Source organism: Patella vulgata, chromosome 4, assembly GCF_932274485.2.
Source record: "Patella vulgata chromosome 4, xgPatVulg1.2, whole genome shotgun sequence".
NCBI lineage: Eukaryota > Metazoa > Mollusca > Gastropoda > Patellidae > Patella > Patella vulgata.
This window is the reverse complement of record NC_065882.2, coordinates 77,965,781-78,037,869: the sequence shown is the minus strand read 5'-3', so window position 1 is coordinate 78,037,869 and position 72,089 is coordinate 77,965,781. Positions and strand designations below refer to the sequence as shown.

General features: G+C 36.5%; 5 protein-coding genes across 6 annotated transcripts; 3 read left to right on the top strand and 2 right to left on the bottom strand.

Moving 5' to 3' along the window:
• Positions 1-10,613: 10,613 nt before the first annotated feature.
• On the top strand, positions 10,614-12,518 carry LOC126818072 (acid-sensing ion channel 1A-like). Its single transcript, XM_050545250.2, has one exon. It carries the CDS (start codon positions 10,731-10,733, stop codon positions 12,045-12,047), a length of 1,317 nt encoding a protein of 438 aa, XP_050401207.1. The 5' UTR covers positions 10,614-10,730; the 3' UTR covers positions 12,048-12,518.
• A 9,794-nt stretch (positions 12,519-22,312) lies between these two features.
• Positions 22,313-29,074, bottom strand: LOC126819358 (neurogenic locus Notch protein). Its single transcript, XM_050547358.2, has 7 exons — positions 28,989-29,074; positions 27,629-27,742; positions 26,609-26,821; positions 26,092-26,334; positions 24,284-24,622; positions 23,689-23,824; positions 22,313-22,784 (listed from the first exon to the last, which is right to left on the bottom strand). The coding sequence occupies exons 1-7, from the start codon at positions 29,050-29,052 to the stop codon at positions 22,340-22,342; spliced, it is 1,554 nt and encodes a 517-aa protein (XP_050403315.1). The 5' UTR covers positions 29,053-29,074; the 3' UTR covers positions 22,313-22,339.
• Positions 29,075-31,135: 2,061 nt separating this feature from the next.
• On the bottom strand, positions 31,136-43,025 carry LOC126818071 (cell cycle checkpoint protein RAD17; the record flags this gene model as incomplete). Its single annotated transcript, XM_050545249.1, has 9 exons — positions 31,136-33,126; positions 35,132-35,189; positions 35,936-36,016; positions 37,073-37,112; positions 39,568-39,717; positions 40,738-40,884; positions 41,289-41,377; positions 42,274-42,477; positions 43,010-43,025. Coding segments are annotated over 9 exons (978 nt in total), but the record flags the coding sequence as incomplete, so codon positions are not given.
• A 13,133-nt stretch (positions 43,026-56,158) lies between these two features.
• On the top strand, positions 56,159-62,327 carry LOC126819364 (uncharacterized). Its single transcript, XM_050547369.2, has 4 exons — positions 56,159-56,907; positions 59,436-59,539; positions 60,243-60,296; positions 60,968-62,327. The coding sequence occupies exons 1-4, from the start codon at positions 56,238-56,240 to the stop codon at positions 61,487-61,489; spliced, it is 1,350 nt and encodes a 449-aa protein (XP_050403326.1). The 5' UTR covers positions 56,159-56,237; the 3' UTR covers positions 61,490-62,327.
• A 1,416-nt stretch (positions 62,328-63,743) lies between these two features.
• LOC126819365 (uncharacterized) lies at positions 63,744-70,187 on the top strand. 2 transcript variants are annotated; one of them, XM_050547370.2, is made up of 4 exons: positions 63,744-64,670; positions 65,427-65,530; positions 66,361-66,414; positions 67,573-70,187. In XM_050547370.2, the coding sequence occupies exons 1-4, from the start codon at positions 64,031-64,033 to the stop codon at positions 68,098-68,100; spliced, it is 1,326 nt and encodes a 441-aa protein (XP_050403327.1). In that variant the 5' UTR covers positions 63,744-64,030; the 3' UTR covers positions 68,101-70,187. The 2 variants fall into 2 exon arrangements, 1 of the variants encoding a protein (XP_050403327.1); XR_007679585.2 differs by lacking the exon at positions 63,744-64,670 and adding an exon at positions 65,013-65,277.
• The last annotated feature ends 1,902 nt before the right edge of the window (positions 70,188-72,089 follow it).

The window sequence follows — 72,089 nt, the reverse complement described above, 5'->3', positions numbered from 1 at the left end:
AGAAGCGATCAGTTGCCTGGGCGATGGGGTCTATGAATGTTATTGTGGGGGTTCGGGTGAATTTACGGCCTTTGTTAAGAATGTTCATTTCTAGGGGAATGATCAGCCTGTCGCTCAAATTGACAACTTTCTGTCCTAAAGACGGCTTCTCGTTCCTTTCCCCTAATCCTAGTATAAATTACTCATCCATCAGTTGATGATCTCTCTGGCCGTGTCTGGGCTCTAGTGGATGGCGTCGTTACCTTTCAGTTCTATTTTGCCCTTGAAATTTGGTAGTGATTTTCTTGTCGGAGTCGGAAAGAAGTGGGGATCTGTGTGGTTAAGAGCTTGGTTGTTGGTGGAGCTGCTCTGGTCACCTATAGTAGATCTAGCATCTGCTCGTGTATCTGCGGTCCACTTTCCTCCCTAGCACTAGCCCTGTTTACATCTTGAGACTTTGACGAAATCTGCAGGACCTAACCCACATATGACGTCATGTGTGCTAAAATGTGCAGGACCGTCTCCGATCTAGCGATTTGCGGAAGTCTCACGCCTGCTCACTAACGATGGATTTTTTTCTGGAACAAAAAATCCATATCCTCCCCTGTGCTCTTTACAAGGCTACTTGTCAGTTGAAATAAAATGAATAGAGGTCGAAATCGCAGGTGTCTGGGTATAATTCCCTTCATTGCACACAGCATGGCCCAAATTCATTGACCTGTTTGGTACACAAAAGTGACAGGTTAAGCCCAATTTCGTTTGATGTTTATGAGTCTAAGTTGTAAAATTCTAATGACCTTGAGGATATATTTACATTATTGAGATGGCTGATCGATCGGTTTTTGGAATCTGTTAATAAGTTTTGTCCAAACTGTGAAAAAACAGTTGCATCATCATCATTATAGCTTTTTAAAATGTCAGAAGTGACGTGGCTACAACATATGGCCCTGAGAGTTCATCCAGATTTTCCGGCGTAGTTCCCCCTTGTCAGTGATGCAGGACGGAGGGCCTGACAAGGACAGCTGTCTAGTCCTTCGGATGAGACGAATGCACGTAAAAGATCCCTTGGCAGTTGGAAATCGATATAAGAGTAGGCGATAGTGCCGCTGCCCGGGCAAAATTTCCCTCATAGCCCACTGTATGGCATATGCCCGTCTTCATTAGCCCAGTTTAGGAGCAGAACAGTAGGACGTTAAACCCAGTTTCATTTCATTTCTTTAACCATAGGAAGGGATGGATGGTCAAGTGGTCTAACGTATGCACTTTAGATCATAAGGTCTGTCATTGATAGCTAGTGGCCTGGTTTCGATACCAGACGTTAACGTGGAATTTCTCTGGGTCCTCCACCTACTTAAGGCTCCTGGCGCAAGCAAATTATTCAACTTGCATTGAATCGCAGATTAGTCCCAAAATAACAGGTTATGTCTATATTGGACGTTAAACCCCATTTCTCTCTATTTACCCAGGCGTGAACGTGGATTTTTTGTGTATCCTCTCTAGCACAGACAAATCATTGTACTTAAATTGAATAGTAAAAATTGTTCATTATCGAACTTCGTCAAGGCATTGATATAATAAAGCTATACACCAAGTGCCCTTACTCTCACTTAATTAGAACTAAAGTTACTGTGTCCCAAAGCATCAAACAATCAAACTGTTTATCTCTGCTTACCCTAAGCAGAAAATGCTCATCTTCAAACTCCATCAAGGAATTCACTTAATTGACACCTACGCCAAGTGTGAACATTCTAACTCAATTAGAATGAGAGTTATTGTGTTCCAAAGTCTCGACAAATCAAATTGCTTGTCACTCTGCTTACCCTGAGCAGAAAATGCTCATTATCGAACTTAGTCAAGGTATTGATGTAATAAAACTATACACCAAGTTTCATCACTCTCACTTAAATAGAACTAAGTTATCGTGTCCCAAAGTATCAACCAATCAAATTGCTTATCTCTGCTTACCCTAAGCAGAAAATGCACATCTTGGAACTCTATCAAGGCATTGACCTAATAAACACCTACACCAAGTTGAACATTCTAGCTCAATTCGAAAGGGGGTTATTGTGTCCCAAAAAGTGTGACGGACAGACAGACGAACGAACCCATTTTAATTATAGTCCCCTGCTTTCTTCGAAAGGTGGGGGACAATTATTGAAATATAGACGTTAAACCTCCCTCTCTCGCATGTCAACTATTAAACTTAACGAATGTGTTTTAACTCACTAAATAGCATATGTGCTTTAACAAAACAAATTGCATAATGAATGTTTGTATTTATTTTCCAATGAACGTATGTGCTTTAACAAAACAAATTGCATATGTTTATATTTATTCTTTTTTATGTCATTTAGTTTGTTATTGCATATTTACTTACAGATACATTATGGGAGATTAGATAGGGAGCTGACAGTTCCCACTACAATAATTAAAAACAAGATAATGTAAAGGGAATTTGCTGGAAATTTCAGTCAAATTGATCAACTCTGAACCAGGCACTTAGCGATTGAATTTTTGGTCTAGCCTCGATCATCATTACTAAATGAAATGAAATGAAATGGAGTTTAACGTCCTACTGTTCTGCTCCTAACCTGGGCTAATGAAGACGGATCATTACTAAAGTCGGTACGATAAAAAACATAGTCACGATTATCCATTTCATGATTAAATCATGAATGAAATAATGTATAATATGTCCCCCCATGCTAATTGGAAGAGCAAGTATAGCGGGACATCTGTAATGACGTTTTGTTATTGCCACCGCCTGACGATACCCATATAGTGCTACAAAATAGTTATTTATCATCTGATGGCCATCTTATATAATAATACAGTAGTTAGCGAGTTTTGATTTAATGATATATAATGATTAAAATATAGACAAAATACTTATTTTTTCTTATTTTAACTTCATCGCTTCGGAAATCAACTGCAAAGCCCAACAAGTTGATTAATTTGAGTAGCAATCTGAAATCGATTTGTCGGTTGTAAAAGGAGATAACAGCGTACTAATTTCAATTTTTTGCAAATTATCTAATATTCGTTTCAGTAATTATACAAATGTGGTGTTATTTGAAGGTTGTTAAGTGATACTATTGTGTAGTATTTGATACGTGTTTGGTAGTATTGGGTTATTATGTGCTGGTTTTGGGGGACATAGGGAGGCAAATAGAACAGCCAAACAATCGGTAATCGCATTTGAAGTAATTTTCCCGCGATGTAACTCACTATTTTTGAAACATTTCAAGTAATATGCACATTTCGCATCATTATGTTGTAGTATGTGGAGATATTATTCGGGTGGTATTGGGTAAATTGTCCCACCCATCAAAGGGGGGCCTGTTCTCGATTATAGAGTGTTGAACCCACTCAGTTTATATTGTTGATATCAACTTGTAACGTCCTCGGATGTGAGTGTGTATGTACTCGGTTGTTGGCGTTCACCACACGCAAAGTCCTCATTTGTCGGTTGATCACATTAATAAAGTCCCCATTGTCCGTATTAAAACATAATATGCGTCCTCAGTTGATCACATTAATAAATGACTGTTCTATCGGGGTATTGGTCAATACATCAATTATAAACAGTTATATTGTATTTTTCCCATGTGTGGTCAAAGGGGGCGACAACAACGTATTTATTTACAGGTTAAAGACCACAATAAGTGTTAAGCCCTAAATATGATAGTATAGAGCAGATGACCTCGTTTGGCGGTGTCCTCGATTATGCGTAACTAGCATTGGGACTCGTTCGGTTGTATTTCCACATTTCTTCCATAAAAAGCCATATGGATAAATTGAGGTATTACTTTATATTTTTTCATAATCGTTTAATGTAATAGAGTTCAGAAATAACGGTGCATTTCAGTTACATACAATATTTATCAAGAAATGCGTGTATATGTCTGTGGGTCGCCTACAGGGCACAATTCTTAATAAATTGTCTTGAAACTTGGTATACTTATTCCTTATACCCTAAGGGTGGTCCCTATTATTTTTGGCACATGCCCGACCCCCAGGGACAGAGCCACGCCCATATTTTGTAAATGTATGTTTGTCATCTTCAGGACGCATTTCTTAATGGCTCATCTTGAAACTTTGCTTACTTAATCCTTTTACCCTAAGAATTGCCCCATTTTTTTTTCTTTTGGTGTATGCCCAACCCCTAGTGGCAGAGCCTCGCCCATTTTCTGTTTGTGTTTCTGTTTGTCGCCTACAGGCCTCAATTCTTAATGAATTGAACTTAGAATCGGAAGGGGGACGAATAGGTCTCTGTGCCCCCCCCCCCCCGCCGCCGCCATGATTTCGATTGCTAGGACAGAGTTTCAGGTTTATATCCACATGAATGTCCCGTTCTGAAGGCTGCCTTTTGTCTCGCCACAGTTACTGATCTTGACGATATCTTCCTCTTTGATTGACCGATCGCAGCTGAAAATCAAAATAAAAAATCAACCAATCAAAAAACACCTTCCCTTCTGCGCCAGTCGGCTATATTTCGTGCTCTACGAATAATATAAGCAGGTAAATTTGTTAACTTCTACACAAAAGTTCCTGTGACATCCTTTATTGCGCCGTATCAAAACTTGGCTGCGCAACTCCATGACGCAAAATCGACCGAACCACCTGATGGTGTGTGCAGTGCATGAGCTCATTCATGCTCAGGACCCAAAGCATGTCGCCAAGATATTCATAGAGAACAGCCGTGATCGTAGAATGAACGTCTTTGGACGATTCACTTAACTTCATGAACAATTAATATTTGTGCAGCTTTGATGTATGTAGTCAATTGTACAGTACCTAATTATTATTTGGGTTTGGTAATGAAATGTTCCAGGTTCCAGAGTTCGTCCCCACCCCACTCCCACCCCCCAAAAAGGGTTATGATAAATCCACGCCCTTGCTTATACCATAAGGATAACGTCTGTTTGTTTTGAACGTGTACATTTGGTAAATATCAGTGGTTGTAACTTCCTAAACCTGTCAAATTCTAGCGATCCTCGTATATTATTATCCATCTCCCATTATATAGAAATGGTTACCAAGTATCATATATAAATTGGTGTCCGTGCCAGTTATTGTTTGTAAATATAGCCTACTCAATAGTTTATAGTAGTTTATATCTTAGATTAATAATGTGGGGTTCAGTGGGTTCCGTGCATCTAAATAAATATTAGTATTAAAGAATATAGTCTAAATTTGATAAACGTTATGGAGCACTTTGTCACAGTAAGAAAAACTCCTTGATACATCCGGTCTTTCAATTAGTTCTGTTTATTCTCAATTTAAATAAAGTGAACGCCATTTTACAGGGTTTAAACCGGGTTAAAATTAAACTCTCATTGATTAATTGTAACATTTAATGAAGAAAAATCATAATCAAAACATGAATGATGCAAAATCTACCTACTTGGATCACCATATAATACAGGTGTATTCATGACAATAATAATATCAAATATAAATATTTTAGAACATCAAATTATATAAAATTATGCAGCACATAGTTCCGGGCGATACTTCTGAATAAATTGACGTTATTTATTTTCTGGCATATTATTGAACTCTTTTGGACCCAGTTCTGTGGTTTTGTGGTTAGCGTCTTGTGTTAGTTTTAAAGGGACAATAACACTTTTGCTGGCTTGACAGCTCCAGAAAATAAATAATAGCCTTATTCTAAGTACTAGATGTGTTAGTGTCCTACCTGTTGTGTAAATTATCCATTAAATCCTATTTTACTTGTCCAGAGGGTTCAAAAATATTTTTAAATCCAAGTCACATTTGAAAAGGTTTACGTTAGGTTTTTCAAATCATTTAGTTGAATTTTTCCAATTTTTTTTTAAATTAGGTGTGTTAAGATGAAATTTGTATCATCAATCAATTGGAATATTGTAAAATAGTACAATTTGTTGACCAGAATAAAGATTGGGACATATTATTCAGTTACAACAAGAGTGGTATTAAGCCTTTAAGTATTGGTGTGTATCGGTTGACTTATAGTATAGGTCAGTGTTTAATTCGACATTATTTGACACCATTGTAACATCTAAAACCTTTATGGACATGTTCTAATAGTAAAGTACGTATCTTTACCCAGCACGTTAAGCTATCTATGCAGTTTATCAATAACCTCGTGGGAATCTTTTAAGATTAAAATACAGTCGTCTACGAGTCTCTTCTATGCTCGTATTATGTATATATGCATCCCATGTTCAAAATCGGTTAATATTTGGTTATACCAATTGTTTTCGAAAAAAGAAACAACCTCAAAGCTAATGTAGCATAGGTGATATATCTTGCTACCCATTCTATCGCCTTTCCCTCTCTCGTAGATGAAAATGCCTATCAAAGTAAAACACATTATAAGATATTATCATATCAATTAATTTTACAATAAAGTATTAGTGATTAATTACCAAACGACAGATATGTGGAATGATGAATGTTTACAATTAATGGAAAATAAAACCAACTATGGTCGGAAAACAAATCTGTTCTATGCGCATTCCTGTGGTAAATGGTTTTCGATTTGAAGGGAGACAACTCTTCAATAGCTAAATGGTAGCAGACAACCATTAATTGTCCGTTGACTTCAATATTAATTCTGACCTCTTTGCCTACCTCTGCAACTTTTCCCCAAATTTTCGTTGGACTAAATGCTTTTCACTAGAGGCAGAGGAACAAATGGTCATGTCTTTGTACTAGAATTTGTATGAGGTTGACAACCAAATTTTTGAGATACACAAACTTGAAGAAGCATACTAAAAACATGTAACTATTCGCCGTACATATCACCGTACCCAACCTGATAACCCTGTTATCCTTCCGCCTCAAAATCATGAATATTTACCAAAGCCTGGCAGAAAGTGTTAATTCAAACCCTCTTCGTCCATTCTAGACCAAAAAATCAACAAAAATAGGCATGCAAAAGGGGGGAAAAGAGACAAAGAGAGAATTGCTACAATTTGTGGGTATCGAGATGGTGAAATTTAATGGTGGTCTGCCTCCTATATAGTTTTATAAGTTCATATATCATCAAAATAGTTTTCTTCGTAGCTTCACATTTATTTTTGCAATATTGTTATAATATAGAATCAAAAAAAAATTACTGCAGAAATGGAGACAGTTTAAAGTTATGTATACCGGGTTGTAGCTCGGGTCCATGGGCCTTTTGTTCTAGAATTTAAGATTCTTTCTTAATTTTGTCAAAATGAGAGTTCTGCAAAACAAATTTAAAGAGTTCCAAACAAGTCACATCCAAAATATTCAAAATATTGGAATATTTTTAAAGATTAGGCTTTCTTTTACCTTTTTCTACAAAATGGTCCATTTTTTACACTTTGTATGTCTCAAAATGCCAATATTTGCCTATTTCTTGGAAAGTCTGAGATGGTGAAATAATAGGAGACACTGGAATCAGAAATAATAGGAAAGGGTGAGACCAGAAATAATAAGAGACACCAGTACACGTATTAATAGGAGACACTAGGACCAGTAATAAAAAGAGAAACTAGGTCCAAAAATAATAGGAGAAACTAGGACCAGTAATAATAGGAGAAACTAGGACCAGAAATAATAGAAACTAGGACCAGAAATAATAGGAGAAACTAGGACCAGAAATAATAGGAGACACTAGGACCAGTAATAAAAAGAGAAACTAGGTCCAAAAATAATAGGAGAAACTAGGACCAGTAATAATAGGAGAAACTAGGTCCAAAAATAATAGGAGAAACTAGGACCAGTAATAATAGGAGAAACTAGGACCAGTAATAATAGGAGAAACTAGGACCAGAAATAATAGAAACTAGGACCAGAAATAATAGGAGACACTAGGACCAGTAATAAAAAGAGAAACTAGGTCCAAAAATAATAGGAGAAACTAGGACCAGTAATAATAGGAGAAACTAGGTCCAAAAATAATAGGAGAAACTAGGACCAGTAATAATAGGAGAAACTAGGACCAGTAATAATAGGAGAAACTAGGACCAGAAATAATAGAAACTAGGACCAGAAATAATAGGAGACACTAGGACCAGTAATAAAAAGAGAAACTAGGTCCAAAAATAATAGGAGAAACTAGGTCCAGTAATAATAGGAGAAACTAGGTCCAGTAATAATAGGAGAAACTAGGACCAGTAATAATAGGAGAAACTAGGACCAGAAATAATAGGAGAAACTAGGACCAGAAATAATAGGAGAAACTAGGACCAGAAATAATAGGAGAAACTAAGACCAGTAATAATAGGAGACACTAGGTCCAGTAATAATAGGAGAAACTAGGACCAGAAATACTAGGAGAAACTAGGGCCAGAAATAATAGGAGAAACTAGGTCCAGTAATAATAGGAGACACTAGGACCAGAAATACTAGGAGAAACTAGAACCAGTAATAATAGGAGACACTAGGACCAGTAATAATAGAAACTAGGACCAGAAATAATAGGAGAAACTAAGACCAGTAATAATAGGAGACACTAGGTCCAGTAATAATAGGAGAAACTAGGACCAGAAATACTAGGAGACACTAGGTTCATTAATAATAGGAGACACTAGGACCAGAAATAATAGGAGACACTAGGACCAGTAATAATAGGAGACACTAGGTCCAGAAATAATAGGAGACACTAGGACCAGTAATAAAAAGAGAAACTAGGTCCAAAAATAATAGGAGAAACTAGGACCAGTAATAATAGGAGAAACTAGGACCAGAAATAATAGGAGACACCAGGTCCAGAAATAATAGGAGAAACTAGAACCAGAAATAATAGGAGAAACTAGGTCCAGTAATAATAGGAGAAACTAGAACCAGAAATAATAGGAGAAACTAGGACCAGAAATAATAGGAGAAACTAAGACCAGTAATAATAGGAGGCACTGGGACCAGTAATACTAGGTCTAGAAATAATAGGAGAAACTAGGACCAGAAATAATAGGAGAAACTAGGACCAGAAATAATAGAAACTAGGACCAGAAATAATAGGAAAAACTAGGACCAGAAATAATAGGAGAAACTAGGACCAGAAATACTAGGAGAAACTAAGACCAGTAATAATAGGAAAAACTAGGACCAGAAATAATAGGAGACACTGGGACCAGTAATACTAAGAGGTATTAGAACCAATTGTGATTGAAGACAGCCGGGCCAGAAATAAAACAATCATTGGGACCAAAAATAAAAGGAAAAACTAGGACCAGAAATGATAGTAGACACTAGGGTCAGAAAAAATCATGTATAATATAAAACTGTTTTATGGAAAAAGTCTTAATATTTGAAAAGCCAGGAGAAACTAAATGAATAAAATGTAGTGACGTGGCATAGAAGTAGAAGATGTGGGTACGCTAAACTTCTTTACTGAATACAGAAGATTGTAACATTGTGATGCATATAGAATGCGGTTATCATAAACAACTGAATATTGAAGATCGTGGTGTTGTAATGCATAGAAAATAAAAGTATGATAAACTATAAAATATGGAACATTTGTGATATTATTGTTATTATTTATTTAATCTGTGATATTATTGTTACTATTTATTCAACCTGTGATATATAGGTTATTATTTACTTGCTGTTATTTATTTAATCTGTGAAATCATTGTTATTTTTTAAGTCTTCAATCTGTGGTTATTACTGTTACTATTCATTGAGTCTGTGATAATATTGTTACTATTCATTGAGTCTGTGATATTATTGTTACTATTTATTCAATCTGTGATAAATCTGTTATTATTTATTCAATCTGTAATAAATCTGTTATTATTTATTTAATCTGTGATATTATTGTTATTATTTATTTAATCTGGGATATTATTGTAACGTGTTACGCTTTATTCAATCTCTGATATTATTGTTATTATTTATTCAATCTGTGATTCTCTAGTTATTATTTATTTTATCCGTTAATTGTTGTTATTATCTATACCATCTGGGATATTGTTGTTTCTATTTATTCAACACATACCTATGGAAAAAAAGCTACTTATTTATTTGAGCGACGTTTCGAAGAGTATTCTCTCAACGTTATCATGATTAGCTTGATAGCGTTGAGAGAATACTCTTCGAAACGTCGCCCAAATAAATAAATAGCTGTTTTTTTTTCCATAAGTATGTGTTTTTGAGTATTGCTCTATCTAGTTACTAAATGCTTCTAAAGATTAATGATATAAGTATAGTTATCAAATGTGCCACTGTGACAACAATAATCATTTCAACGAGAAAAACACTTACGTTATTGATCAATTTTTAATCACGTGTAATGTCGCCATCCCTCTAAAACGATTCATTCTGGTAATCCACATTAGCTAATGGCTAATAATATAAAAACTAACTTATTGACAATCACGAAATGAATTATGAAAGCCTAATGGAATAGCACACGATATAATGTATTTGATATAAATGATAACACAAGTGACAACTAGAAAGGGGGGCTTGGTTAGTATTAATACAGCCAATACAATTTGAAATGTCATCAAAATATCAACGCTACTGGTTCATGCAGATTATTAATGATTAATGATCCAATAAAAACTATTTAAATGCCACACCAAAACTCAATCGATGTGTCTGATGATAGAAAGGATATTACCACTTATCTCTAACAGCTACAGCGCAAAATGTCGGGTATTAGGCATCGCCTCTCAACTACTTGGGGAGAGTTTCTAAACGAAACCTCATTGCACGGCTGTAAGAATATCGTTACTAAGCAGCATGGACCGGTGAAAAGAACTCTGTGGTTTTTATGTTTAGGGATAATGGTTGGAACCCTGACGTACACGACTTGTACCTTCTATATGAAATATATGGAATATGACTTTAAGACCAAAGCAAGTGTGAGGTATCAACGTAAACTGGAATTCCCGGCTGTCACAATCTGCAACTTGCACCCGCTAGACGAAAATGACTTTAATAAATCGGATCCTATATTATTTGATCGGGAAAACCTCAATAAATCGGATCCTCTATTGCTTGATGGAGAAAACATTGATAAATTGAATCCGCTATTGTTGGAATATTTAGAACAATTGTTGTCGTCTCCACCAACGCTTAATGCATCTGATTCGAAATGGGAACTGTTCAGACCAAAAGTGAGTGATTTAAATAAGTTGGGATTTAGGTTCGATGATATGATTTTGGAGGTATATCTAAATGGACAATTACTGCTAAAACCAGAATCACAATTCTCGGTCAGTTTCAGGGGACCCATTGAAAAATGTTTCACTTTTAACGATAGATACTATAATGAGACACATCACCACAAACCGCTGATGTTTCAAGCCAACGATATTATGGCATTAGTTCTGGATACAAAACAAGACAGGTATGCTTTTGCCTCTTTAACAGCTGGCGTTCGCCTTATATTGCATCGTCCTGATGAACCATTCCATACTCTCTCCCCATCCATCAGACTTTCTCCAGGATATTATCACCAGATTAAAGTCTCTGAAAAGCGTTATAAATATTTAAGCAGTCCGTACAATTCTTACCAGAACCAGGATTGTCTACATGTCGACAAGCCACACCAAGGATTCGGCGAATATCGTCCTCCGTACTCGCATGCTAGTTGTGTTATTCATTGTTTGACTAATCGTACCCAGTCGCTGTGTGGGTGTATTATAGAATCACTCCATCATGATAACTCAAGTGTATTCTGTACTGTTGCTAAAAGACATTCTTGTGCACTGGACATTTGGGACTCATACTTTAATAATGCGTCTTCTGATTTCAGTGACTGTATAAAGCCGTGTTTGGAAATCAAATATGATTATGAACTTTCTTCCGTACTGTTTAGACCTCGTAAACTGTTAACTTCCATCACGGATTACAGCAGCTTAATCTATGTTACAATTTCTTTTAAGGACACGGCGGTGACTACCACGAGTCATGAACCTGAGTTCGACTTTGGGGATATTATCAGTCAGCTTGGGGGTTACATGGGTTTCTGTGTTGGAGCTAGTGTATTAACATTGGTAGAACTAATTGAGGCTGTTTTGAAGAGTCTGAAGGCGGCCAGGCTGCACCGATATCTTTTAGTGAACATGTCGAAAGAAACAAAGCCAAATCCTGTGTGAAAACCACAAAAATGATAGCATTTGAGTGTGGCAGTCCTGCTAATCACCGGCAAGAACCGACACGAACGTATATCCTTATATCCTTAAATTTGTCAATAGCGCCAAAAATATTGCAAAAACGTGACCGGCAAGGAAAGGTGGGTTATGGATATGAATCTGGTCGATGATTAGAAGAACCGGAAAATAGTGCACGTTATAATGGTTAGTGCTAAATGATAAGGCCAGCTCAATTTTTCGTCATAGGTCACGAGATGTAAACAGGGCTAGCGCTAATCCTAACCCTAACCCTGGATCTAGCTCTAATGCTTACCTAACCCTTACCTACAATTTCGCCAAAACAGTCACGTGCCCTAACATAATCTAGTGTTGGAGCGTCGAAAACGTGTGTGTCATTGTTCCAGCTTAAAGATGTTTTAATACCATACTCACCAAGAAAATAACTGTAACATCATTGTCAAAGTAATGTTTGTATGTGACTTCCAATTTAAACATACATTATGCAAGAGCTAAATCTGCCTATTGCGGGCCTTTCTTCAGGCCTGAAATGTTATATAAAATATTAGACATTTATTAACAAACCAAGACCATAACCAACTTTGGATGGCATCGGATACTTGAGATTTTAACTAGATTATAACAATTCGCCATTTAAAAATTTGATTTAAAAATGGGAAAGCCCTATACCAGTGCCCTCGTTACCACAATGCACATATCTGGTCAAAACTACAAACAGTGATAACTTGGCTCAGAATGAAGTAATTTGAATAAAATTTTCAATATTGTCATTTTACATTATCTATTTTTTGAGCTATTATAGCAAGAATGGTCGTGTCTTTATCTAAATCTTATATAATGTATCTATAGTTGTTATATGTTGTACGTGGTCCTATTAATAAAAATATGCCGAGGTGGAGGTAAGAATAATTATTCCCCGACACCGCAAACACCTTGTTTTCCAAGTTCGCTGTGGATCTTTCCCATAGCCATCCCAACCATTATTATGTGACAAACTATATTTCTGTAATCTAACCATGTATAATAGAAATTGCCATCTGATTAAAACACAGATCCTATTTCGTTTCGATTTTTATAGTTCAAAATTTCGTTTTACTTGTCTTTACTAAACTAGGATCTGGAAGCAGTGCCGGACTGGTGAGCCGAAGGTCCACCTGTCAGGTCATTGACTAAGGCCCACACAAGTACGCGCCGAAGGGGGTCTCAGGGGGTTCTCCCCCCAGGAAAATTTTGAAAATTGACAACCGCAAACCCATTTTCCAAGCATTTCAGACCAAAGCAGAAGAGGGCAATTTTTTGATTTCCTGATACAATTAAATAACAGAATGACCTAAGAGCACTATCATTAGATGAATTTGAGAATTCTAGTACACTTCTTTTTTTGTGTTGTTTGTCAGTCATTTTTTTCCTATCTTTTCTTTCTCCTGTCCTGTGTCCTGTCCTCTCATTCCTTCTTTCTTTTCTACCCGCCTCTCCTTTCTTTCTATTTTCTTTTTTCTTTCTCTTTTTTTCTTTTTTCTTTATAGGCTTAGGCCCACTTTTTTTTAATGAGCTTAGGCCCACCTGTCACGGACAGTTGGACAGGTGGGCCCAGTCCGGCACTGTCTGGAAGAGTTGTTATATAACACGTGTTCAGGTTGATGTGAGGGATTAGCCAATGAAATGGTCTGTTATGACAATTTTTCGGCGTGAGGTGCACGGAGCTGTGTGTAATCCACTAAAAACATCAACGCTGATTGGTTAATTAAATGTTTGACGTCATAGGGTCAAAAGAGACTCATATGGCCCCTGACGCGACCTCGTCCTACAACTGGTCTGATCTTCATGTCGTAGAGGCTATTGAAAGATAAAAAAACGAAACGAAATATAGATCTGTACTTAAAATCAGATTGTGTAGAAAATTGAATACAAGTACTTTTAATGTGACCTAATATATTTAATGATATTTAATCTCGGAAATCAGTAAATTGGATCATATTTCAATGACATTAATTATGACCTAAGCTTCGTTTTCCTATTTTCATAATGAATTGTGACTCGATTCAACACAGCATCGGGAATTTTTTTTTGAGATGAAAAATGGGAGACAATCTTTGAAATCTTTTGTATCATCAAGAATGTTAAAATAATATATGTTCAAAATGCAGATTTAAGTGTCAATTATACTTTACTGGAAGAAAAGACTAAAATAATGATGTTTATTTTTTAAATCGTGACTCGTACGTCAAGTATAGTAGAAAATTATTATTATTTTATCTATTATAATATTATAAATGTACAGAAATGATGTGTAACTTGTTAAATAAATTATTATAAAAATATCGTTACTATATTCAGCCCTTAATCTGTGTTATAACCTCTAACAAATGTCTTTTGTCGTCAACATTGTTGACCCGTCCGCCGGTCTCTCTGTCCACAATTATGTAAGCCCTCTGTTTTGTTGTAGGAGATTTATAAACCAAACCGAAAAGCGATTCGGATATTAGTCGGATATCTCGATGGTATCCGTGTGAGTACGGGTCTTTAGCAGTGGGAGGAAACCGCGGACCAGGTGAAAACCCACAAGGTTGGATAGACAACCTTACTCCTTGTCACGTACCAGCAAGGAATCGAAGCCATGCCTCTTGACTCAATGATCATATAATTTCACGCGCACGCGTTAAACCACTAGACTACACAACCTCCTTTCGCAAAAGCGTTAGTTAGTCATTATTTGTAGACAAAAGCTACGCGAAAAGTTCAAGACGTGTTTCTAAGCAAGAAACAGAAACAATACCCTGATTTCGTGCAGAGATTTACACCGGCAACAAGTTCAAATTTAATTCGATTTGACTGCATTATTTCCAAGGAGTTGATCATCGGTTAAATTTAGTCACCATGTTGTGGACTTACGATCATCACCAATAAGTCAATCAATTAATTATATTTAATTAACGAGCCTGGATCAGTCGGCTACTTTCATCTCAAGTGCTAATCTGGCCCAGTGAACGTTACTAGGTATATTTCCTGCTTGTGAGTGGTTTTAATCAGATTTAATTGGTAAGTCTGGATTAGTCGGTGGGAGCTAATCTTGGTCAGTGAACATTAGTTCATTGATGAGCCTGAATCAGTCGGCGACTTTTATCTAGATATAATCTGCAGACCGAACTGGTTAATAATACAACTTAATTTGATTGACTTATTTGAAGTCAATTATCTATTCAATCGGTTGTTTCATTTTAAAACGGCGACTGCAAAGATGTTGATAGCTCTGTACTTTGAAAACAAATCTATTTATTCATTCAAAACAATTTAAATATTCAGACACGCAAAAGACCAACTAACAATCTAGACAATATTTATCAAAATATACAAATACACAATTTATAAAATTATAACGTTTATTTGATTATCTAGAACTGGCCATATAAAAATCTATATCATGTTTCGTCATATTTATAAATAGATTATTTATACTGGGATAAATTCAGAATAGGAGAATACATTCGACTGATTCAGAATATACAGTGTTTATAAAGGGATGAATTCAGAATAGGACAATAAATTCGTATTAGTTAGAAACTACAGTGTTTATACAGGGATAAATTCAGAATAGGAGAATAAATTCCTCTGATTCAGAATATACAGTGTTTATACAGGAATAAATTCAGAACAGGACAATAAATTTGTATAAGTTAGAAAATACAGTGTTTATAGAAGGGTAAATTAGGAATAGAGAGAGCGAGAGAAATGGGGTTTAATTTCCACTCGACACAAACTAGGTCATTTCGGGACTAACACATGCTTCAATTTTATTTCAATAATTCGCTTGCGCGTAGGGGTCTTTAGCAGTGGGGGAAAACCGGAGGACCCGGGAAAAAAACCCACGAGGTTGGACAGGCGACCCTACTCCTTGTCACGTACAACCGCGGAATCGAAACCACGCCAGTTGACTCTATTACAGAGCTTATGATATAGCGCGCACGTGCTAACCATTCGACCATCCAACCCCCAAATTCAGAATAGAAGAATACGTTCGCCATATTCAGAACAAGCAAGATACCCGGCTTCGCGATTGCCCCAAATTTCCCTTGGCCCAAATTCGCCCGGGGCCCAATTTCGATGGCCTAAAACATTCACGGGGTCATGCTGGTTTATTTGATACGACATATGTGAGGGTGGGGGAGTGGTGGGTGGAATGCGGTGGGCGAACATATATACACACGGGCTTTGATTTTATTTATATAGATGTGCAGAAATGACCTTACGACACCAAGTGACATGATTTGTACAAACTGTGTATATAGTTGACATGACATCCATTAATTCTTATAATGATCTCTATATTACTTTTAACACGATTAATAGATAATCCATCAGTTTAACTAATTTACTGTTTATATTATATTTAAAGGATTACACGTTAATCTGATAGTTTTAATACTGTTTATGTTAATTATAATTTTGATTTTATTCTATCCGACACAACTTGCGGAAAGTAGGGGCAAGTTTGATTGTCAAGAATTTAAATTACATTTCTTGATTCCAATCATTCAATAAAATAAAACCAAGTACGAACAATCCAAACCATAAGACAGAATTCGAAGTCCTAAAAAAACGTTATAGGCAAAATAGTGTATTCAAGCAAAATAGTGCAATCAGCAAATGGACTGTTCCTCGTGTACAAAATACACGACAAACAGTTGTAACAGGTGTCCGGAAGAGTAAGCTTACCCTGTCTGGCACCACACCCGCCATAGCTGCATCCAAACTATTAGGCGAAATGTCGGTAAAATAGCGTGATTGGCCAATGAACTATCGGTATGCAAAATATGATACGTAAAAGAACCTTTGGAAGTTGGAATTGCCCAGGGTAAATTCAGAATAGAGAGAGAGAGAAATGAGGTTTAACACATGGTTCAATTTTATTTCAATAATTCGCTTGCGCGTAGGGGTCTTTAGCAGTGGGAAGAAAACCGGAGGACTCGGAGAAAACCCTCGATGTTGGACGGGCGACCCTACTCCTTGTCACGTTCAATCGGGGAATCGAAACCACGCCAGTTGACTCAATCACAGACCTCATGATACAGCGCGCACGTGCTAACCATTCGGACCCCCCCCCCCCGCCCGCGTCTTCCTTAGCCCGCTTGGTGCAGAAGAATAGGATGCTAAACCCTATTTTATATTGTTTCTGATTCGAGAAACGAACAAAATGTTAAATATATCCGGATTGTATTCCACAGACAAATGATATGCTATGTGTTGTTGGACTATGAATGGAGCCAATTTGAACCCAAAGGATCCACCCCACAATATGAGGATTCGTTTATCTCGATCCAGTTTGAAATTCTTTAGGAGACAAGCAAATTGGGTTCTAAAACTAAAAATATCCTAGTTTTGTAGATTTCAAATATATTCATTCATGAATTATTCATTGATTTCGTATCTGTATTATTCATTCATTCTTTCTATCTCTCCACTACTATCATCATATTATTACAGTAGTTTGTTTTATCACGTGTCAATTACATACATGTACATTCAACCATGTATTACTTCACTAATCTAATCAGCTGTAAAATATTTATATCTCCAACATGCTGGTTATTACAACATTTGGTCTATTCAGGCTGTAAAATATTTATATCCCCAACATGCTGGTTATTATAACAGTTGGTCTATTCAGCTGTCAACTAATTCATTCATTCGTCTAATTTATTCATCTACTATCTCTCTCGTAAAATCGGTGGTATAGGACGAGATGGGGTGGGGGCTCGCAAAGAACATGGTCTAGTTGTTCGGATGTGATGATGGAGCCACGGTGGCTAGGTGGGTAAGGCGCTGGCTCGCTAGCCTGGAGGTCGGGTGTTCGATCCCTGCATTGGCCGAGAAAGTTCATCCCGATTTTCCGACGTGGTTTCCCCTTGTCAGTGATGCAGGACAGCTGTCTAGTCCTTCGGATGAGACGAAAAACCGAGGTCCCGTGAAAACATTGGAATGCACGTAAAAGATCCCTTGGCAGTTGGAATTCGATATAAGAGTAGGCGATAGTGCCGCTGCCCGGGCAAAATTTCCCTCATTGCACACTGTATGGCGTATGCCCGCCTTCATTAGCCCAGTGTAGGAGCAGAACAGTAGGACGTTAAACCCCATTTCATTTCATTTCGGATGTGATGAAAAACCCCTGTGTACATGTTTGCGTTAACGTAAAAGAACCCTTGCCAGTCGGAAATCGATGAAGATTAGGCACAAACGTCAAAATTTATTAGCCCGGTTGAAGCAGAAAACTTGGACGTTATACCCCATTTGATTTAATTTCATCTAATTTAAACTATGTCTTTCCAGTAAAATATTGTTATTATAACAATTGGTCAATCCAATAGCCATTTCATTCATTTGTGTGCTAAATTCGTCCATTATCTCTCTCTCTCTCTAAATTCATCCACACACACTCTCTCTCTCTCTCTCGCTTAAGTATTGTTATTACTCAGTGTTGTTTATTCATTTGTGTAATTTATTCATCTATGTGCCCTCTCCCCCTTAAAGCGAGAATTTCATATTTTCTAAGAAAGTCAAAACATAATTATTTCTATGTCTTTTGCTCAATAGGTTGTCAACTCTCTATTATACGATCATAGACATTATTTCCCACACTTAAAATTCATTGACACCGGAAATAATAACACATTTACCTCCCTGTTTTTCCTATTCCCCCAATGGAATAGCTATTTTCAAACGTTTGAATTTGAAGTTGAAAATGATATTTTTGCCAATTTCTCAACTGGCAATAGTGAATTATAGGATTAATAGGATTATTCTTTAACAAGGTAGGACTGTTTATAGATACCATCTATTTCAAGGCTTTATTTTAATACTATTTAAAAATATAACTTAAAAATATGAAATTGCAACTTTAAAGCGCGGTGGCATTTGGAATTCGAAATAAGAGTAGGCCTAGATTATACAGCCGCACACCGTGCCTCATAGCACACTGTATGGCGTCGACCTGTCTTCATTTTCCCTGTCGGTGCAGAGATGAAGAACGTTAAATCCCATTTCATTTCTCCCTGCAATACAATTTTGGTATTTTCAGTTGGTCTTTTCAGTTGCCTATTCAGACAATCATCTGGTTTATTCATCCATTTTCTCTCTCTGCCTCCCGTAAAATCTTATTATTACAACAATTCGTCATTTATCTGTTTTATTCATCCATTTTATTTCTCCTGTATAATCTTGTTATTACAACAATTGGTCTATTCAGCTGTCAATTATATTAGATTGTTGAATTATAAATTAACCATCAATATTACACAAATAATTACTACCTGATTTCACCATGACGATAATCTGTTAATCTCTTCTATTGTTTTACCTGATTATTATACACCAATAACCTGAATATAAAGGGAGATAACCTGTACTACAGTCAGTAGATTTTGATCAGATCGAGCTGAGAGCCAGGCTGAGAAGTATCAAAGATACCAGATGAAGGAAACAAACTGAGTGAAAAGGGGAACCAAATAGTAAGTGACAAAAACACTGAATACCCACAAATGTATGAAGATGTCAGATTGCAGGACAAATATAAGAAAAATAGTGAAATTATAAAGTAAGTGAATTTGACTTTGGAAGCAATTTTATGATGACAGCAGTGTAACTTTTAAAGATGATCAATGGAGAACAACAAATATAATTTTAATGGTCGAGGAAGAATAGGACCCACTGGAATCATAAATTAAAACTGTGGTTAAAGCAATTTATTTTCGCCATGGAAGCTGTATTCTCATTAGAAGAAGCAGAATATAAAAATGAAGTTAATTTACTGCACATTTAAGAAAAAAATTAATTTTGTACGCAAGGGAAAGCGGAGACAAGAGAAGATGGAATCATCGTGTGTACAGTAGTAAATTAGAAATAACAATGATTTTTTTAAGATGTTGTTGGTACAGTGTATGTTGATGATAAAGTATTAAGGACGAATATTACTAAAAGAAAGGTTTTGGTGTTTTCAAGCTGTAGATATTATTGTGATATATACAAGAAGTGAATATGATTAACTACTGAATATAGAAAATGGGGGTATTGAATATGAAAGATTTCACCATTTAAAAAATGCACTCAGGATAAACTATTTGATATATCTTTAGATAAAACTACAGACGTTCGAAAATTGGAAGATCACGGAAAATCATTACACGTGTAGCTATCAAGGTATAAATCTTCCATGTCGGTTAAATGTGATACACAATTAAAATGTTTGGTTACACAATTGAGATGAAAACCCATGAACTGTGAAATCATTAATGTGAATAATAATATACGTCATAAAATATGGAACGAGATATTATCTGGGATTATAAAATGTTTAAATAAATTATACAGAATTTTAGTAATTCTTATAAATTTGCAGGTTTTCGATCCACGATTCTGCCTACTAGGAGCCATAACGGATTAAAGTGGACATTAGTAAATAGAGAAATATTTTTGATTATGCTTACAAATTATAATCTCCACAAAAACATAATATATGGTATTTGAAATAGGAGTTTCGAGACTATCAACGAATTTAAAGTATGCCATTTAGTAATGTACCAGAAAAATAAATTTTTTGTTAATATAAATATAATCCTGTATTAATATACATATAAATATCTTATTGTAAATACTACTAATAAAAAACAAAAAAACAAAAAAACAAACAAAAAAACAAAAAAAAGCAAAAACAAAAAAAAAAATTCGAGAAGGAAAAAAAAAGAAAAATATTAGAAAAAAAGAAGAAAAATATTAGAAAAAAAAAGAAACGAATAATATTATAAAAAAAAGTAAAGAAAAAGGGATGCTGGTTAACAAATAATAGACCAGGCTAAATCAAATGTTATTTGAAACAGAATAAAATAATATAAAAAAGGGGAAAAAATGGAATGTAAAAAAAATAAGTATGATTTTATTGTAATTATTTATTAAATCTGTGATATTTTTATTATTTATTAAATCTGTGATATTTTTGTTATTATTTATTCTATCATTGACATTGTTTTTACTATTTATTCAATCTGTGATATTTTTGTTACTATTTATCTATAATCTGTGATATATTTGTTATGTGTTACTCTTTATTCACTCTGTGATATTATTGTTATTTATTTATTCAATCTGTGATATTATTGTTACTATTTATTCAATCTGTGATTTTATTGTTATTATTTATACAATCTGTGATATTATTGTTACTATTTATTCCATCGTTGACATTGTTTTTACTATTTATTCAATCTGTGATATTATTGTTATTATTTATTCAATCTATGATATTATTATTATTATTTATTCAATCTGTGATATTGTGTTACTCTTTATTCACTCTGTGATTTTATTGTTATTATTTATTCAATCTGTGATATTCATTGTTATTATTTATTCAATCTGTGATATTATTGTTACTATTTATTCCATCGTTGACATTGTTTTTACTATTTTATTCAATCTGTGATATTATTATTATTATTATTATTTATTCAATCTGTAATATTATTGTTATTATTTATTCAATCTGTGATATTATTGTTACTATTTATTCAATCTGTGATATTCATTGTTATCATTTATTTAATCTGTGATATTATTGTTATTATTTATTCAATCTGTGATATTATTGTTACTGTTTATTCAATCTGTGATATTCATTGTTATTATTTATTCAATCTGTGATATTATTGTTACTATTTATTCAATCTGTGATTTTATTGTTATTATTTATTCAATCTGTGATATTATTGTTATTATTTATTCAATTTGTGATTTTATTGTTACTATATATTCAATCCATGAAATAATTTTTATAATCTGTTCAATTTAACCTGTTTAAGAAAAATAAAAAATAAAAAAATAAAATGATAAAATAACATGTTTATTTTTGTCGCGTAACGTTTATCGAAAAGAAATATAATAATAATAATGCCCGAAGTTAAAACTGGAAAATGAAGTGGGCTTTAACGTCCTACTTTTCTGCAGTAAAGGGGCTAATGGGAACGGGTATGCGCCATAAAGTGTCTTATATCGAATTTCAACCGGGGATCTCGGTTTTATGTCCCAACCGAACAATATACACTATCCCTCGCAAGACACTCTGTCCGACAACACTGAGAAGGGGAAGTCACTATGGAAAATACTCCAATACGCCCTTATAGCAACAATATTAATTCCAAGGAGAAAACCAAAATTTAACAAACATTTTTTTTTCATTTCATTTCATTTTAGTTTGTTTTGCTTAAAAAAAATATAAAAAATGGGTCATATATTTATTTACTGTCATAAACATGCTCTGGCTCTTTTACATTCTTGACCATTTCGTAATCACACGTAATGTCTCCATCCGACTTAAACGATTCATTCTTGTATTCCACGTGAATGCTACACTCTGATATTTGACTACACTGAGACTCCAATCGTTTCTTCTTGATCAACTCGTCTGGTGTTTCCAAGGGTGGTCTCTCCATCATCCTTTTCTGTACAGGTCGTGTTTCCGAAGCTGATCTCTCGATCATGCTGGTCGGTAAAGATCGTGTACCGCCCACATCAGACATGGAATCAAACTGATTATCAGTGTCATCAAGATCTACATAGCGCATATGGGATGACACGGTGTAAACAGGTTGAAGCGAATCGTGACGTTTTGGAGTTTCTGGAGGAATAGACGGAGCTCTAAAAGATGGAGGTCTGTCATTTACCTTGTAGAATTTGTGTCTGAAAAAAATAAAATTCGTAATAATTGGAGATATAAATTAAACGGCGAGCCACACAATTCCGGTTTTATCAAAGATAGCTATTGTCTAATATTTCAGGTAAGTCATACCGAAGTATTTACCGAAAAAAAATCAATAGACTGCAAATCCAAATATATCATTTACTATACGATTTGTCCTGGGTGTCTTAAAACTATAAATCAACTAAACCATCGAATTAGTCTCCCTGGATTCCAAATCGCAAACCCAGAAAACATAGAAACTAGATTCCAAATAGCAAACCCAGAAACATAATGATACAAAGGGGTGGCATTTGGATGGATGTGGTGAGGTAAATTGAATTCCGATATACAAAATAAATGATTTTAATAATATAATGAAATCTTAAAACAAAAAGAATCGCAATAAAAGCTAAATAGCTCATCCTGCTTATCAATGGGAGGGCAACCAATAGAATAGGTGAAAAATCGTTTACTGTTTGAAAATAGCACGCAAATACATGTAGTTTTTTTTATGTTGTCTTTCAAACGCTATATCACTTCAATTTCTGCACGATTTTGGATTCCACATGGTCGCCTGTTAAATATGGGATTTGGGCTATTTTAGGTTCATGGTATGATAAAATATTGTGTCAAAATCTATGTTCCAGCACCTCCTTTTGTCAAGAAAGGAATGATTATGTGAGAATATCGACTAGAGCGAAAATTGTACTGCGTAATCTTTGTACATGTTTATTAAAAATAGAACATCCAATCTGCACAGTTTCCTCCCACGGCTAAAGACACCTACTCGTAAGCGAACCATATGACCTAGTTTGTGTTGAGTCTCTCTCTCTCTCTCTCTCTCTCTCTCTCCCTCTCTGTACTGAACTGATGTAATATTAATATTCAATCTGTCTAACTAACCTTTTTATTATAATAAAATGTACGAGTATTAGAAGACAGGTGATTATTATTCCACTAATAACTCCTATAACACCTACAACAGATCGATCCATTCCTTCATCAACATGATTCTCATCTTTCGTTTCGGTTACTACATCTGTAAAATAAAAAAACAGAACGTCATCGCAGCCATCCTAGAATTGTGCGGTCATATCAAAAATCGAATTGTCCGAGGAACAGTCCTGCTTAGTCGTATGTCCGAGGAACAGTCCTGCTTAGTCGTATTTTGATCGTACTTGATACAACAGCGGATCCTTTTTCGAACATTTTCCCGCCTACTCTTATTTCGAATTCTATCTGTCGGGGGTTCTTGTACGTGCACTGGTTTCGTCCCAACTGATCGACTAGACACTGGCCTTGCCAAGCCCCCGATCCTGCATCACTAACAAGGGAAAACCACAAAGTTTTCAAGAAACTTTCTCGGCCAACCTCACGGTTAGCGAGCCAGCGGCTTACCCACTGAGCCACCCTGAAACGTCTGAAAATCAACATATATGACTTTAGCTAAATTAACATATGTACAAGTGCAATTAACATAGTAATTAAATCTTATTACTAGTAAAACAAGTTCCATCAGCTTTCAGACATCTTCCATGGACACATTCCTTGTTACATTCCAATTCACAGTTGGTGCCATGGTAACCTGGTTTACATTCGTGACATGCGCCAGTTTCCCTATCACAGTTACCCCTACATGCCTCCACGTTACAAGCATATCGACAGACTGGACCAAATAGTCCATCCTCACATGTCTGACACATGCTTCCGGTATAACCAACCAGACAGCCATCTCCACATACCCCACTATCAGGATTACACGAGTTCTCTTTACAGGTATCGCATGGTAAACAGGAAGTTGTGTTATATGTGTAGTAACCTGCGCTACATTTGGTACCTGGAATGAAACCATGTTACGTTTTAATAATCATTTTCGAAACTAATTCATGTCTATTCTTACATGAAATGAAATGAAATGGGGTTTAACGTCCTACTATTCTACTCCTATACTGGGCTAATGAAGACGGGCATACGCCAAACAGTGTGCTATGAGGGAAATTTTGCCCGGGCAGCGACACTATTGCCTACTCTTATATCGAATTCCAACTGTCAAGGGATCTTTTACGTGCATTCCAATGTATACACGGGACCTCGGTTTTTTCGTATCATCCGAAGGACTAGACAACTGTCCTTGTCAGGCCCTCCGTTCTGCATCACTGACAAGGGGAAACCACGTCGGAAAATCAAGATGAACTTTCTCGGCCAATGCAGGGATCGAACACCCGACCTCCAGGCTAGCGAGCCGGCGTCTTAACCACCGTGGCTCCCCTTATTCTTACAGAGTAAATAAAACGAAAATACGAAAGTGGTGTATTGCTTATTTTATGTATCAGTAAAGATACACGGGGTAAAACTTTCCTTGAGCCATCGTCGTTCGGTGAAATGCACTGGCTTAGTAACCAGGAGGGCCAGTGTTCCATCAGCGTGTTGGCAGCGGAAGACCATCGGTATATTAAAGCGTGGTTTCCGCTTGACAGTGTTGCAGGACGGGGGCATGGCACGAAACAGCGTCTAGTCGTTCGGATTGAACGAACAACCAAAGTTCCAAGAACTTTTGACAATCAGTCACTTGAATGATCTGTTGACAGTTAGAATGCGATAGAGAGTATGCTTTAAAGCACATCACATTATAGAAAATTGAGTTAAATTAACGAACAATCAGAATAGTATTTCCAGAGCTTGTATTGTTTCCGATGCCCGTACAGTCTATTTCTTGAATGGGTATGCTATCATTGCCATTCGTGCGAGTTTCCTATGTAGATCAGTAGTGGCATTAGCTGTTCCAGAAGCGTAAGGATAACCCATACCAAGTATGACACTAGATTGTACTTGATGCTAAAAAGAGAGCGATAGTTCGCACTTGGAATTATTAATAGGCTGAAGCTAAGGGGTAATGCTTATATCGAGCGTGACACCAGCCGCTGTTTGATACGAAAGAGAGTGATAGTTCTCGACGGGATTCAATAAGCCGCTGAAGCTATGACAGGTGAAATGAAATAAAAACGTCCTATTGCTCTGTTCCGACCAGGCTAATGAAGGCGGCTATGTTATACAGTGTGTCATGAAGAAAATACTGCCTGAGCAGAGGCGCTACGACCTACTCTTATATCGAATTCCAACCGACATAGGTTCTTTTACGTTCACGCCAATCCGAAAGACTATACGTTGTCCCTTTACCAGATCTTCCGTCCTGCACAACTGACAAGAGGGAACTACGAAGGAAAATACTCGCGATGAGCTTTCTCGGTCAACACGGGGATGGAACACGGAAACTCCCGGCAATGGCAGGTATCACAGAATACGAACCTGTTGTAACACGGACCTCACAGAGTGAGAGTACAGAGTTCTTGATTTCATCACTGATGCTGACATATATAAATCTTCCTACTAGAGGTATAGGTGAAGCATGATTACAATCCGTTATAGTGTAAATATCTTTACTAGACTGACCAGCTTCAGTGTAACACGTGGTGGCTGATCCAAAGCCTCGAGAATCACATACGCCATATAATCCTAGTTTCATCTGGAAACCCTGAAGTCGCCTTTGAACTGAAAATATAAACACCTTAACATAGAAACAGTTTGCAATACCGGTTAAGTGGCACAATCGCAAGATGGGGTTTAACGTCGAATCGACACACACTAGGTCTTTTCAGGACTAGCGTATGCTTCAATTTTATTTCAATATTTCGGTTACGTGTAGGGGTCTTTAGCAGTGGGAGTTAAATGTCCTTGGAAATTAACGAAAGGAAAATTAAATTCGACCCAAATTTACGCTGGTCCCAAAACATATTAACTGGTTAAATAGAATTAATATACTTACGATTATTAGTGTTATATATCTTTACACTATCAATGTCATATACATTCTGTAAATCAACACACCACCAATCAGGAGTTTGTCCGGTACCATTTATTAATGTACAACTATTGCCATTATAGTCACTGTTTATATCCCCGTCTACAGCTCTGTTAGAATTACTACTACCTGGTGGTGAACTCTGGACTGTTGGTTTACCTAATGCTCGATTCACATCTATAATTCATAGTATAAAACTTGCATCAGAAGTAACGATGTGTGGGCGTGTTTGGGTGAAAGGGGACTAACCCTAACCCTGCTTGTAATGAAAATTTAGAACAATCTCAGTAAATGTGATATCAAATTCTGGGGCAATGACTATCTGAGTATATCTAGTTTTTCTAATATAGGAAATTATTTTGACGTTTCGGTTTAATTTAGTGGAATGGTAGTCGACCACTTCTAGGGGCGAGGGCTGTACGGTGGGGGTAGTTTATCTGTCCCACAAGAAGATAATTTTACTTAATAGATGAACTTGCCGAGCTTGAATCAGAGAGTATAATGGGCCACTCATTGCTCATAAGTACAATAGTGAATCATCCGGTCTCATGCATTTTTGGATGTAGACATTGAGGGGATCGAAATGGGGTTTAACGTCCACTCGACACAAACTAGGTCGTTTCTGGACTAACGTATGGTTCAATTTTATTTCAATAATTCGCTTGCGCGTAGAGGTCTTTAGCAGTAGGAGGAAACCGGAGGACCAGGAGAAAACCCTCGAGATTGGACAGGCAACCCTACTCCTTGTCACGTATCGAAACCACTCCAGCTGACTCAATGACGGACCTTATGATACAGCGCGCACGCACAAAGCTTTCGGCCATCAAAACCCATAGACATTGATGGGTCAAAAGATAATTTTCAAGCCTACTTCATTCAAACTAAAAATGTCGAATTGATATCGAAAGGTTAAAGTGGTTTGCTGGGTTTGTAAGTAAACTGAAAAGGAAGGTGGGTTGGAGACACTTTGAGAATTAGACTTACCAGTACAGACCCCACAAGTTTTCATACAGTTTGTTCTGTACAAAGCCTCGAGGGGATAACCACCACAGCTTGTGGGTGGACAACTAACATAATGATCTTCACATACTTCTAGAGCTGAAATCAAACCGTGGTGATCATTACTTAGTGGTGTACCATTACTTAATGTCTTGTTGTCGACCATTAAGCCCTACTTAATCAAGTTTGTGGGTCAAGAAATACCCAGTGGTGTTCAATAAATAATACACTTTTCAACACCAACAGTACCCAATAGTGTAGAGTAAATAATACAGTTTTCAGCAAAAATAGTACCCAATAGTGTTCAATAAATAATACAGTTTTCAGCGAAAATAATAACCAATAGTGTTCAATAATAAAGTTTGCAGCGAAATCAATACACATTGGTGTTCAATAAAACAGTATTGAGCTTGTACAATACATTATATAGTTTTCAGCTTAGTAGAAAAGTCTGATTCACGCTTGACGATTTTCAGACATCTACTTCTAAATGAATGGAATAAAAAAACGACGACCGGTTGCTAGCGAAGCGATCTTTATACTGAATTGGAATCCCAGGATACAGATTTGATGCATGTCGTATACGCGAGTAGACTGAACAACCGATGTGGTCGTTTGGTCGTATATGGACTGTGCTGTGAACGATAATTCTGTCCAACTATTGTTCTTTGAATACCATCTGCTATGAATATTGAAGATTACTGCGTACTGTGAAGCGACCAGGTGAGTAGCTGATAAATCTGAACACAGAAAACCATCCGCCTCACCCAATCTATTCCAACATGGATATTTTGTCCTTGCTCTCTGTATCAGAGCCAACTGATATATGTTACCAAACACATACACGCGTACTATACGAACCTTCGCTCCATACCCAATACAAAGTAGTCTAGTCTTGTCAAAAAGGTTATTGGTCTAAAATTGTTAAAGTGGACCTTCTACGTACGTTATGACCACCTAAAGACCCCGTTTCCTTCTAATGATTTCGTGGTAAGGTTCCTATTACTTCCAATTGATTTCAAGGTAGGTTTCGATCACCTATCAAGTTCATTTTTCTTTTTAATGATTCCATGGTAACTTATGACCACATCCAAAGTTCCTGGCGCTTTCTAATTACGTGGAAAGAACTCGCTTTCATCTTTCATCTCCTAGTGTTTTTTTTATTATTTAACGGTAAAATTAAATATATAATGATTACTTTTTAGCCCTTATTTTTGTTCAAATTTAAATGAAGAAAAGGACTAATAGCCATCTGACGTATCGAAAAGGACTATTACTTTCTGAGAAATCGAAGCTTTAACTTGTCTTTAATAAATGTATGATTATTTGAAAAGGAATGGCTTACCTGTAACGTAATAAAGTATGAAGGATACTAAAATAATAACACAATTAAGACGAACATTAGCCATTATTTTACATCCCTACATTATGATTAGATAACAAATAAATGGATATAGACAACCGTACTTATACTTATATCTATTACTTATTACCAAAACATCTGATGTAGAGATAAAAATGAGAGATATACTATCAACGTGTCGCTTTTTATCACGTTAACAACACCAGTGTCATCTTCCTCGTTTGTATGGGTTTGATAACGATAGATGCTATTATACATGGTATAGATATTGGTTCGTATCCATTTTTATCGAAAGAGTGTGGGGGGGGGGGGGCGGCGCACAAATTAAATGAATTCGTGGTGTGTGTTTCCGATATCCCCATCATGGAGATCATAAATTTATCGAACGGTAAAAACGGTTTTACACCTTATATAGGCAGATTATTTCGTTGTCACCGTGCCCTTCTGGGCGGGTGCCCGCCTCTGGACACGCGCCCGAAACCGGTAGCAAACCAGCGCCTTACAGCCACACGTTGATTAATACTCTTACTGTCCACCGTGAAAGTGATTAAGTTAAGGTGTTATTTTAAAGTAATTAGCTGTTAAGCAGACAATTCTGAACTTTAAACAGCTCATGGCCAGTATATGTAACAATATTTATCGTTGAGACATTGTTTTCAAATTCACAGACAAGAAATGGAGCAATATGATGGCTGAAACAATATGGTTATCTTAACAAATTATTGATTCTGAGTTCATAACCAAAAATATAGAAATGGTTATTTTGATACGTTAGCTGAGCTATAGATTAATACACATGTTGGTCATTTACATTTTTCGTTGTTATAAAAAGTATATCATATTTGCTGATCAAATTAAGTAACAATCCCTGCCGATATCCAGAGTATGGTGCATATCTATTCCATATTTGGAATTTAGCTGATATCAGACTATGGCGTAAATCAATTAGGGGTGGGCACCTATAAAAGAGTGAGTGAAGGCTAGAATAGTCAGACAGCATTGTATTCTTTAGAAGAACAGACATCATCGGTTTCTCCGAGTCTAACCACGCTGGATGGTCCTAAACACGAGTGGGTTGAGAGAAAGAGATGTTAATTTTAAATATTGTAATGTAGACTATTGTGCAACTGTTGTGGCATAAAAACGTACAATCTGTTTCACAGAGATCTTCTAATATATCTGTAACAGATGACTTTTTCGACACGTGACGTCACATCACGCGGCGTCAATCATTGGCTCAATAGCGCGTGCATTGTTTAAATAAGACGTTACTGATTCGGGATAAATGTTGAATTTTACTTATTTTAATACCCATTTACACTAAATAGGAAATGATTTTTATCTACAAACAATTCAAACGTCTTTATTTATTTTTCTAATAAATGAAAAAAATGTTTTAGTATTTAATTTGACAGAAGAAAAAAGTTAATATTTGGGACTCATTAAGTCGCATCGATGTCATCCTTATCAGTGATTGTAGCGGCCTATCGAAAATTCACAGCTGATCAGTGTGAAAAAGGTATAGAAAAAACCTATCGTTGTTCTTGTTATATATTTGATTTCGGTATTGTGAGAAAACACAATGGTTTAATTAACTGACCGTCCTATCAATCACTTCTTGTTCTTTAGCCCGATTTGGTTGGCTGGGTCGTTACTCTCCAGATGCATAACGTGTGAAATTTAAATAAAGTTTCCAACCTCAAACAAGCGCTATGAGGGGAATTTGCCAAAGGTTCTTTTATTTGCATCCCAGCGCGTAGACTGGACCTGGGTGTTTCGTTCAACGCCAAGACACGGCCCTTGTTGAGGCGTCAGCCCTACATCACTGACAAGAGAAGATCCCGGGGAAACTTTGCGGCCACCACCGTGATGGAACCCCTGACTTCCAGGTAAGTGAACCATTACGTATGGTAACAGGTAATATAATATACAGATCAAGATGAATTTATTCTCAATGAGTAAAAGTTACGCGGTATCCTCAGGTAACTGTCATTTTAACTTTCAGAGTTTTTTTCTTCAGGTCACAAAAATCTGATCATTCTGGAGCTAACATAAGATTCCAAGAGACATCAAACTAGATACTTCATAACAAACAAAAGCCATTTCTTTAAAGATGAGGAAACCATTAATTATCTTGAAAATAATTTATTTCACATGTCAACAAGTAATTCAGAAATCTCATATTGTAAATTAACCATGATATTTTAATAATAGCACTTATAATAATCTAAGCATGGTTCATACATTAACATAACAATATAATATATACATGTATATCTACAATATAATAAATACTTTACACACCTCAAGTTAAATAAACTATTCCCCTCACGGGGCGGATCCAGAGGTGGTGGAGGGGGGGGGGCAAACCAAACCAACACTGCTCAGCTACATAAAGAAAATTATAAAACAACACTTTATGGGAAAAGTGTAATGGTCGTGTGTTTTATCCTTTATCATTAGACAGTGGGGATGGGATGGGCATTCAAAGCACCAGATAATAATATAGACATATGTGATATCACATTTTAATGCTTTACATCAATGAAATTGAATCACAATGTGATCCTATTAATTCATTATATAAATTAACATCAATCGAGGTGTTGGATTTCTCTCTTTCAAAACCTCAATGTCTATTTATGCCTACATAATTAAGAGACATCATGGCATCATGCATTGTCAACTGTCAAATTTCCTTAACAGGAGCCTGGCAACCCCCCTCCTGCGAAAATTCCTGGATCCGCCCCTGCCCCTGTATCAAAATTCTGTAAAGTCATTTGGGGTTGATATTGAGGTAATATTAACCTCAAATAAAAACATGCTGTGAATTTTACATTTATAAAGTAAAAGTAGCATTATTTATAAAGTTTGTCTTGATTAGATAGCAATCTCTTTCCAATATTGTTATTTGAAATAAAACCTAGGAGCTCAAGGGTTAGATTTTTATTTTAAATAACAACCTGGAAAACGATTGCTATCTACTACTTTAATTATGAGCCAATAATCTCTAGCACAGGTAATATTGTTGGTTTGGTATTTAGCTATAGCCCAACAATACCTCCTTGAAGATATAGTTTCAACCTACTTTTATAAATTCAATCTAATTAATATCTATTTTTTCTTTTTAAACTATGAAAGGTACTTGGTGATAAACAAAATCTCATTCTTGTCTTTTTTAATTATTATACACTTGTAATTTTTTTACAATATACTTTATGCCACTTAGAGGTTCATATAACTCCTTCAAGTTGCCTGTGAAGATTTCTATGTCCAGTGAAACAGATAAATTGCAAACTTTTAACTCTACTTTAACCCCGACTTGTATAGATGATCAGATTGAGAGATAATTTTCGTCTGAAATTGTATTAACATTGAATTTACCACAAGGTAAAGGGCTACATGTTTACATGTACGCCTATAAGTTATAAATTGTATAGAGATACATAGTAAATATCTGTAAATATCACTCACTCTGTACATACTCCCCATAGATATTCCAATATGGCGAATGTCAAGTGAAGAAATACAACATATAGTGTAAATTCCATCAGATCTATCATCAGTTAGAATAACCAAAGTTTGCAAATTATGTTGGGTTTGCTCACTAAGTCATCACACATTACTCACATTTTTCTAGGGGTCTAGATTGGTCTAGAATATACCACAATAACCAAAAGCAGACCACTGCTCAATGACATCACACACTACTTTAATTTTCCGTAGGACGCAAATCAGAGGTTAAATTTTATTACTAGAATAGCTAGTTTAGAAATAGGCTCAGAGAGTTGGTAACCATAGCAACCATGTTGATTACTGATTGTATACACATTAGTATATATTTGTCATATTCTTTGTCACAACCATATAATTTCAGAATTAAATAGGTCTCATGTTTTCATCTCAGTTTTAATTAAGTCTTATTATTCAATCAGAGTCGAAATATTCATCAATTTCTACTTCTTTTTCATCTTCCTCTTCTTCAACAGTTTTATTTTTTACTTCTGATTGGCTGTCAGAAATCAAGTCTCCTGGTTGGTCGAATTTTTGAGTGACAGGAAGTGAAGTCGTATCTTCATTGTCAGCATCTACTACCTCATGCTCATCCAATTTCTCGCCCCTAAGAAAATGAAATAATCAGTCAAAATTAGGGCTGTCAAAAAATATTTCTATATGGATATACTGCAATACAATGAAAATGAAATGAAATGGGTATTAATGTCCTACTGCTCTGCTCCGACTGGGCTAATTAAGACGGGCATACGGCATACCGTGTGCTATGAGGGAAATTTTGCCCAGGCAGCGGCACTGTGACCTACTCTTATATCGAATTCCAACTGCCTGCAAGCCAACTGTCCTTGTCAGGCCCTCCTACCTGCACCACTGACAAGGAAAACCATGTCGGAAAATTGACGATGAACTTTCTCTGTCAATGCAGGGATCGAACACGCGACATCCAGGCTAGCGAGCCAGCGTCTTACCCACTTAGCCACCATGGCTCCCGTATTGCAATACAATCGTCTGCAATACACTGTATCGATACATTTTTGTTGTATCGATATTTTTCTACTTTTATTTTACATTCAAATGTTAGCTAGACTGTTCATAAAGACTTCATAATCAGTCAAATTTTAGGCTTTGCAGTAAAAAAATAAGTGTCAAAGACCAAAGTTGTAAAAACAATAAAAATATTCAAAGTAAAACTGTTTGTGATAAACCTTGACATTATCGAAGTATTGCAATACTGCAATATATTGCAATACTTTTTGTAAAGTATCATCATAGGCGTACGAGCTGGGGGGGCTGGGGGGGGGGGCGGCTGACCCCCATTTTGGGCACCAAATGCTGGGAAAATTTGGGCACACAATTGTACTTTGTAAAAGTTGTATAAAAAAATATTGTGTTCTTGAATGCGTCCAATTTAACAGAGATTTAAATTCAGAGTGTCTATAGTTAGGCATTTAAATAGAAATCTTAAGACTCGAACCCTCTATTGTTTGGAGTACAGTAAGCCACAAATTACAGTTACATAAACAACTGTTTTTAGTTGTGTATATTACAAGTAAATAAAATTTAGTTCTCTTTATTGATGATTTAGAAATTAAGAACTTATTCATCGCAAAAGAGATATTATGATTATTATGTAACATACTAAGAACCTAACTACATTTTTGGGGCACCAACCACCACCGCCCCCCCCCCCCCAGTAAAAAATTTCCCCGTACGCCTATGAGTATCATGATATATTGCAATACGATTTTTGGCCGCAATACACAGCCCTAGTCAAAACAAAAAAATAGTAAGCATTCCAGAATGTTCAATCCAGTACTGCCATATTTGGGCAAATAAAAAATTATCAAATCTGTTTGAGAAGGCCATAGAAACTCGTATCCTAGTCACATAAAAATATCTGAAGCTCTGAGATACTTTTTCAATGAAATACAATCATTCTAGTTTTTTGTAGGATTGGAAATTTGAAACTATATAAATGCCAGGATAACCATGTCTATTATGCTAGCTGAAATTATTGTGGGAAGTGAATAACTTGATATCTAAGAGAGAGAGAGAGAGAGAGAGGTGGGGTTTAATTTCTACTCAACACAAACTACGTGATTTCGGGACTAACATATGGTTCAATTTTATTTTAATAATTCCCTTGCTCGTAGGGGTCTTGCTGAAATTATTGTGGGAAGTGAACAACTTGATATTTTAAGTCATGTAACACTGTCAATTCAGTTTAGTGATCATTTCAGAAGAAAATGAAATGCAGTTTAACGTCCTACTGTTCTGCTCTAACTAGGTTTATGGTCCCATCTGAATGACTATATGTTATCCCTTGCCAGGCCCGCCGTCCTAAACCACTGACAAGGGTCAACACAGGGCTCTAACACGGGATCTCCAGGTTAGCGAGCCAATATTTTACTCATTAGCCACTATATGGTACCCTATTTCAGAATGACTCAGCATTTTGATTTGAAACTTTTAGACAAATCAAACAAACTATTTTATCACATTTGATTTGCACATTTCAACCAAATTAATATATTTAGATTCGCCATAAATAAATATTAGTTTGCAAATCCTTAAATGTAAGAGTATTTCTTCAATATTAGAAACCTACTTACTTATTTTGAAATGATCTTTGACAAAATCTTCCCATTTCTTGAATAAAACTGATCTGTGCTGAAAAGACAAAAGTCCTAAAAGGTTAAATCTTTTGATATCAAGGGTTATTAACATATTCAACATGCAGAATTTCCAAAAACTGAAACAAAATCCCACACACAGCCACGTAATCCAATGGTACTCTCAAATATTTTACAGGTTTTTATAGCCTATGATCATGATGCTTTAAAAAAGTTCAGAATTGCATACTATTGGACATGCGTTTTCTCTAAATAATAAAAGCAAGATTTTGATTTTTGGTTTGTTTCATCAATTCCATCAATTTGAAAAAACCCCCAACAAAACCAGAAACGCTTTGACCTGTTGTAGTGATTACAAGGTTTCCATGACAAGGGCCTACATGGTTTCCCTTTGTTAGTGGTGCAGGACAGAGAATCTGACAAGGACAGCTGTCTAGTCATTCGGATGGGACGGAAAACTGGGGTCCTGTGTATATATTGGCATGATCCTAGGTTTACCATCCTACTTTTCTGCCCAGACAGCAGCGCCTACTCTTATTTTGAATTCCAGCTGTTAAGGGTTATTTTACATCCACGCCAAAGTATACACTGGGACCTTGCTTTTTGTGCTATGCGAATGACTTGACCACGGCATCACTGACAAAGATGAACCGTTCTGGAAAAAGACTGGAAATTTTCTCAGCCAACACCAGTATCGAACCTATGGTCTCTTGGTTAGTGAGACAGTGCCTTACTCACTGAGCCACCGTGACTCCCTAAATAACACAGCTCCATTTAAATTACCTGGATTTCTCATAGTAACGTTTATTCTGTTCAGATTTGGTAAAATTTCTGTCCATAGAACTTCAGGTTCCCAATGATATCCTGTTACAACAAAATAACAAGTAATTAATTCTTTCATTTAAATATACATTATGCCAGATCTAAATCTGCCAATTGCAGGTCTTTCTTTAGGCCTGAAATGTTATCTAAATTATTAATAAGACATTAATTAACTTATCCAGACCATATGTTAGTCCAAAAATGACCTATTTTGTGTCGAGTGGACATTAAACCCATTTTCTCTCTCTCTCTCTTTAACTTTGAAAATGACCGCTGCCGTCTCAACATCAAATTCTAACTGTCAAGGTTTCTTTACATACATGTCAGTACCAGATCTTAGTTTTTATTCCCATCTCAACAACTAGATGCTGTTCCTTGCCAGGCCCTCTGGCCGTTATGCTTGGGTCCCACTGTTGTGCAATGTGTTACGATAGGATTGTTCCGATTTAATCTGATTCAAATACAGATCTATATTTCGTTTTGGTTTTTTATACTTTCGATGACCTCTACTACATGAAGATCTGACCGGTTGTCGTGGAATGTCGCGTCAGGGGTCATACGAGTGGCTTTTGACCCTATGACGTCAGATATTTGATTAACCAATCAGCCTTGATGTTTCTGGTGGGTTACCCATAGTTCTGTGCATGCCACACCAAAAACTCACCATAACAGACCGTTTCATTGGCTATCCCTCACCTTATCCATAGGGTGGGATATATAACAACTCTTCCAGATCTAAGTGTAGTAAAAACAAGTAAAACAAAGTTTTGAACTATAAAAAACAAAATGAAATATGATCTGTGTTTTAATCAGATTGGTCCTGATTGAGTTCACGATCTGGTGTGTGCAAATGCGTTCAGATACCTCTCGATACAATCAACACGATTGTTACCACTGACCAAAATATATGATAAGGCCTGATATGATCATCATGATTACTCCGCAAATAAAACCACGATTTCAATCATAGCGCGAATCATGATAGTGGGAACCTTGTATTACTACTAACAAGGGGAAACCACCGGGTACATTCCTGGGTAACTTTCTTGGTCAAGTGAGCTGCCCTTTACTCACCAAGGATCAACACCCTTTACTTACCTCTGAAAAGACTACATGCTGTTTCTGAATTCTTTTTTGCCTATAAAATAAAGATTTTAATGATATGATCATTGATTATAAATAATGATGCATTAAAGACACTGCTAACACAATTGTGACATATATTCTGATTTTTGTAAATAAAACAATGGGTAAGTAATTATAAGTACAGTTTATATTAAGAGCGTGTCCGCGAGAAAACCATGCAGAAGGTGCTAAGGCTTCAATCACAGATTTTGACCAAATTTGGTTTATAAGTTGGGATAGTCCCAAAACACATAAATGTGCAATATTAGATAAATCTTTCAATTCCTGTATGAGAAAATTGAAAAAACATTTTACATATGTTGAAATTGCCAAAATCTGTCTTTTCTAAAATACCAACTTTGGCAAGTCCATACACCTTTACTATAAGTAGCAGAAAGACCAAACTCACACAGTTTATCGATGACGCAGTGCTGTTACCACAATATTAACTTCAGACGATTCTGGCGAACGAGATCTGTATACGGACTGGATATCAAAGCCTGTCTAAATTCCCCATTTTTTGTCACCCAAAGTTTGACGCCCTATAGCTACTTCTTTCATGGGGTGGGTTTAAAAAATTTATGCTCACGTGAACAAGCAACCTCCCAACATTTGATACAAAAAATAAAAATGACCGGAATCGACTTGACAAAAACTAGGTAAAGGAAACAATAACCCATGAAATTAACCTGTAATTTCCCTATTTTGGAGATAATTAACCGTAGTAGATAAAAAAAACTAACAATTTATTTTCCTTTTCATTCATATGGTGTTTACTACCAGCCCTAAAATACATTAGTATCTGTTTTATAAAAATATCTTGAAAAAAAAATACTTTCAAAGGCCTGTAATCGTTCATGGCTAATCTGGCGTCAACGGGAATTGACTTCTGCAGTTGTCCACGACCTTCCATTGGAGTTTCGACGAGCTCAATCTTAACAAACATATCCATTACTCTCAAATAGACATTATTTTAAATAAAATAATCCAACGAAAATGAAAAATTCACCTAAAAGTGAGATTCGAACCACCAACCGCATGACTTCCCCCGACCCACCCTCTCACCGAGTTGCTTGTCCCAGGGCCCCAAGGTCCATGTCGTGGGCCCTGTTCAGGGGGTTTGCCTGGGGCCTCTCTTATTCTAAATCCGGCCCTGACGGTGCCCGAGAGCTGTAGCTACCATACTACACTGTTCAATGTCACCCACTTTGACGCAATTAGGCTTCGTTGCCGTTAATATTTAAGCTTCCACATTTCTGTATTGTAGAAATCAGTGGATGTGTCCCAAAATGAATAGTGGAAACATGCTCTGAAATTAAACATTTTGTAGCCATTTTCGGTAACTTGTTTGAAAATGAAATCTTAAAGAGACAATACAACAAATAAGTTAAAGGGACAATACGACAATACCAAATATACAATAAATACAAATACACACTTATATAGAGTACAACATGGTACAAATAATGGCTATGGATATGATGAAAACATATAAAAGTCAAAATTTTTATTTCTCTAATTAAATTCGCAAAATAATGTATCACAAAAGCTTTTTTTTAGCACTTTTCAATAAGCTGTATATTTTAAGTATGTTGCATTCCGGTCATTTTTTTTACACCTATGGATACTATGTGCTTAGCACTTCAAAACCATCCAAAGAAATTCTACTTGCGACCATGAAAAAAAAAGTTACAGTGTATCTTTTTCTGCACTATAAGGACAATGTGAATATGGTACCCTAAAACAAGTCCACACAAAATTAGTATGTACTGATTTTTATTTTTCAAATGAGTGCTGGGGTAGAAGTTGACCACCCGCTTTATCAGACAGGGTCAAAATTAGAAGGTTGCTATTCCACCATAGAATGCAGTCTGTGCTTAAAAAAGGTGATAAATACACATGTGAAAACCGCAATTTTAACCATAAAATGAATAATTCCTGTACAGTCCTTTAGAGCGACATCAGACTGTAACCACTTCCGCATGTTACCTCTTGCCCCTAGGGGGTGTCATACCATAAGTTTGATCAAAAACTTCCGACCCCCCATCTTAGCACTTTTTGCATGGTCTTCTCGCGGATACACTCTTAATACCCATTTCTGCACTGAATTGATCTAATGAATTGATCTAATGAATTTATCTAATATTAATACCCATTTCTGCACTGAACTGATGTTATATTAATACTCATTTCTGTACATGTTATATTAATACTCATTTCTGTACTGAACTGATGTTATATTAATACTCATTTCTGTACTGAACTGATGTTATATTAATACTCATTTCTGTACTGAACTGATGTTATTTTAATACTCATTTCTGTACTGAACTGATGTTATATTAATACTCATTTCTGCACTGAACTGATGTTATATTAATACTCATTTCTGTACTGAACTGATGTTATATTAATACTCATTTCTGTAGTAAATTGATCTAATGAATTGATTGATCTAATATTAATACCTGTCTCTGTACTGTGAACCACTGTGATTTGTGTAATGGTCGCCAGCCTATTCCAGATCTGGGTGCATCAAATTTAGCATTCGATGTATTTGCATGAATAATTCCCCTTGATGCTAGGGAAGTAGCATAGTTCTGTAAAGCTGTTTTAGTCTGAATAAAAATATAAATGGTACATGATTTAGCTCATAATGATAAATGAGGTAATTTAGTGTTGATCAAATAGATAAATTTGGTTCTTTATAAAGAAATTTTGCTAGAAATAAAAAGAAATTGGGTTTAACATCATACTGCACCAATGATCTAATAAAGACAGGGAATACTCAATTGAACGTTCCGGAATTCTCTCAATTCCAAAAATAGTATCAATAGAGTGAAAAGGAGAATTTCGAAGTACAACGCATGTGCCGACTGCATAAAAAATATCTTAACCAATCATGACGGCTGAAACATATTTATTACTTAAAATACGTCACGATTCTACTCATACCACCTCAGCTGTTGGAAATGGCAGAACTGTGACATCACTTGATTGCAATTCTGTCAATATGGGACGATCAGGACTGAAAATCAAGAACCCCCACAAGAAACACTGCCACATTTATTCAAAAATCAGAAATTGCTAAAATAACCAAAATGGAGGACAAACATCATCTTTGGTACACAAGCACATTTATTCAAATATCAGAAATTCCAAAAATATCCAAATTTGAGGATATACATCCACTTAGATACATGCCACCTCTAGATAAAATAAAGGTCATTTTATTTGATTTGCAAATTATATAAATTTGCCACCAATTACTAACAATCTGTTGATATCGAAATATAGACATTAAGCCACATCTAGAGAATCTTTCTTTTGAATTTTACGATTATCAACAATCACTAATAAACAGAAATTTCGTCAATTATCAGCCAATACTAGTAATTATAGAAATGAAGTGAAATGGGGTTTAACGTCCTACTGTTCTGCTCCTGACCGAGCTAATGAAGGGTGTACACCATACAGTGTGCTATGAGGGAAATTTGGCTCGGGCAGCAGCATTATGGCCTATTCTTATATCGAATTCCAACTGCCAGGGAATCTTTTACGTGCACCCCAATGTATACACGGGACTTTAGTTTTTTGTCCCATCCCAATGAATGGTAACTGATGAACTGTATACTTACAGACCACTGTGAAGAGAAGGTATCGACTAGACTAAGATATTCACTAGCGTTTACTACATCATCAATATCTGTATAAAAATCTACGTAATTCTGATGTAAAAACGAAGCAAAGTAATCTCCTGATACTTGACTTTTTTCTACAACATCCTAAAATAAATTATCATTTTAATTTAATATCACTTAGCATTTTTTTATTTAAATAGATTAGTTTCAATATTCAGAAGAACAAATATTTTCTTAAAATGGCAGGCTTCCTCCACTCAGAGAATCATGTATGTACTGAAGGTCAATAAACTTTTTCATTATTTAAAATGAAAACTAAGGCCTGAAAAGTGATTGATTTTCATGTATAGAAATGAATTATCCTTCAGCCGTTGACAGGCAATTCTAAGACAATAAGAAACCCAAATAAAGTGATACACAACCATACACAAAGACGGATTTATTTTTTGACAAGATTACATTTTATTGCATTTGGTCTGACAGTTTGTCTTTACCTTTTAGTCAGGAATATTGACCCTTAAACATGATAAACAAATGAGAAAGCTTACCTCTGGATTAATTAAAAGTGGATGTCTTTCATGATGAGACAGATGTGATGGTAATCTGGGAAGATTATCATACGTTGATGGATCTCCTCCTGATTAAATATAGAAATTATAAAAAAGTACTTTTAGCAAATCTATCTGTTACCAGAACAGATTGATTGATTGTTCAAGTATCTGTCTTGTGATTATTCAAGTACCTATCTAGTGATTATTAAAGTATCTGTCTTGTGATTATTCTTCAAGTATCGTGTTTTTTGATTTTTATGAAAACTTAAACATTTAAAAATTTTGCATTCTCATTGAAGAAATCTTAGCTCTTCTTAGTCAATTATGTAGTTTTGCTTTTTTCTTTCTCAAAGTATTATAACAGATCAAATGTAATAATAAATATTTAACCATTGTAGAACTGGACTACTAGAAAATAAAATGAAATGGATTTTAACGTTCTACTGTTCTGCCCCAACTGAGCTAATGAAGAAGGTAACCATTGTAGAACTGGACTACCTTGATGGTTTTAGCAAGATTTTATGGATAAATTAAGCCAACATCTTTTGTTCTAATAAAATTATTTACCACAATGTAAGTATTGTCAGCCAAAGAAAATTATATCCATTCCTAAAATTCAGGGGGGTTGAATGGCCTAATGGTTAGCACATGCAACTTGCATCATAAGGTCTGTCATTCAGACAACTGGCATGGTTTCGATTCCCCGGTTGTATGTGACAAGAAGTAGGGTCGCCTGTCCAACCTTGTGGGTTTTCTCTGGGTCCTTCGGTTTCCTCCCACTGCTAAAGACCCCTACACACAAGCGAATTATTGAAATAAATTTAACTATATGTTAGTATCAAAATGACCTAGTTTGTGTCGAGTGGAGGTTAAACTCTGTCTGTCTCTCTCTCTATTCATACACAAAATGGTTAAAAAATTTCATTCACTAAAAAAATATAATTTCTACTTAACAATATAAAACTTGTTTTCACCAACTTACGTTTACAGTGGAGTATTTTTCCAATAGCATGAAATAAAAAACATGAAGTATCTCTAGCACCAATTCCAGCAAGTTCTGCCTCGGAAGATGTTTTAGAAGAATCTCGTTTCTTACTGGATTCATATTTTAATCTGCTACCTGAACCCTTTCCTGTTTTCCTGCTTGATTTCTGTGATTTACATGTTGAGTTTAAATCAAACGTATCTAAAATAGAAAACATTTTGTTTTACTCTAGTACGAATGAAATAAACTGGTGTATAACATCTTACATATTTCCACCAACCACCTGGTTAATGAATATGGGTATAATGCCATGCGAGAAATTTTGTCCAGCCTACTTTTACTTTTGTTTCCAGTCACCAGGGAATGTTAAAGGTGCAGTCAATGATATAACTAAACCTGTAAAGGGAAACCAGACTGGAAGAACCTGAACAACTTTCTCAGCCAACACTGGAATTTCCTAGTTATAGAGAAAAGCTATCTTAGACTACTATGCAAATTTCTGGTATCAAACTATGGGCGTAACATGCAGGAAGTTCACGGGAGTCTTCAAACCCTCAAAGATGCAATTACCTATTTTCAAGCAGTAGTGATAGATATTTTGGGGCAAAAGTAAGTATTTTAGCTATTATCCACAGTCAAAGGATCTTGGGACAATGTAGAAAGCCCTACCAGACATAAAGGTGCTGTGTCTACAGTGTGTTAATCTTGTCTACAGTACATGTACCCTACAAACCTTGTCTACAGGCAAACTATAGTTTGTTTATGGAATGCATGTACCCTTACCTTGTCTACAGGGAATTTATAGGATTTTTTTTAATAGTATACATAACCTACATATATATTAGTACACATGTAACCTACTAACCTTGTCTACAGGGAATTCATATATCTATTCTATGGTATATATACATGAAACCAACTAACCTTGTCTACAGGCAAACTGCAGTGCGTTAATAGCTGATCTTATATCTCCAGTACTAGACATAGCTATAGATTCTATCACAGATGTAGCTGGACTAAAACCACCTACTTTATTTTCAATACTACATATACGATTTAATACTTTTACCATCATGGTTGGTGCTACTGGGTTATAGCTAAAACAAATACAATATTATATACTAAACATTTGATTTGTAAATATAATTGAAAGTTTTATAATTTTCGTCCTTCACGTTTATGAAATTATGTCGGAGCCATAAAAAGCTCCTGCAAATTTCAAAAATGAAAAAAAGCTCCTGTAAAAAACCTTTTCTTAATTATACTGCGAGAGTAATTCTACATTTTCATGGATTAAGGAGAGCCAAATTGTATTTATGCTTTAGTCTTGTTTAATATTCTCTTTACAAGTGTACATGTATATGTTCTTATGGAAGATAATGCCTAACATTAGCATTCGATATCAGAATGAAAACGAGGGCAATCTGTTTGGTGAATATGGTAGCATTTGAATTACCTCCATGGAAACTAATAGCTCAAACGTATGCAGTTCAAAAATAAACAAAAACTGAAAGTAGTTAATTAATCTCATTATTTAGGAGAGCGATTTATCTAATTTGCGTCGGTCTCCAATGACTCCCGCAAAGGAGAGAGAGAGAGAGAGAGAAATGGGGTTTAACGTCCACTCAACACAAACTAGGTCATTTCGGGACTAACATGTGGTTTAATTTTATTTCAATAATTCGCTTGCGCGTAGGGGTCTTTAGCAGTGGGAGGAAACCGGAGGGGACCTGGAGAAAACCCACGAGGTTGGACAGGCGACCCTACTCCTTGTCACGTACAACCGGGGATTCGAAACCACGCCAGTTGACTCAATGACAGGCCTTATGATACAGCGCACGCATGCTAACCATTCGGCCATCTAACCCCCCTCTCCCGCAAAGGAAAGTCAAAGTGCGTCGAGAGGAGCTGGAGCGGGAGCGAAAGCGCACCATCAACGTGAAGGACTGTAATTCTGATTAACTTGCCATGGAATTGTACTGAAGTGAACATTTCTTTGTCCCAACAGTCCTATTCAAATACATTTTTGGAAAGGTTTCAGGGCTATTGTGCACTATTTTTCACCACATAATATTGAATTGCAATTTATAGTAAGTTGTGTTTATTATTACAAGAGTTCCAAAATGAAATGGGGTTTAATGTCCTACTGTTCTCCCCCGACTAGGCTAATGAAGACGGGCTTATGCCATACAGTGTGCTATGAGGGAAAGTTTGCCTGGACAGTGGCGCTGTGGCCTAACCTTATATCAAATTACAAAAGCCAAATGATCTTTCACCGGCATATCAAAGTGTGGATGGACCCTCAATTTTTCCGTCACATCCGAACAACTAGACAGCTGTCCTTGTCAGGCCCTCCGTCCTGCTCCACTGACAATGGGAAACCATGCCTGAAAATCCTGATGAACTTTCTTGGCCAACATTGGGATCGAACCCACGACCTCTAGACTAGCGAGCTAGGGTCTTACTCACTTAGCCAGCGTGACACACCACAAAAGTTCCAATGCCATTTTTGACTTTGAAGAGACAATAAAACAATAGACAATTTCTTTCTTGTAAATTGAAACATTACCTTATATTATTAACACAGAGTTCATGTTGTAAATCAGTCGGAAAGAGTTGTCTTTCCTTAGAATCCCCACGACTAGAATCACTGATAATAAATACAAGAGCTGATTGGCCCACTCGATAATATCTCCTGAATAGAGAGAAAATATATATAAAAATAAAAACCACTATTAACTAACAAAGATTTAATTGAGAGAGAGAGAGAGAGAGAGATGAAATGGGGTTTAACGTCCTACTGTTCTGCTCCGAACTGGGCTAATGAAGACGGCATATGCCATACAGTGCTATGAGGGAAATTCTGCCCGGACAGCGGAACTACGGCCTACTCTTATATCGAATTTCAACTGTCAAGGGATATTTTACGTGTACGCCAATGTGAACATGGGACCTCAGTTTTTCGTACCATCCAAACAACTAGACAGCTGTCCTTGTCAGGCCCTCCCCGTCCTGTATCATTGACAAGGGGGAAGCACGCCGGAAAATCTGGATGAACTTTCTCGGACAATGCAGGGATCGAACACTCGACGAAAGAGAGCTAGAGAGAAATGGCGTTTAACGCCCACTCGACACAAACTAAGTCATTTCAGGACTAACACATGGTTCCATTTTTATTTCAATAATTCGCTTGCGCGTAAGGGTCTATAGCAGTGGGAGGAAACCAGAGGACCCGGAGAAAACCCATGTGGTTGGACAGGTGGCACTACTCCTTGTCACATACAACCGGGGATTCGAAACCATGCAGTAAGGATTCGGCCACCCAACCCCACAATTTAATATAAATAGAGAGACATACCTTAATACATTATGAAATAAGGTTGGATCTCTGAGATATACATTAGGAAATTCCTATATCCAAATAAAAGTAGTTTATTAATTTACATATAAAATTAGGCTTAATGATCATATTTTAGACTGACTAGCTGTGTAATTGACTACCTGGAGAATATATATATACCTGTCAGTCAATCTAATTAAAATACAGATCTATATTTTATTTCATTTTTTTATACTATGGATGGCCTACACTACTGGAAGGTCGCGTCAGGGGTAATACGAGTGGCTTTTGACTCTATGAACGTCAGACATTTGATTAACCAATCAACGTTGATGTTTCTAATAGGTTACCCACAGTTCTGTGCACCTCATGACAAAAACTCGCCATAACAGACCGTTTCATTAGCTAATCCCTCACATCATCCAGAACGCAGGTTATAAAGTGTAGTAAAGACAAGTAAAACAAAATTTTGAACTATAAAAAACGAAATGAAATAGGAACTGTGAGAGAGAGAGAGAGAGAGAGAGAGAGGGAGAGGGAGAGAGAGATGGGGTTTAACGTCCACTAGACACAAACTAGGTTATTTTTGGACTCACATGGTTCAATTTATTTCAATATTTCGTAGGGGTCTTTTAGCAGTGGGAGGAAACCAGATGACCCTGAGAAAACCCACAAGGTTGGACAGGTGACCCTTCTCCTTGTCACATACAACCGGGGAATCCAAACCACGCCATTTGACTCAATGACAGACCTTATGATACAACGCACACGCGCTAACCATTCGACCATCTAACTCCCAACGTGATTTCAAAAGTACGTTTTAAACCACTAGTCCCCGCAAAATCAACATGACCTCAATTATTAATAGCTAAATTAAGTATGTTTACCTCAACAAGGATTATTTTACCATTACTGTGTGGATTATCTCCCTTTCCATCCAGTTGTAAAGACTGATATTTATTAGCTCGTAACACAAAGTTTTCAAACTTAGATTGTTGGGAATCAGAGTTTCCAATATCAACACGTGAACGACCTAAAAAAAAAAAAAATAAATAAATACACAACATATCTGAAGTTCTAAAGATATGCAGAATTAGGAGAATGGAATTATGAGCTTTGTTTGAAGTATGTCATATCGTATTAGGTGATTGTGAATTGAAAATGTATTTTTCCCTGTAGTTTGTATCTATCAGCAAAGAAAAGAAATGAAATAGGGTTTAACGTCCTACTGTTCTGCTCCTTAACTGAAGACGGGTATATATGTAATACAGTGTGCTATGAGGGAAATTTTGCCCAGGCAGCAGCACTATGGCCTTCTCTTATATCGAATACCAAATACCAAGGGATATTTTACCTACACGCTAAGGTGTACAAGGGACCTTGGTTTTTCTTCCCATCCAAATGACTAGACACTTTCCTTGCCAGGCCCTCCGTCCTGATATATCTGCAAAGTGATGGATATCTAACTTAAATTTGTATTTATGAAAATACAAAACATTTTCAAATCAGAAATGTCTAATTAACAAAAAGCAAAACTACTATAATGTTTGTATAAGTTTCTGAAAACAAAACTGGGACAGAATTACCGTACTTATGCACGGAGCCTATTCCAATATCTCTCCCCTAAAAACCCAGACATCTTGTGAATTTACAAAATAATAATAGAATTTATTTGAACTGGTGATCAATGACCTGCCTTGCTAGGGGAATTATTTTAATATCAATGGGCCATTTCTTCAAGCTAAACAAAGGATGTGATTCAAATTTATTATCTGCGTTTAATTATGCGAAATAACTTTCAGCCACAGATGATTAATAGGTGATATAAGGAAATAACTACAGGTAATTAGATTTAGTGTTTGTGGCCCGAAGTGTTGTACATTAGTATATAACTTACTCCAGTAATCTTGTGTGTTGTTCTCCATGGTATGTACTGGTTGAAGAGGATTTGACCATTCTTGTAGCTCTAGGTTTAACTCCTGACATAAAACTTGTATGGTGGCCGTTTTACCTGCTCCAGATGGTCCCGTTAATAATAATATCTTCCCCTGCTAAAAAATAATCGACGACATAAACAACTGCTTCTTACATATGAACTAAGAAAAAGGCTTGAGAGAGCAATGGCGTTTAGTGTCCACTCAACACAAACTAGGTCATTTCTGGACTAAAAAATGGTACAATTCTATTTCAATAATTCACATGCACATAATTATAAAGAAATGGGAAGACACAACGAAAACCCTACTCCTTGGGATCGAACCAAGCCACTTGAGTCCAGAACTTAGGATCTAAAGCACACGTTTGTCAAATCATTTGACATTCCCCCCCCCCCCCAACTATATTGAGACACGTAGAAAAGAAATAATCAATGAACTATAACCGGTTCATACTTCAGTTCTCTTATGACTTACAATGTCTGTGTGTTGTCTTTACCATGTCTTTGTCCTGCAGGTTCATTGTTAAGTCGCACGCGCCTGTCATTGAGTCAACTGGCGGCGTTTCGAATCCCCGGTTGTACGTGACAAGGAGTAGGGTCGCCTGTCCAACCCTGTGGGTTTTCTCCGGGTCCTCGGGTTTCCTCCCACTGCTAAAGACCCCTACGCGCAAGCGAATTATTGAAATAAAATTAAAATGACCTAGTTTGTGTTGAGTGGACGTTAAACCCCATTTCTCTTTCTCTCGTTAATTGTGACATGTGGTGCAGTCATCCTGCACTTACGATTAATTAAGGCATATTGTTAGGTATTTCAATCTGATTAAAATACAGATCTATATTTTGTTTCGTTTTTTTATACTTTCGTTGGCCTACACTACATGAAGATCTGACCGGTTGTACATGTAGTGGGAGGTCGCCTCAGGGGTCATACGAGCGGCTTTTGACCATATGACGTCAGATATTTGATTGATCGATCAGAGTTAATGTTTCTAGTAGGATACCCACTGTTCTGTGCATCGCACGCCAGGACTCGCAGCAACAGACCATTTCATTAGATAATCCCTCACATCAACTAGAACATGGGTTATATAACAACTCTTCCAGATCCTAGTGTAGTAAAGACAAGTAAAACAAAATTTTGAACTATAAAAATCGAAACGAAATAGGATCTGTGTTTTAATCAGATTGTAGGTATTTCTAATTCATAATTCTACGACAGTAAAACTTTACCTTTTTTGCCCCTGGTAAAGTAGCCTGATTTATCCAGGCCTCCACTTCCTCCACCTTCTTTTTATGGACAGCCAAGTCTACCTGCAAAATTCAAAATTATTTTAATTAATACTGTAGTCCTTAAAAGAGTTAGTTATCTCCAAGAAGACAGTCGAGAAAGATTACAATATAGCAACAGAGACTGGTTTAAATAATAATAATAATAATACTCTATTTATATATAGCGCAATAAAAATAAAACAATAGTTTCTATTGCGCTTTTCAAGTTTTCTTTATTGAACTTTGGAAACCCTTCTGTAAACATGAACCTCTTTAGATGAGATTATTATTCCAATTTAGTACCAAATAAGAAAACTTGACAGAGTTCTTTCCAGCAACCACTAAGCCCATGGGAGATAACTCTAGATAAACACATAGTAATGTATTTAATCTACAGAAGGTTCATGGTCTAAGCAAGGTAATAAGTCAATTGTGGATAAAACAGTAAATAAATATTAACTATGCTGACATACCTTGCCTTCAGGATGATGCTTTTCAGCCCATAATTCCATGCTCGAAGCTTTCAACTTAGATTTTGGTTTTACTCCCACTATTTCTTTCTGGAATGGAGTCGTCTCCCTTGGTCGCTTTCTGTTTGATTGTGAATCACTCTTGTTAAACTGTGAATGGGCCTTGAAACTGGTTTGGCTGAACGACTTTGATTTAGACTTTGGTTGTGACTTAGGGATATCAAAGTCGGCTCCAAAATCATCAAATGTTGAAGTCACCCATTTCATTGGTGTCTGAAATATAGAGAAATGAAATGAGGTTTAAGGTCCTACAGAACATAAATCAAGAAAAAAAAAAGATATATTCACGTTAAAGGGATATTGCCAAGTAGTATAACTGTGCAGCTTAACGATATAAATTGCTATGGAGATAATAGCACGTTTTGTTAGCTGTCAATGTCCCGATGATAGCATAGCCCCTTATTCTGACTGGAGTCCACTCTAGCCAGCAATTGAGTAAATGTAACTGGTTATAAAATAATTAATACAAACCTTTTTGGGTATATCAACTTTAACTATGGAGATATCATCATCATCCAGTAAACTATCATTATGGCTGTGTACCCCACTTCGATTTGTTTTTAGAAACCCAGTCATACTAGTTTGTTGTTGACTCTGAAAAACAAGAAAGTTTTGGATGATTCAGAGGTGATACTCAACTGAATAGAAAGATCCTGTTGAAACCAACAAGTTTGGGTAGACGAACCAACTCCTTGTCACATACAAGTGAGGGCCCAAAACCAAGCTGCTTGACTCAATGACATACCTTTTGATCTAAAACCACACACATTAAACCATTTGACACCCAAGTGACCCAACCCCTGCATAATTAAGTTATAACTATTCATAAAGTGAATGTACACTAAAGTTTCAACAAATTCTCAAGAATTACAATGTATGTCTGAACAGGTAGGTCCATGTCTTTGTTCATGTACAATATCAAAACTGCAGATGATGATGTACATAATGATGTTCGCCGTTAAATGTGATAAGCTTACACGACTCACTGTACCGAAAATGAATTCTCTCCATCCCCAAAATTGTTACATACAATCAAGTGAAAGTTGGGATTTCAGGCTACAATGCTGGCATGCTCCAAATATATAAGAAAATATCTCAACAGCTGAAACATATTCATAGTATTTAATTACGTCAAGATTCTACTCACATCACCTCCGTTAACGGAACTGACAGAAGTGTGTTTCTGTGACAGGACTGAATTCCCCATCACTTGATTGTAATTCTGTGAGTTCGGGACGTTTAGGACTGACAATCGACCACCCCCAAAGAGTTTATAAGATCCATTACTCTAGATGAGTAAGCTTAAAATTAATGAATATTGCATCACTAATCTAAACAATACATCATGGTATATATTACTTTGAGTTGTAGAAAATAGTTAGGATTTTGTGTCTAACTTTATATGTGAATAATGCTCATAAATTTAAGATAGACTAAACGATAACAGTTGTCCGTAGACTCTTCTTAGAGCCATCACAAGATCGCTTTTGTCACACATTTGTGAACTTGATTGTTGAGTTAGGTTTGAGTTACCTTCCCCTGTTGGCTCATGCAAATCTGGCCCTATCTTAAACTTATTATAGCATCTCGAACGACCTGTCAGTCTAGGGACTTTTGGATTGATCATGAAAGGGCAGTAGGCTAGCCGATAACTCACTACTAAATGCCTTGGCAATATTAATTCATTTGGTTATAAAATCATTTTACCGACCGCATTGTCATTCGCGATGAACGGATGATTTTTCTTGTTGACACTCGTCATTAGGAGTAGGATATAGGCTAATTACAGACAGGGTAACTGGGTTTGTTAATTTTATTCTTTCTCTAAATTAAGTTTACACACCATATTGAAATTGACAGACATCAAACTTCATCTAACATAAATCTTCTCCGTGTTATTTACCAATGTAAGTATATATATCCTGGTATATTATTGCACACTTCATGTGTTACAACAAAAAATAAATCAAATTTTTTGCAAACTTTTCGAAACGTCCGCCATTCTGAAATTAACCGGAAGCTAAATATTTAACCAAGGAAAAAAGAGTGGAACGAAGTATGAGGAAATAGATAAAAAGAAACGAAATTACTAAATAATCGTCCCGAGAAACTGCGTCATGACTATTTGAAACATAAGCTAGATAAGCTGCTTGTTTCACAAAGACATCGATAGACGCACGAGCTGGATAAAGTTTAGAGGGGGAGGGGCCGAAATAAAATTCCCGAAAATATTTCATTCGTGCCGTCGCAGTTTATGAAAAATGAAATGGTTTAACGTTCTACTGTTCAACTAGTTCTACGTACACCGATCGGGGTAATGAAGGCGGGCACACGCTTTACATTGTGCTATGAGTATGAAGGATTTTTTTACCCGGACCGCGGCACTACTACGACCTATTCTTATTTCAAATACGCCAATGTGTAGGCCTAGGTCTACACGGATCTTGTTTTTTCGTCCCATCTGAACGACTGACACTGTTTCTTGCCAGCCAGCTGACAAGGTTAAAGATGCATTTTATGTAAGATTTAGATAAAGAGTTGACAGTTTTCGCTACAACAGTTACAAAATAGATAATGAAAAGGGTATATATACTGAGCGCCATGGAAAACGCATCACTTAGTTTTTCGTATAACATTAACAAAATGATCCTGTAAACATATCTTATTTATTTTGCTTCTTATTGTGAACAATATTCAAATGGGAACACATCAATAACAACACATTTGTACACTTATGGATGTTTAATCTGTAATCAAGGGTACAAAGTCAGAGGGGTCAAAACCAAAAGTACGACACAGATGTCAGTCGCGCGTCTGTCCTCCACGGGCCACCATCACGGTAGGCTACAGCATTAACGCGACCCCTGCAAATGTGTAGGGCGGTCCGGTGATGAAATGTGAAGCCTCCCCACACCATTACACTTCCCCCAACCCATCGATTCGTTTTGAAGACGCAGCAGTCTGCAAGACGTCTCCAAACACGTTGACGGCCATCAGCGTGATAAAGATGAAAGCGACTCTCATCACTGAAGAGCACACTTTGCCAGTCTACTCTTCTCCATGTCTGGTGTCATTGAGCCCATATCAAACGCCGCTGACGGTGATGATCCCAGAGGATAGCTCCAGCATAAGGTCGTCGTGCACGGAGTCCTACTTCTCTTAGACGACGTCTTAGGTGTTGGCACTTACTGGTCCTTGTCTTCCGACGACTGCTTCACCCGTTCGAGTCGCTGGGCGGAATCTGTCACGCAGATGAGTGACCCGGATGTAGCGGTCTTGAGCCTGGGTTGTAACGCGTTGTGGATCAGGACGTTGACGGTCACGTGTTGATCCAGTAACTCGAACACGTTCCACCAACCTTACAATAGTGGACTGATGACAATTGAAGTGTCTGGCAATAGCACGTGTAGACATGCCAGCCCTGGACATTCACATGGCTTCATTCCGTTAATTTTCAGTAAGTCTCGGCATCTCTAGCTCGATTCCTTCACACGTCCAACAACAAATTACGACAGATTGACGTTTCACAGTTCGTGTGCTGCACATTAAAGGGACAATAACACTCTTGCTGGCTTGAAAGCTCCATAAGATAAAAAAAATAGCCTTATTCTAAGTACTAGATGTTTAAGTGTCCTACCTGTTGTGTAAATTGTCCATTACATCCTATTTTTCTTGTCCAGAGGGTTCGAAAATATTTTTAAATCGAAGTTTCATTTGAAAAGGTTTACGTTAGACGTTTCAAACCATTATGTTGAATTTTTCAAATTTTTTAAATAAGGTGTGTTAAGATGAAATTTGCATCATCAATTAATTGAAATATTCTAAAATAGTACAATTTGTTGACCAGAATAAAGATTGGGACATATTATTCAGTTACAACAAGAGTGGTATTGAGCCTTTAAGTTGAAAACATGCTTTTAAAGGGCTCACAAACAATGCTGCACGTGAATATTGGGTTTTTCATGTGCATCTCGTGCAATTTTTTTTTGTGCACACGGGCCGATATTTTTTGCGTTTGGGAGCATTGTGTGAAACAATAGTTCATAGTATTGCATAATATTATACATACAAAACCACCTAGTAATAAAATATTTGGGGGAAAAAAGTGATGCGTTTGCCTTGGCGCTCAGTATATATACTGATGTCCAAAAGAAAGTATACACACTAAAAGTATGACTAATTAAGTTTTGTTTTGGGGGGTTGGATGGCTGAATGGTTAGCGTGCGCGCGCTGTATCATAAAGTCTATCATTGATTCGACTGGCGTGGTTTCGAATCCCCGGTTGTACGTGACAAGGAGCAGGGTCGCCTGTCCAACCTCGTGGGTTTTCTCCGGGTCCTCCGGTTTTAGCCCCACTGCTAAAGAGCCCTACGCGCAAGCGAATTATTGAAATAAAATTAAACCATATGTTAGTCCCGAAATGACCTAGTTTGTGTCGAGTGGACGTTAAACCCCATGTCTCTCTCTCTCTTAAGTTTTGTTTAGATTAAAAACATTTGATAAAAGCATTACTGAGTTTGTCTCTTGCATCCAAACTCAACATTTCTAAGCAAAATAAAAATGTGAAACAAATTGACATTCTACCCAAATACCGTATACCATGGAAAAACGACTTAGGTTGACGCAGCACAATATGCACAGTGTGTACTTTGTTTTGGACATGAGTATAGAAATTTCAGTCGAATTACTTTATTCTGAGGGAAGTTTATGGCCGTTTGAAGAACGGTGTAGTCTCGATTGTCATTGCTACCGTTGTAAGGATACTAAACAAAGTCTCGATTATCCCTTTGTTTAGTGTAGTGTATGCTGTGTTTCTTATGTACGTAGATAAGGGTATGAACATCACACATGTAGCATATACCTCTACAGCGCGCTATCACTCGGGTTGCATACAATTTCTACCTTGTTCTGGCGTGGTTTCTAAGGGCCTAGCAAATGACAACGTCCCATGTACAAAACAAATTCTCGATTATCCCTTTGTTAAATCAAATCATTAACTGGCAATCGTGTTTTTAAATCCGTTGAAAATCAAAACCATCCGATGTTCTAGAAAGTTGATTTGGGCTTGGAAGGTGAATATTCGGCTAATTAATGATTTATCTACATTCATCTACATTAGTATATGGAGATGTAGGCTAGCTCATACATAATGCATCCTTAAGCCGAGTCCGTAAATACACGAGGTACTTTCTCGGCCAAGACCTCCCAGCTATCACTGAGCTACCCTGCTCCCTAGACGACCCCAAATGCGTTTTCCTGCATTTCGGACGGTGTGATTCATTTACTAGAAAGTGGTCCAACATACTATTAGGTTATTTTGCAATCGAAACCCCACTCTGAATTCCCGTTTAGATTCAGCCCCTACAGAAGGCGTGGAGCGCTCCTTGGGGGGGGGGGGTCTGGTATGTGCCCCCCCCCCCCCATCACCCCCGAAATCTACTATACGGCCCAAACACGTTTTACTGCTATTCTAACCCGAGAGTGCAGCTACTCTAGAAGGTGGTTGTTTATTACAAATTTAACGTCCAATACATTATACCACACTGATCAGCAGTGAATATATGCTAGTCCGCTACAGTCTGTGAAACAGATTGACATTATACAGGATATTATGGACAAAGCGGTTCAATATAGTCGTATTTACGTGATTTTGCAATCGAAATCTCATCCCATGCCCATCTGAATTCCAACCAATCAATCACTCAATCAGATTTTTGTCACTGCATTTCATCGGACACTAGAAATTTCACTTCCCCGAAATTTGATGAAACAAATAACGATGATGTCCGAAAACAAATCGCGCATAAAGCAGAATGGCTAAACTATAGAGTGACGCTAGATCCAGATCATTATCCATTAGTTAATTTAGAGAAATCAATATTCCCGACAAATCGATGTTTGAAAATTCGCCGACTAGAAAATAAAAAATTGCCCGAAAGTTAGGGGATGGCTGCCCCTCACACACCCTCCCGCCCGCCCCGGCCGGTACGCCCATGCAAACATAATAAAGTCATTACGGTCTAGGGCTAAGCACATGGACAAAGAGTAAGTAGTGCTCTTAACGTTATAATTCACCCTTTCCTTCTTTCTTTCCGTAAATAGGCGTCTCGGGAATAAAATTATTTCGCCTGTTGTGTGTAACCGCTGCCCTATGCTTCTGGTGTCCCTAGTCACGTGTATTATTGGGTTTTCCAAATCCCCCAGTGACGTATTGGATGACCCTATTATAACCGTTCACGTTATCAAGAATGTCATTCATGTATTACGCGTTTTAAAAGCTTTTATATGGCCTATATTAGTAAGCACATTTACAGGAAAATTCACTATTTGCCTCACCTTAAGACGATTGTAGGATTACGTTTGGATTTTTGCCTGGGTTAGGAATCGGATAACTTGAAGTGTTCACAATGTATTAAAATACATTGTATTTTGTATAGATCACATTCTAAACGTTCTTGCGACAGGCTAGGATACAAAGGAAAGTAATCTATTATTTAAAAGAATCGGGAGCGATCGATGGTGAGCTGACAGACAAAACTGTTATGATACGCTTTGCACAACGTATAGTATAAAAAGTATTCATAGTATACATGTATTTAAAAGAATCGGGAGCGATAGATGGTGAGCTGACAGACAAAACTGTTATGATACGCTTTGCACAACGTATAGTATAAAAAGTATTCATAGTATACATGTATAAAGGTAAACTCATATTCACATTATCGTCTCATAAATTAGTATTCACATCCTGCATATTTTGTATAGACCACTAACAAAATGATATCACGCCACAAGGTTTGTTTATCCATGACATGAATGAGGCAAAGTATAGAGCCAGCAGACATTAATTTGTTCTTGGAAAGAAATCTTAATTAATTTGTATGTAATGTCAAAGTATAAAAGAAGTTATGATTTAAAAAAATCTAGAGCAGGTCAAGATGGTCAGTTTAAGGACGGAATTATAAAAATCTCGGAAACAAATTTTGCTAACAGCACTCAAGGATCAAACTCTTTTGACCAGCAACTGCCTACTGTTGATAAGACACGATCGAATTCCAGCAATGACAGAACATGTACAGCGACACCAGTTGTAGACACAAACGATAACGAGGACTGCACATTAAATGATTGCTGTTGTTCCGATCTGAAATCCCAGAATGATATTTATGACGTATTTATCTATTCACCACAAACTACTCTAGTAAGTACGGAGATTATAACAGCACTTCGTACTAAACACAATTTTCTGTGTTGTGATTCGAGATCTTTTATCCCAGGCGAAACCAGATTGGACAACTTTGGAAATTGCTTAGACAGTTCAAAACAGCTAATTCTTGTAATTTCTCCAGAATTTTTGAAATGTGAAATAAGTATGTATTTCACGCACATGGCCGTGGTATATAGAATGACCAATAAGCAGAAAACGTACCGGATTTTAGTGATATTGGACGGAGTTAAAACAAACAACTTACCAAACACAATCAAACCTCTTACCTGTTTTAGTACCAAACAAAAGGACTGGTTTCGTTCATTACTGCGATTTGTGAGAGGTGAAGGTAGGTAGAAGTTATAAAATGAAATGAAATAGGGTTTAACGTCCAACTGTTCTACCCCGACTGGGTTAATGAAGACGGGCATACATCATACCGTGTGCTATGAGGGAAATTTTGCCCGGGCAGTGGCACTATGGCCTACTCTTATATCGAATTCCAACTGCCAAAGGATCGTTTACGTGCAAAACTAATGTATAAACGGGAACTTTCTTTTTTTTTATCCTATCCCAACGACATGGCAGCTGTCCTTGGCAGGCCCCCTACCCTGCTCCGCTGACAAGGGGAAACCACGTCCGAAAATCCCGATGAACTTTCTCGACCAATGCAGGGATCGAACTAGCGACCTCCAGGCTAGCAAGCCAGCGCCTCACCCACTTAACCACCGTGGCTGACTACCCAGGTAGAAATTATAGGGGGTTAGCAAAGATGCACAATGCTATTAATGCGACCCGTCGTATCTTACCTTTTGTTTTCTAAAATGAGCGGTTCCGTGTAATTAGACATAAATTGGACAGCATGGAATAAATATTGGCGTTGTCAGTTTTTATGTTCAGTATGCTAAAGAATAAAAATAATAGAAAAGAAAGTCACTGGCGAGTTACGAGTAACGCATTAATATATAGCCCCCGTATTAATTTGTTTTATACACAGTAAATTTCACCCAAATAATCGCAACGCCCTCTCTTTACATGTAGACTTGTTTCTAAATCATAAATAGTTTTGTATCAATATATTTATAGATTATACTATTACAGATATATTTTTTTTTTAAATTATAAATTTTTTTGACTGATAAATAATTTCTAAAGTATTACAGATACAGATAACCTATACAAGTTGACCTGAATGTTAAATTCGCGTGACTAACCATATCATGATGTGTTTTTTTCTTTCTCGTAAGATATTAGCTACATTACATCAGTATCCTACAAAAATTAACCTCCATATTAACCTGGCGTGACCGACGATTTTACGATGTCTTTTTTGTTTGTCGTATAATCCTTGAGTGGCATTTAGCGAATGAGCATATTAAAAAAACACAACATAATTTAATTGGAAAACTGTCACTGGTTTATACACATATAGCACGACGTATCGACAAATAGTCTCTTATTTGTACTTCTAAACGGTAAGAGAATATTTGTCATAACGTCATGCTATATGTACATGTATATAAACCAGTGATTTTTTTCCATACAAATTGCGTTGTGTTTTTTTAACTTGGCGTGACCGAAAATTTTATAACGATGTTTTTTTGTTTGTCGTAATATCTGCTTTATTACATCAGTCCTAAATAGAGACCAGAAAGATAAACAGATATGCCTAACCTAATCATCTGATTAAATCATAGATCCTATTTCGTTTCGTTTTTTATAGTTCAAAATTTCATTTTGTCTTCACAACACTAGGATCTGATTATATATATATATATATATATATATATATATATTGGAATTGGTAAAGTTTGCATGAAGAAGCTTAATAAAGCGGATAGTACTCGCAAAAACCTATTTTTTTTTCCTAAAACATCTTTATTTCGAATATCTAACACCTAAGAGTAGCTTTAACTATAAACTATAACCTTTTATTATATAAAAGGAATTAGCCAATGAAACGGTCTGTTACGGCAAGTTCTTGACTTGTTCTGCACAGATTTGTGCGTAATCTCCTAGAAACGTCAACACTGATTGATTAATCAATGTCTCACGTCATATGGTCAAAAGTCGCTCGTATGACCCCTGACGCGACCTCCCAGTAGTACAACTGGTCAAATCTTAATGCAGTGTAGGTCATCGAAAATATAAAAAAACGAAATGAAATATAGATCTGTATTATAATCAGATTGCAGATCATAACAGGTCATGTCAAGATAACGTTTAAAGCGTAGATTCTAGGATCGGAAATCTTTATCCGTGACACTACGGCGACGAAGACTGACCAAAACCGTAAGGATCCTCTTCTGAACTTCATGTTGTGTTTCGATAAATGAGAGAGAGAGAGAGAGAGAGAGAGAGAGAGAGAGAGCTAACATATAGTTAAATGTATTTCAATAATTAGCTTGCGCGTAGGGGTCTTTAGCAGTGGGAGGAAACCGGAGGGCCGATAGAAAACCCACGAGGATTGACAGGCGACCCTACTCCTTGTCAGCTCTAAGGATAACTATCACTATATTATACGAACATGACGTTTTGACAAGATTTCACTTGTCCTTATCAAGCATACACATTTGCAACCAAAAATAAAAAAAATAATAATGAAAATTTGTATGCTTGATAACGACCATGCTTGATTGTTATCCATAAAACTGTGCTGTGTTATATATTTTTTTTTACATCTACACTGGTATAAGAATTCCATTACATAACCAGAAAGTAATACACTGGTAATACATAGTTCCTATTAAGATTTATACCCCTTAAAGCTTTCTAAAGACTGACATTTACAGACATATCGTGCATTTATGTAATGGGGATGATATGGTTTATTGGGTAGTGTATTAATTTCGGCATGTTGTGTTTTTTCTCGTTTAGATTATGGTAATGTCCCGCAGCTCCACGTAACCACTACTGATACAGCTATGTCTGATCCATTACCTTTAAGAGATATACCAGCTTCTGTAAAGAAGAACAGCCAGGTTGGTTTTAACATAGAACTATTTCTATGGTTTTAACCATTGATTTGGATGGCTGTAGACGGCAGTTATAAAATGAACGCCTAATCCTATTTTTAATAACTTTTAGTAGGGCAAACTATGACCTTAATAACTTCATTGGAACCTATCTTTACATTGAAATAGCTGAATGTGAATTTAAAAAAAACCCCAAAAAACATTAAGCTGTTTTATTTTTCAAAAATGACCAAGACTTCTTTAATGTAACTTGAAATTAGTGGTGTTCTCGATCACAATTTAAGCGTTATCCTGTATTACCTTCCCAAAACAACAACCTTAAAGTTACAATTTCATATTTTCTAAGAAAGTCAAAACATAATAATGTCTTTTGCTCAATAGGTTGTCAACGATCATAGGTTATCTTTCTCACACTTAAAAATCTTCACACCGGAAATAATAACACAATTACCTCCCAATTACCTTCCTTGTTTTCCTATTCCCGTCCATGGAATAGCTATCTTCAGACGTTTGAATTTGAAGTTGATAATGATATTTTTGCCAATTTCTCAACTGGCAATAGTAAATTATAGGATTAATAGGATTATTCTTTAACAGCGTAGGACTGTTTATAGATACCATCTATTTTAAGGCTTTATTTTAATACATTTTAAAAATATAACTTAAAAATATGAAATTGTAACTTTAAAACGTTTATAATTGTTTTCAGATGTTATTGATGAGATTGAAATTAGAATCACCAATGACCGAAGAACAAGAACAGGTAAGTCAAGAGATACAGGCATCGTTTCCCGGGTAATAGATCACGTGTTTTTATTTTCTTTTTTTTTGACGTTATAGGTTTTTATAGTTTTAAAATTCAAGACATTTGTGGAGTTTAGACCTGATATAAGCAAACTTGTAATCATATTATTGTGCAACCCAATTCCTTAAAACAGTGGATCGCAAAATAAAACATTTGAGAGGCCCAATCTGATTAAAAGACAGTTCCTATTTCGTTTCGTTTTTTAAAGTTCAAAATTTCGTTTTAATTGTCTTTACTACACTAGGATCTAAAAGAGTTGTTATATTATCGGCGTTTTGATTGAAGTGAGGGATTAGCCATTGAAACGTTCTGTTACGGCGAGTTCTTGGCGTGTTATGCACGGAACTGCAGGTAAACCACTAGAAACGTCAACGCAGATTGGTTAATCAATGTCTGACGTCATAGGGTCAAAAGCCTAACACGACCTCCGAGTAAAGCTTGTCATCAGATCTCCATGTAGTGTAGGCCAGCGAAAGTATAAAAAAAAACGAAACGAAATCTGTATTTAAATCAGATTGTGAGAGGCCCCGTGTTAGCCCAATGCAAAGTTTAGCCAGTAATATCACATCCACTGTAAGATATATATTTACAATTATTTGTTTCTGGGAGATTGGTATTTATTTTTTCAGCTTTTGTTAAAACCAATTGAGTGTGATAATGTGGATTATAAATCCAATATGAAGTATTTTCACCGTTTAAAAGCTGACGATAAACCAGTTTATGAAATCATTGAGACATTTAAAAGCCAGAAAGTGAGAGTGCATTCAGGGGACATTGTTGAAGTGCTGAATTTTACAAAATGTAAGAAAAGAGTAATAATTCAAAATGCCAAACGAAGAACGATGGCAATTCGAGCATCATTACTCTCACCGGTTTTATCCGAAATGCCGTCTATTGTGACCAATAAATTAGCCAGTCCGATAACAGAGAGTCAAAACGCACACTTTATGGAAGAATTAAAATATCTGGGTTGTAGAATTGTCAGGGCAAAAGATACAATACTGACCCATGACAATCAGCTGAAAATAAACCCCGGTGACATCTTGCGACTTCTAGAAAAAATGGAAGGTGACAAATGGATTCGAATAATGAACTTCCGGTGTCAGACCGGAATAGTAGATAAATCCACATGTGAAACAGTCGTGATCTAATTTAATGACGTCATTGATCTAAATTCATGAATAAAAATCATCTTCAAACACGCCATGACATTTATTAAGCAGCCCATTATCATAGGCATAAACACGCCGACCTTCTGTCATCCTCGGTATCCCCCAGTGGTAAAGTAGAACGGAGTGGTAGCCCTGGGAATATCGCGGATGACCTTTTTGGCGCCTACATTTCATATAGGTGTATTTTGTTAATGTTATCACCATTATAAGCATGTCTGTTTTAATTTATTTCTGAAAAAAGTTGGTTTTGGTCAGCTAATAAGAAGAAACCATTTCAAAATGGAGAGTCCGGCATCTTTTCTACACGAAATTAATGTCCCTGGTATCGAAACTTTATAAAACTCTGCGGTGTATATAGTTTCATATGGCATATCATTTAATTATCGGGAAGCGATGGCCATTATGCCCATATAGAAAACTGAAACGCAAACAAATGCAGCTATATATATGTTTAGGACTTCAACAAGAACCAACGTGCTTACAGCACCATTACTGTCCAGTCTCGTGGGTTTTCTCCGGGTCCTCCGATTTCCTCCCACTGCTAAAGACCCCTATGCGCAAGCGAATTATTGAAATGAAATTGAACAATATGTTAGTACCGAAATGACCTAGTTTGTTTCGAGAGGACGTTAAATGTACCATTTTAAACAATGTCTTCTGTCTATATGTATTTAATAGCAATTAATATCTCGACTTTTTTCGAATTTCTATTGTAATAAAATTGTTATTTGCATCATGTATGCTGTATGTAAGGGTAATTGTTATTTGCATCCTGTATGTATGACGACACATTTCTTCCAAGATGACAGCGATGACGTCAAACGCGATTCATGTTTCATTATATTATTGTTATTTATAATATTAAATTACATTAACTGGACATTGGTTTTATTGTTTGTAAACAAAGCAAAATTATCAGTTATCCTAAATTATGATTTCTATGGGAAAAATATAGTGTTAGGCTTGGATATCGCTGTACATCTGTATTAGGTTCTTATTTATTAAAAATATGTGATGTTAAAGGAGCTAAATTACTATTCTTTGGCATCTAGAAATGGACACAAATGGATCGCAAAGCATATAATAATGTAAATGAAATGAAATGAAATGGGGTTTAACGTCCTACTGTTTTGCTCCGAACTGGGCTAATGAAGACGGGCATACGCCATACAGTGTGCTATGAGGGAAATTTTGCCCGGACAGCGGCACTACGGCCTACTCTTATATCGAATTCCAACTGTCAAGGGATCTTTAACGTGCACGCCAATGTGTACACGGGACCTCGGTTTTTCGTCCCATCCAAACGACTAGACAGCTGTCCTTGTCAGGCTCTCCGTCCTGCATCACTGACAAGGGAGAACCACGCCGGAAAACTGGTTGAACTTTCTCGGCCAATGCAGGGATCGAACACCCGACATCCATATAATAATGTAACATGAATGTACTCAATAGTTTCTGTTTCTACTGTAATTTCTAATTATGTTCGGCGAAATATGGGAAGAGTCCGAATTGAATGGCAGTCGTTGACGTCTGGTTATACCAGTCTACACAAGTAGTATTCTCCTACATGGGATATGTTGACCGCGATTACCGAGTCGCTTCATACAAATGGCATTCAAAGGCATTCTGGCACCGTACCAATTTTAAAATTTTCATTTTGTCTTAAATATGAGATATCAGAAGCCCAACGTTTCAGGGTAAGATAACAACATTAAAATTTTAATTTAAATTAACCAATAAGTCGTGCTTGCAATATCGAAGATTGTGGTATTATGAGTTAAAAACTTTGTATCTTTAAATGATTCACCAAGAGTCTCGGCTCTTTATCCACAGCTCGCATGCAAACGCTTACTATGAAGCCAACCATCTATTAATCCTGAACAATTTATGTACAATATAATATTTCAGAAGAGTGAAACCTGTGTCTAGTTTCGTGGGCCTGATATGTTAACTATTAAACAGCATGATCCAGACAGGCATACTAATAAGGGCATGCCATTATGTCAGCTTTTGCAGTTTGTGTATGCCTCGTGACTTGCGATATCTATATAAATATTTAAGTTCAGGTCAATAATCGAGACCCGTAAACAATCACGAGTATTAAGTAGGGTTTTCCTGGTATGCTTGTGACGTACTAAATGTCAATCATATCACATGACTCCTATAATCTCATTAATGTAATATAATTATTTACACATTAAGTGTTTATATTACATACGTAAATTCGAAACTTTCATCGCCTTTATTGCACGTTTGAATTTTAGACTTGACAAGGAATGGATGTTAAATTATTACAAAGGATTTTGGGATACGATGTGTTCACACCGTAGTACGTATAGTATTCATTCATAATGTTAGGGTCACGTGACTAAGTATTGTTATCCTGTATTTTTTTGCATAGACCACTAACAATAAAATGATATTACACCACACGGTTTGTTTATAATGAGACGGGATCCATGACATGACTGGGACTAAGTATAGCAAGCAGCCATTGGTTCTTGAATAAATCTGTATGTAATGCTCAAGCATCAAAAAGTTGATGATTTAGAAAAATCAAGAGACGACCAAGATGTTAAGTGGCCGGACGAATACATGAAAATATCTGAAACAAATTTTGATAACTCGTTCGAACAGCAACAGCGCACTGACGATGAGACACGATCGAATTCCAGCAGTGGGAGTACATGTACAGCAACATCAGTAGTAGATGCAAACATGGAAACATTAAATGGTTGCTTATGTTCCGACCCGAAGAAACTCTCTGAAATTCATGACATCTTTGTCTATTCGCCCACAACGACTCCAGTAAGTTCGAAGATTATTACATCACTTTCTGAACACAATTTTCTGTGTTGTGATTCGGGATCTTTTATCCCAGGGGAAACCAGATTGGACAACTTTGGAAATTGCTTAGACAGTTCAAAACAGCTTATTCTTGTAATTTCTCCAGATTTTTTGGAATGTCAGTTAAGCCTGTTTTACATTCAAATGGCCGTGATATATGGCGTGGATAGTAAACAGAAAAGGTACAGAATTTTAGTGGTATTAGACGGAGTTAAAAAATCAAGCATACCAAAAACAACCAAAGGTTTAACGTGCATAAGTGCCAAAGATAAAGATTGGCTAAGTAGATTACTCAAATTTGTGAAAGATGAAGGTAGGTAGAAGTTATTCAATGTATATATTATAAATCCGTGAACTGAAGTGTAAATGCGGTGTGTGTCATAATGCAAGTATATTAAAGGCAAATGGTAATTTAACGTCGAAATCGCATATATTTTCGAACGTACGTGGTATATTTACAAAGCCAAAGGGCATTCGAAATAAAATGACTTGAATTAGGTTACGGCTTTTAATTGTTAGAGCGTCGCCAAACAAAATGTCAAAATTCCAGAATAAAAGTACGTATAATCAAAAAGACAACGCACAGGAACAAAACAATAATTTTATCAACAAACGAAATCGAAATTATTTCAGTATTCTCGCTATATTTACACGATTCTAATATGAATCGATCTGTTTACAAATATTACTATTACTGATCCATGTTTACATCACGTGACAAATACAATTGCGAAATAGAATTGTTGTGACCTTCAAAAAGTTTCCTTCTAGTTAACGTCTCTCTTCGGATCACATTACGAAATATTTGTGTGTGTGTGTGTGTGTCTGTTTGGATTACTTCGTCAACAATTAAAACTAGCGACAAGGAAGTTAAAACATAACCAACCGTAGTTAGATGTGAGCAGATAAGCGATTAACCAGTGAGTATAAGTAAAGATTATCTTTAAAGAGGGGGTTACGGATATTCTTAGTGATCATTAATGTCTATTTCTGGGCAATGAGAAAGGTGAGATATTAATAAATGAACAAGGCTTTGGCTATTGTACATTATGTTTTCTCTCTCTTCTAGATCATGGTGATGCCTCACAGCTCCACGTAACCACCACCGATACAGCTATGTCTGATCCATTACCTTTAAGAGATATACCAGCTTCCGTAAAGAAGAACAACCGAGTTAGTTTTCACAATTGATTAAGATGGGCTGTAGATGAAAAATATAACAATGTAAAAAATTATCCTCCTTGTATAAAATCTTCGGACAGTTAAAAAAGGAATGGGGGGATAATTAACGTGTTTAAATGGCGTAGTGGCCGGTCACCTTTGTCTTGCCGTCGTTGTTTCGATCCCTAGCGTGAGCGTATCGTATGTGACTTGGAGACAGAGGCGCCTTCTCAACTCCGTGGGTTTACTCCGGCTACTCCGGTTTCCTCCCGCGGGAAAGATACCTGTGCGTGCGCTAAGATAATACAATTGAAAAAAAGATAACTTGTCTGCGATATTTCCCACTGTGGAAGCGGACGTTAGACAACAAGAACAACACTATATGTATATGTCTAGGGCTAACTATGTTGTGTCATGGAGTTGTAATAACATGTCCTTTTACATTCATGATGTTATTACCATTACCGGTAATAAGACTTTCAACTACTACAGATCATAAAATAGCATTCTAAATATTGATATAACTATTCAAAACTAAAAGGGAGGTGCGGTTGCTCATTGAACGTGACAAAGACTAAGATCGCCTGTCTAACCTCGTGGGTTTTGTTCTGTCCTCCAGTCTGCACCAACTGCTAAAGACCCCAACCTGCAAATTACTAAGGAAATGCCATAATTTGTGTTGAGTGGATGTAAACCCCCCAGCATTTAGATTTGTAAACCGTTGCGATACTATAGGCAGTTTTATTTTTGCATCTGTGTGTTTTACCGTCTTTTAGACTGTGTTTCTACAGTATTGGTTGTTCTGTTCTGTTCTATAGTATTGGCTGTTCTGTTCTTTTCAGATGTTACTTAAGAAAGTAAAATCACAATCATCGATGACAGAAGAACAAGAAAGGGTAAGTCTCGAGATGCAAGCACATTGAAGGACGGCTATACCAATACACTTTTAGGGTAACCGATGGAAAGGGCGATCCTCCTAGCAGTACGGGTTGCTGTGGCGTGTAGAACATATTGTTCGGACATGGAAACAAAATTTGATTTACGACGCTTTAACAAACGAGTGTGTGTGAGTGTGGGGGGTGGGGGGTGGGGGGTGGTAACGCATTCGCGTCACTTCATAAGGTTTGTCATTGAGTCAAGTGGCGTGGTTTGGATTCCTATCCCATCACGGGTGTTTTTTCTCTGGGTTCCCAGGTTTCCTCCCACTGCTGTCCCTAGTTTTTGTCGCGTGGTTATGAGGCCCCATTCCCTTTCTCTCTCGCTTTACAAAAAATTAGGAGGGAGGATCTATACGATACTGGTATGAATGTTATAAGAAACAAAAATTATTATTATTGTATACTTGGATAGTGCTTTCATGTGCTCACCTTCCTTTTACAAAGCAGGGACCGGTCCATACATAAAACTGCAAAACAACACTTATGAGAAAAGTGTAAGGGTTGTGTGCTTTATCCTTTATCATCAGATGGTGGTATGGGATGGGCATTCAAAGCGTGAAATAATGATATAAACATGTGATATCAAAATTAATGCTTTGCATCAATGAAATTAAATCAAAATGTGCTCCTATTAATTCATAATAAAATTTGACGTCAAACGGATTGGATTTCTCTCTTTAAAAAGCTCAATGTGAATGTAAGCCTACGTAATTTAGAGACGATAATGGCATCATGCATTGTCAACTGTCAAATTTCCTTAACATGGGGTCTGGCAAACCCCCTCCTGCAACATTTGCTGGATCCGCCGCGGCAAAGACACATTATAGAACAAGGCGAGAGAGAGAGAGAGAGAGAGAGAGAGAGAGAGAGATTAACGTCCACTCGACACAAACTAGGTAATTTCGGGACTAACATATGGTTCAATTTTATTTCAATAATTCGCTTGCGCGTAGGGGTCTTTAGCAGTGGGAGGAAACCGGATAGAACAGGATACATTTGCATTTACATTATAAAATGGGTAACAAAGAGTATACTCGATAAAAGACTTAGTTTATAAAGCTCTGGACACTGTTGTAACAACAAATCTATTTTCAGAAACTTTATATATATTTTCAGATTTTGTTGAAACCAATTGAATGCGATAATGTGGACTTTGAGTCAAATATGGAGTATTTTTACCGTTTAAAAGCAGCCCAGAAACGGGTTTATGAAATCATTGAGACGTTTAATAGCCAGAAAGTGAGAGTGGATTCCGGGGACATTGTTGAAATAATTCATTCTACAAAATGTAAAAAACGTGTGATTATACAAAATGCAAAAGGAAAGAAAATGAAAATTCGAACATCATTAATCTCGCCGGTTTTATTCGAAATGCCGTCCATTGTGACCAGTAAAATGACCTGCCCAATAACACAGAGTCAAAACACAAACTTTATGGAAGAATTAAAGCATCTGGGTTGTAGAATGGTGAGAGCGAAGGATACAATACTGGCACATCATGACCATCAGCTAAAAATAAGCCCTGGAGAAATCTTGCGAAATCTTCTAGGGAAAAACGAAAATGACAAATGGATTCGGGTAAGGAATTTTCGCGGTCAGACTGGAATAGTGGATGGATCTACATGTGAACCGGTCGTTATATGAATGCGTAGAAACCAATGTGCATTCAAACACAGCATTGCCTTGCTTTGAAAGCCAAATAGAAAATATGCTTTTTTTCTTACACCTTTTACACGCCTACATGTAATATTGACCCACAATCTAAATAAAATACAGATCTATATTTCGTTTCGGTTTTTTTTATAGTTTATGGGATCTGTGTTTTAATTAGATCGATTGCCCTACTATCTGTTTGTCTGTCCGCCCACTCAGTTTAAATTCTTTGAGCTTCAGTACAGATTACAAATTTTGATATTTAAACGGGCATTATTCAAGATATAAATCTGCCTATTGTAGGTCTTTCGTTGGGTCTAAAATGTTCTATAAACTATTAATTAGAAATTTAATAATCACGTCTCGATGCCATCGGATAGGTTCGATTTTAAGTAGATTTAAGTTTCGAACATTCATTTTGCATTATCTATTTTTTAACTATTATAGCAAGGACCGTCATCTCTGTATCTAAATCTTACGTAATGTAATGTATGTTTAATTTAGTCTTAATTTTTCTGGTTTTGTTCGGCTATTAATAAGAAGGAAACGGATGTAAATTTGTTCCTGGAAGTACATGTATTGTCCATAGCGAGCAAACTGTTTAAAACCTTGTAAGGGTGAAACTTTCTAGCATGTCTGCTGCGTCTCGGACAATCCAAAAATCCCCGATATAGGCGACTCGTTAGCCCCATGAAGCTGCACTTTTCAACAAAAAACCGATGGGATAACAACAGTACCATCACCAACAGGATAAATAGCTACATTTATGGGAGTCCTGTAAATTTAAAGCCACGTTTTGCATTCAAATATTTTAATAGCATTTGTTATAAAATATATCGACTTTACTCAAATTTATTTTATTTAACAATTGTAAAGGGTAATTTATGCGTCTCCGTGACAATTTGGTATTATATTGTGGTCCCTCATCTAGATCCAATCTGTTTCACAACGATATGGCGAAAGCCTTCTTATACCTCTGTGTTCGTTCGTTCGTTTCTGGAGTTTTACGGCCACTTCCACCTAGGGTGATATCGTAGACAATACCTCTGTGTTAGATGACTGACCTTTATAAGTTGAAGTATGTCTTCCGGAGGTGACGTCACATCACGGGGCGTCCATCATTGGCTATATGGCGCGGGCATTGTTTACTGTCGTTGCATTAACTGGTCCGGGTAGAACGGTGCCTTTTACTCATTTTATACCCATTTACTATATACTTCAAATATTTTTTTTTAATTTTTCTAATAATGTTTCTAAAAATGTTTTAGAATTTAATTTGCAGATGGAAAAAAAGTTAATAACGCGAGCTCACTAAACCGCACCGATGTCATCCCTCTAAGTGATTGAATCGGCCTAGCGAATATTCACTGTTGATCAGTGTGATCTAGATCTATTACTATTAATACGTTTGAGAAAATACATTCTGTATGCAACATTTTATATTTGTAATTGCAGAGATTGGTTTATTTATAACTACTTAAATTAATTCTATTTTATTTGAAGAAGATATTAATTCATGGCGAAAACTCGTTATACTTTGTATTATAAACAGGGGCACACAAACATATTTACCCATCGTGGGGTGGGGTGGGACACCATAAAAATAAATCGGCACATTCATCGTTAGAAAATCAATTATTACCTCCAGTTAGTTCGAAAAGTATTTAGTAAGTATAGCTTTATGTAATTTTTAAATGACTCCATAGAATATTGATTTGTAGGCCTCATAAGAGACTCTGGCAAACCGTCCATTCCCCCCCCCCCCCTCCTCCCCAAAAAAAGGCTCACTCGGCCTAAAAATCGGCCCATTTGCCTATCTGGACTCAGATCAGGTGGGATGCCGCAAGCCCCCCCCCCCCCAAAAAAAAAAAAAAAAAATTCCCTGTTGTGCACACCTGATTGCTAACTACTTCTAATATAGATTTTAATAATATGTCATTAATGGGTATATGTTACTTTGTTTTATTGTACTAAAATATTAATTAATAATATTATATAAATCAAAGGATATAATCCATTATTTTGTTTCATTTTTCTAATTTAAAGATATGTAAATAATAAATATATATTATTCGTTATTTTGTTTCGTTTTACTTATAATTATTTTAAATATGCATTATGCTTTATGCAAGAGCTAAATCTGCCTTTAGGCCTTAAATGTTATCTAACTTATTAATTAGACATTAAGTACTAGAGTGCAAAAAGAACATTATAAAAATCTTCACCACGACGGTGTCGTGTGGACATTAAAACCCATCCCTCTCTCTCTCTCTCTCCCTCTCTCTCTCTCTCTCTCTCTCGTCTGCTGTGGCATGATTTCTTATAATATTAAACTAATTTAAGACATTGAGTATTCTGTATAGATAACGACCAGTTAATAAACTAATGGGTGGGAGAGAGAGAGAGAGAGAGAGAGAGAGAGATGAGAGACAAACCAGGTCATTTCGGGACTAACAAATGGTTCAATTGTATTTCCATAATTCGCTTGCGCGTAGGGGTATTTAGCAGTGTGAGGAAACCGGAGGGCCAGGAGAAAATCCACGAGGTTGGACAGGCGACCCTACTCCTTGTCACGTACAACCGGGGAATCGAAACCACCGTTAACCCTCATCTCCCCCTCTCTCTCTCTCTTTCTCTCTCTCGGATGAGATACAAAATCTATGCAGACACTCTGCAAACAACAAACAGAACATTTATGTACATCAAACCAAGCGAGTGGATATGCGGACCAGACGTAAGCATCCACTGCACTATACGGGCCCGGGCCTGTAATGATACAAGCTTCACTCAAATTGAAAAACGAACTCACAATAAAACAGAGAATCAACTTAGCAATGAATACAAGAAAGTCGCAAGCAATTATAGGCGTACAAGCCACTTGGGCAGCTGACCCTCGAACTTTTGGGCAATCTGACTTTTGCGGCAGATGGGTAAAATGGAAAAAAAAAACATTTATGATATAGCATAGTTGGCCGAAGTCTAATAAAACACTAGATTTACTTTTCTGTTTATTGAATACCAGGAATTTGTACTGAATTGACTATGGATTAATTATGTCTTCAATCATACTGCTTTGTGCGACATTAATTTTCGGACATTGACGCAGCTCAAACGGGTGGATGATTGAAATTTCGGTTGCAAAACTATTGGGCAGCTTTGAAGCTGCTTGTCTTACAGGCTAGAATAGCAGAAAAAAAACGCGTTGGATGGTGGGGGAGGGGGTAAATTTTCAAACTTTTCTCGAGGATGGCGAGTTACCTATACCCCGCGATCAGCTCCGTGGACTAAACGATTGATTGGTTGTTTGGATTTCAGGTCAGCAACCTAAGTTAGGCATTATTGGATCACATTGAAGGTACATGTATTGTATTCACGGACTGGATTACCAGACAAGCGCGTTTCTTGGGGAAGCCCCTGCACAGTAAACCCCGAGATTTCGGTGCTTCCGTCTTCATTAGCCCAGTCGGATCAGAACAGTAGGGCGTTAAACCCCGTTTCTTTTCAATTTCGGGCATTTCTGGTCTCCCCGCTCCGAACCGCCCCTATAACAACCATAGGGCCCGTACACCTATGAAGGAACTGATGCGATCGGTCTTTGTAGCGGTGTCATGCTGAATGGCGTTTCCTGGTGGCGATAATGTTTAAATGAATTTGAGCAATTTTTACTTTATTTGTAAAGCACGATATGAGGACAAGCATAATATACAATATTTACAAATTGATCATAAGTTATCTAATGTACGTATTTCTGTAATATTTGATAAATTGTTTTGAGCAATCTTCATCTTATGAAACACAACATGGGTACATATACAATATATTCTATTTACAAATTTATCACAACTTATCTTATGAAAGTTATTATTCATTGTTTTTAATGATTGGTATCGAAATATTGAACTGATTTTATGTTCTACGATCGACAGTTTAAACCAAAATTCACCCTACAATTAGTAAACAAGCCAACTTATTTTGTGTTC

Excerpts from the sequence above, each read along its gene's own strand:
- LOC126818072 (XM_050545250.2), top strand. The coding sequence starts at position 10,731 with ATGGTTGGAACCCTGACGTACACGACTTGTACCTTCTATATGAAATAT.
- LOC126819365 (XM_050547370.2), top strand. The coding sequence starts at position 64,031 with ATGCTCAAGCATCAAAAAGTTGATGATTTAGAAAAATCAAGAGACGAC. Across the intron at positions 64,671-65,426 it reads CAAATTTGTGAAAGATGAAG|ATCATGGTGATGCCTCACAG; the intron begins GTAGGTAGAAGT and ends TCTCTCTTCTAG. Across the intron at positions 65,531-66,360 it reads CCGTAAAGAAGAACAACCGA|ATGTTACTTAAGAAAGTAAA; the intron begins GTTAGTTTTCAC and ends TGTTCTTTTCAG.
- LOC126819358 (XM_050547358.2), bottom strand. The coding sequence starts at position 29,052 with ATGGCTAATGTTCGTCTTAATTGTGTTATTATTTTAGTATCCTTCATA. Across the intron at positions 26,335-26,608 it reads GATATATAACACTAATAATC|TTCAAAGGCGACTTCAGGGT; the intron begins GTAAGTATATTA and ends TTATATTTTCAG. Across the intron at positions 22,785-23,688 it reads CATTTTATTATAATAAAAAG|ACACAAATTCTACAAGGTAA; the intron begins GTTAGTTAGACA and ends TATTTTTTTCAG.
- LOC126819364 (XM_050547369.2), top strand. The coding sequence starts at position 56,238 with ATGTCAAAGTATAAAAGAAGTTATGATTTAAAAAAATCTAGAGCAGGT. Across the intron at positions 59,540-60,242 it reads CTGTAAAGAAGAACAGCCAG|ATGTTATTGATGAGATTGAA; the intron begins GTTGGTTTTAAC and ends AATTGTTTTCAG. Across the intron at positions 60,297-60,967 it reads TGACCGAAGAACAAGAACAG|CTTTTGTTAAAACCAATTGA; the intron begins GTAAGTCAAGAG and ends TTATTTTTTCAG.